The following is a 72,089-nucleotide window of genomic DNA, read 5'->3' as shown; positions in this document are numbered from 1 at the left end:
AGACAAATTTCTTTTGCCATCATTTTCTCAGTGGCTGTTTCTACCATATTGGCAAAAACGATAACTGTGGTTGTGGCTTTCATGGCCACCAAACCGGGATCAAGAATGAGGAAATGGGTGGGGAAAGGTTTGGCCAATACTGTTCTTCTTGGCTGCTCCTTTATCCAAACCAATATTTGTGCTGTATGGCTCAGTACCACTCCTCCATTTCCAGATTTGGACATGGACTCTATAGCTGAAGAAATCATAATGGAGTGCAATGAGGGATCCATAACAATGTTTTATTGTGTTCTAGGATACCTGGGATTTCTTGCCAGTATCAGCTTCACTGTGGCTTTCCTAGCCAGGAAGTTGCCAGACAGTTTCAATGAAGCCAAGTTCATCACTTTCAGCATGTTGGTGTTTTGCAGTGTTTGGTTGTCCTTTGTTCCAGCATACCTGAGCACTAAGGGGAAATACACAGTGGCTGTGGAGATCTTCTCCATCCTGGCCTCTAGTGCTGGATTACTTGGTTGTATCTTTGCCCCCAAATGCTATATAATTATCCTGAGGCCTTCCTTGAACAGCAGAGAACAGCTAATAAAGAGGAATATATAGGAACTGAAGGGTTAGGATAGTTATTCTTGCACTGTTATTCAGTTGTGAACTTTAATCAAAACAAACTCTTAAAACATGTTTTCAGGCTCTTGGATTTTCAAGTCTCCTTTTATTTTCAAACAGTTTTGCACTTTCAATGTAGTTTATGTTGAACACCCAAAATATATTACACATGTATTACACATATATAATTAGACTTTGTATCTCTTAAGATGGACAGGTTTCAATGCTCTGTTCAGATATGTACATCACAGAATGTTTTGTGAAACAAGCCATTGTATTCTTTGGTCAATAACTGAATGGGCAGCAAAAACAATGGTGTCTCATTCATCTCATGTTGCATACAAGAAACAAGAGACCCTGATTACAGGTTTCACTTGTTTTTTTATAGATTCACATATATATCTTAATGTCCCAGCTATGTAAAGATTACAGCCTAATTAAGAAACCTCCATCAGACACTTTTCAAAGGCTTTCTATTATACAAATCTGTTTGTGCTTAGCCCTCCCCAGTTCATTGTGTTCTCTTCAACTTTTGACACCCTGGCTCACCCACAATTTTGTGTGAAGCTTGTGGTGGACAGAGTTTCCTAGTGTCAATAACAGATTAAAATTAAAACATAAAAAATAGGAGTTCTGTTTTTTTGTTTTTTTCCTAAAAGATATTCTAAAAACAATTAAAAACGTCTTTTTAAAAATTAAATACTCTGATAGGTATTCCATAGAGAAGCAGATCTTTCACCTACCCACTGCCTGGAATATTTTTCAACTTGTTGACACATTCTAATGCCAAGAAGAGAATGTTTTCTGTTGAATTCCCTTCCTGCTATTAAATCAATATGACAAAATGTCAAAGTCATGCTAAGCCTGTTTTGATAACTAAAGACAAGTTGTTCGGAACTAACCATGAGAAAGAGATCATATGGAGGCTCCAGTATGAAAATGGAAAATAATTTATTAACAAGTTGATTTAGAGTAAATCATGGCATTAATTGGAACATATGATTTCTTGGTAAACCATGCTGAGAGGCAGCAAACATGTTTTTTCAGGGGGGTTTTCTGATGCAAGTAAAATCTTCCAGAATGTAATACGCTTGGAAGATGGCTCTGAACACTTCAATTATCACAAATTACCACATGTCACCATCCATCTTGCCAAACCCCATGTGAACTGTAGAGTTCACAAACAGAATTAATAGCATAGTCTGAAATCTATTATAAAATAGCTCTGTGCCATTTAGTAATGGGATGTTGGATGGACTGAAGCATTCAGTCAGGTATGTGGCAATTCCCATTGCAAAAGCATTTGGAGCCATGGATGTAAGCAAGTTGTAACAAGGCTGATGGTAGATAATAAATGGAACTGGGCATTGTCCAAGATGTTGGAGGAATTCCTTCTCCTGCTTCTTATTTTGTGGCTGCAACTTCCTCAAAGTGAATGTGAGACACCCACTGTTATGTGTACCTTGACAGATCCCTTCCAGCTCCCATACCAGTATAATCAGACAGGAGACATCACCATTGGAGCGATTGCTACTCAATATGTCTGCATGTTTGATGAAATTTCATTCAGCGAACACCCAGCAACAAAGTTTTTGGATGGACTTATGTAAGGTATACCCCTTACCCCAGCTCTACTGTGACAGCCCAGCTTAGAATTGCCTTATGTAGGTGATACAAGCACTGCAATGACCCAAAGCAGGCTGTACAAGCATTTAGTCTTATTAGCAAGCTTTTAAAATCTACGTGGTTTTTGTTCTACATGTTGGCTACAACCCTCATGTTGTCAGACATAATTCCTCAATCCTATTTTATTTTTTATTTCATAAAATTTATATACAGCTTGATTGTGAAAAGAAAGAAACTCAGTTTACAATAACTGTTTCATGAAAAAGAGCGATAAAATATCTGTAAAACAGTTATAAATAAATATTTAAAACCATAAACCAGTATTAAACTAAAAAAAGATTCAAACACACACCAGCATTTTATTTATATGGGTAGGTTTGTCTTAACAAAAGATTTTTTTACAAGGTACCAAAAAAAGTCTAGTGAAGGAACCTGCCTGATATCAATAGATGTCCTTATAATTTTCATTCTTATTTCTACCTCACTTCTTAGTTTCAACAAGAGGTAAAGTCCTATTGATCCCTGTCTTCTAAAAATACAAACAATTCTGGTATATTATATGCATATACACTCCAGAGTTCCTGAAATAACCAGCACCTAATCAGGTATATACAAAATTTGCAGAGTTGCATAAAATATATATGTATTGATTATAAATATGCCACAGAAACAGAAATGTCTCAAAGAATTCCTCCTTCCATACAGAGCTTCTCGGGGGGTGCCAAGATTGACAGAGGGTCCTTTGGGTAGTTCCTCTGCACAGAGAAGGGTGGCAGCCCAAGAGTGGGCACTCTCTGTATCATCTCCTAAATTGTGGAATTCTTTACCCATTGGCACCCATCCTGTACCTTTATTATACAGCATTTAGTGAATGCTGAAGATCCACCCCTTTACCCATTCTGGGACCTTTGACTGAAGAAAAGGCAAATCTTGCTGCTAGTAATGATATGAACATTTTAAACATGTTCATGAATTCCCAAACTGGAAACTTTGTGCCATAGGAGCCAACTCCTAGGCATTTAGGCCCCCTTTGCTCTCCCTAATAAAATATTTTAGGGAGCCAGTCCCCCCACAAAGTTATGGGCATTGCCATTCATATAGTTTGTGTGTGTGTGTGTGTGTGTGTGTGTGTGTGTGTGTGTGTGTGATGTGATCAGTTATGCAGGGCAGGGCTTACCCGGGCCCCTCAATTTTCTATTCAAGTTGGTACTCCTGCTTTGTGCTAGTCTATGAATTCATTAACGAGTTTTTTTTTTCTTGTTCTCTACAAATTAGAAAAGGTATGCAGTTCAAACCTAATCACATCTGCAGTCATGATGATGTCTCCAGTTGTGTCCTATCAAAAGTAATTATCAAATAGATGGTTAGGATAGGACTCAATATCTGTCTCACACTTAGCACTAATCTTCATTTAGGGCAATAACAAAAAGCTACCAGCATGTTCTGTCCTTGGTGTTTGCAGTGAAGGAGATGAATAAGAATCCCAATATCTTACCAAATACAAGTCTTGGCTTCCACATTTATGAGAGTTATTTCAATGCAAGGATGACTCATCAAAACACCTTGAAACTTCTTTCCAGCCAGAAAGCAATTGTTCCAAACTTCAAATGTGATAAGCAACAGAAGTTGATATCTGTTATTGGGGGACTTGACTCTGAAATCTCCCTTCACATGGCTACTCTATTAGGCATCTACAAGATTCCACAGGTAGTATAAGCCATTACAAGAGAAAATAACAGTTACAACTGCTTTTCCTTCCAGAAAATCCAGAAAATTTAGAAAAAGTCCCCTGTCTCCAATTTCTCACCATTTTGTGCTTGTGAAACAGAGTTCAACAACACATCTAAAACTGGAAACAACCTGCATATTAATATTTGGATAGTGAAAAAGAGAGACTTTTAAAAAATATATAGAACATGGTGGGTTGAGGAACCTTGGTTTTGGCAACTTCTTTGCTTACTGCACCAGTGGGCAATGTTTAGCCTTTCTAAGGTTTCTGGAATACAACACTTATCAGCTCCAGGCAGCAAGCCCTGTGTTCAAAAATGGCAAGATTTGTAGCCCAGCAACATTAGAAGAGCCAGAGTTTCTCTACCAGTGTTCCATTGCCTAAAGAACATTTTAATCATAGGCAACAGGTGAATGTCCAGTGGGAGAGAACTCCAGAAGGCAGCCTACAACCAAAATGACCCATTACTAACCACCACCTTATGGCTAGTGGGGGCACCAGCAGAAGGACCTCTGAGGAAAATTGTGAGCATAGACAGGTTAATGGGGTGAAAGGTGTTGTCTCAAATAGCCATATTCCAAGCTGTGCCTGCCTTCAAAGGATGAGCACTAGCACATTGAATTATACTTTGAAAAGGTGAATAAGAAACAATTTGGATTTTTTGTGAAGCAGGTTGGATGTGTTCTAGATACACGGTCTACATTGTTTTGTTTTTAATCTGCAGTAACTTCAGTTTTTAGGAAGTCTTCAACAGAAACCTCACTATAATTATATTGCTACCTAAGTGGTATGGCTACTTCTTCTGCCACAAAGTTAACAATGGGAGAAGTGCTGCTTAATTCTAAAGCCATGGCATAGCTGAACATGAAATTCAGCACAGAAAAAAGATGGAAAGGACTACAAATTTCACCCTCACAAACAAAACAGGACTAGAGTTCAAGAGTTTTTTGACATTAACCACAAAATCAGCAGAATTCATCTATATTCCAAGCTGAAAAAGCAGTTCACCGGCAATAAAATTGTGTGTGAAGGAAAGAAGACAATATTATGGGAAGTGCTTTCCCCTAAGAATAAGCTATTTTTCAGTTAAGCAAATAATATATTCACATTATTTTAATGATGATATTATCTTATCAATATATTAAATATTAGAATTAGTGATTTTCTGATTATTATTCCCCTTAGATTGCCTACTGTGCATTTGCTCCAGTGATGCATGTTAGAAATCAACTCCCTTCACTGTACAGGGCAGTTCCCAGTGAACAATATCAGTATGAAGGGATTGTCCAGCTTCTTTTGTATTTTCAATGGACATGGATTGGAATCATTGCAAAGGATGATGATAATGGAGACAAGTTTATGCTGACCTTGATCCCAATGCTTTTGCAATGTGGAATATGCATTGCCCTCAGTGAAAAGACACCAGCCATATCTCATGCTATAGATAAACTGAGTTCATTTAAATCTATTTTGCACAAGGCCAGCTATCTATCCAACTCCAAAGTCAATGTTTTGGTGGTAAATGCAGACTATGCCACCATTACATGTATGACTTGGACAATATTCTTCTTTGCAATGGTGAAAGGCATTGAAGAGACATCTATAGGAAAAGTCTGGATCATGACAGCTCAGTGGGATTTTTCTTCAGAAACATTGCACAGGACATCTAATATCCAAGTCTTTGATGGGGCCTTGTCTTTTGTCATGCACTCAAAAGAAGTAGTGGGCTTCAGAAAATTCCTGCAGTTCTTACATCCTAAGTCACCCAAAGGGGATGGTTTTCTTATAATTTTCTGGCAACAGGCATTTAACTGCTTTTTCTCTGATTCAAATCAGATCAGCAAATGCAGTGACAAATGCAATAATAATCATTGCACTGGTGAAGAGAAGCTGGAGAGCCTCCCTGGGACTCTTTTTGAAATGAGTTTTACTGGGCAAAGCTATAGCATTTACAATGCAGTCCATGCCATAGCACACACTTTACATAGGATGTACTCATCCAGGCTAAAACACAGAGCAATGCCAGACAGAAGTTGGTTGGATCATCTGAATGTGCAACCTTGGAAGGTAATTTTTCACATAAATCGTGGCTTACAATGTGCAGCAGAGCAGAGGGAGGAGGAAAGAGCTATGCAAATATTAGTCACTAATGGACTGACTTTTATTGGCAATGGTTTGCACACTTTGGCTTGGCATTGGCAAGTATCCAAGCATCCAAAAACCTGATTGGTGACCACCTTTCAGCCAGTATGCTGTGGAGGTTCATGGGGGTAGAAGGAACCTCAGGCTTATATGAAGCATGAATCAATCACAAAGGGATTTGAAGTGTCCTGACCGATTCACATAATATCCTATATATACATTACATTTCCATACCTGAACACAACACATCCCTTTTCTGAAGCATATAGTTTTAGAATGAAAGACTGGGGGGGAGAGGGGTTGCACTTTCATCATTTTGTAAAATCAGACTTGAACCTTATAAAATCTCATTTTGTCTCTGTTCACTCTAGCTTCATCATTTCCTAAGGAGAATTTCATTTAACAATACCGTTGGTGATACAGTGTATTTTAATGAGAATGGTGAATTAACGGCTGGATTTGATATAATAAACTGGGTTACTTTCCCAAATCAATCTTTCTTAAAAGTAAATGTGGGAAGAATAAATCCACATTCTGTGCTGGATCAAGTGTTCACAATTAATAAGGAGGCCATCACATGGCACATGGCATTTAATCAGGTGGGTTCAAAACAGAGAAAACCAGGAGAAAGTACCCAGTATTTATCGGGATTTATATGGAACAAACAACAAGAAGAAGAAAATACTGAGATATATAAATGGATAATGTAATCTGGTTCTCACAGTGACTAGTCAGATGGAACCTGTAAGCACAATCTGAGCAAAAGAGCACTACCACCACCAGCTGCCCCGGCTTCCAGAAACTGGAATTCAAAAGCATTTTTGGCTTGGATAGTGGCGGCAGAGCATATCTGCCACAGCACAGCCACTGATAGTCCTATCCTCTATTAATTTGTCCAATCCATTTTTAAAGCCAACCAAGTTGGTTCTGAAAAAGAACTTAATTCATGCACTGCATAAAGAACTTTTTTCCATCTTGAGTCTTCCAACATTCAGCTTCATTGAATGTCCATGACTTCTAGGGTTATGGGGGGGGGGGAGGCACATTTCTCTATCCACTTTCTCCATGTCATGCATAAATTTATAGATTTCAATTATTTCACCTATTACTCACTTTTTCTATAAACTAAAAAGTTCAAAATGCTGCAACCTTTCTTCATAGGGAAGTAACTCTATTCCCTTGATCATTTACCTGTCCTTTTCCAACTCTACAATTTCATTTTTGAGGTGAGACAAGAACTGTGCATAGTATTCCAAATGTGATCACTGTAGATTTGCATAATTTGTTGTTGTTTAGTCACTCAGTCGTGTCCGACTCTTCGTGACCCCATGGACCAGAGCACGCCAGGCACTCCTGTCTTCCACTGCCTCCCGCAGTTTTGTCAGACTCATGTTTGTAGCTTCGAGAACACTGTCCAGCTATCTCATCCTCTGTCGTCCCCTTCTCCTTGTGCCCTCCATCTTTCCCAACATCAGGGTCTTTTCCAGGGAGTCTTCTCTTCTCATGAGGTGGCCAAAGTATTGGAGCCTCAGCTTCACGATCTGTCCTTCCAGTGAGCACTCAGGGCTGATTTCCTTTAGAATGGATACGTTTGATCTTCTTGCAGTCCATTGGACTCTCAAGAGTCTCCTCCAGCACCATAATTCAAAAGCATCAATTCTTCGGCGATCAGCCTTCTTTATGGTCCAGCTCTCACTTCCATACATCACTACTGGGAAAACCATGGCTTCAACTATACAGACCTTTGTTGGTAAGGTGATGTCTCTGCTTTTTAAGATGCTGTCTAGGTTTGCCATTGCCTTTCTCCCAAGGAGCAGGCGTCTTTTAATTTCGTGACTGCTGTCACCATCTGCAGTAATCATGGAGTCCAAGAAAGTAAAATCTCTCACTGCCTCCATTTCTTCCCCTTCTATTTGCCAGGAGGTGATGGGCCCAGTGGCCATGAGCTTCATTTTTTTTGATGTTGAGCTTCAGACCATATTTTGTGCTCTCCTCTTTCACCCTCATTAAAAGGTTCTTTAATTCCTCCTCACTTTCTGCCATCAAGGTTGTGTCATCTGCAAATCTGAGGTTGTTGATATTTCTTCCGGCAATCTTAATTCTGGTTTGGGATTCATCCAGCCCAGCCTTTTGCATGATGAATTCTGTATATAAGTTAAATAAGCAGGGAGACAATATACAGCCTTGCCATACACCTTTCCCAATTTTGAACCAATCAGTTGTTCCATATCCAGTTCTAACTGTAGCTTCTTGTCCCACATAGAGATTTCTCAGGAGACAGATGAGGTGGTCAGGCACTCCCATTTCTTTAAGAACTTGCCATAGTTTGCTGTGGTTGACACAGTCAAAGGCTTTTGCATAGTCAATGAAGCAGAAGTAGATGTCTTTCTGGAACTCTCTAGCTTTCTCCATAATCCAGTGCATGCTTGCAATTTGGTCTCTGGTTCCTCTGCCCCTTCAATATCCAGCTTGCACTTCTGGGAGTTCTCGGTCCACCTACTGCTTAAGCCTGCCTTGTAGAATTTTAAGCATAACCTTGCTAGCATGTGAAATGAGTGCAATTGTGTGGTAGTTGGAGCATTCTTTGGCACTGCCCTTCTTTGGGATTGGGATGTAGACTGATCTTCTCCAATCCTCTGGCCACTGCTGAGTTTTCAAAATTTGCTGGCATATTGAGTGTAGCACCTTAACAGCATCATCTTTTAAAATTTTAAATAGTTCAGCTGGAATACCATCACTTCCACTGGCCTTGTTATTTGCAGTGCTTTCTAAGGCCCATTTGACTTCACTTTCCAGGATGTCTGGCTCAAGGTCAGCAACCACACTACCTGGGGTGTACGAGCCATCCATATCTTTCTGGTATAATTCCTCTGTGTATTCTTGCCACCTCTTCTTGATGTCTTCTGCTTCTGTTAGCTCCTTTCCACTTTTGTCTTTTATTATGGTAATCTTTGTACGAAATGTTCCTTTCATATCTCCAATTTTCTTGAACAGATCTCTGGTTTTTCCCATCCTTTCCCCCCCGTCTATTTCTTTGCATTGCTCGTTTAAGAAGGGCTTCTTGTCTCTCCTTGCTATTTTTTGGAAATCTGCATTCAATTTCCTGTATCTTTAACTATCTCCCCCACATTTTGCTTGCCTTCTCTCCCCTGCTATTTGTAAGGCCTCGTTGGACAGCCACTTTGCTTTCTTGTATTTCCTTTTCATTGGGATGGTATTAGTTGCTGCCTCCTGTGTAATGTTACGAGCCTCCATCCATAGTTCCTCAGGCACTCTGTCCACCAAATCTAAATCCTTAAACCTGTTCCTCACTTCCACTGTGTATTCATAAGGGATTTGACTTAGATTGTATCTTACCGGTCCAGTGGTTTTTCCTACTTTCTTCAGTTTAAGCTTGAATTTTGCTATAAGAAGCTGATGATCTGAGCCACAGTCAGCTCCAGGTCTTGTTTTTGCTGACTGTATAGAGCTTCTACATCTTTGGCTGCAGAGAATAATCAGATTTCGATGCTGCCCATTTGGCGATGTCCATGTGTAGAGTCATCTCTTGTGTTGTTGGAAAAGAGTGTTTGTGATGACCAGCTTGTTCTCTTGGCAGAACTCTATTAGCCTTTGCCCTGCTTCGTTTTGAATTCCAAGGCCAAACTTACCAGTTGTTCCTTTTATTTCTTGACTCCCTACTTTAGCATTCCAATCTCCTGTAATCCCCTATAATGAGAAGAGCATTATGTTATAATAACATTATGTTATTGACAGTTTTATTTTCAATTCCTTTTCTAATGATCCCTACAATGGAATGTTTTTTTTTTACAACTGCCACATAGAAAATGGACAGATAAATTAGCATACACACACACACACACACACACACACACACACACACACACAAAATACACACATATACATATTACTACTCTCTCTCTCTCTCTCTCTATATATAGTAGTAGAAAATAAGTACTTATTTTGGTTCATACAATCACCCCAAAATGTAGCTTTGTATGTAGTATGTTTTGTTCATTCAGACCAAGTACTGCTGAGCTTCTGTGTCACTATGCTTATATGGGACCAGCAATGATCAGAAGGTTGTTATACCAAGGCATCCTTTGGAAACCAATCTGTTCTCTATTAAACTTGAACCCTTGCTCATATTTTCCTGAGTAATTTCCACCTGTTTAGAATTTGAAATCTAATCCATTTGATTCTCTTTGCAGTACAGTTCCCTTGTGAATCAACTTTTTAAAGAGCAGCATAGGGTTCAGTATTCTTCATATGAAAGAAGTGTGCATTTCTTTCTTTCTTTCTTTCTTTCTTTCTTTCTTTCTTTCTTTCTTTCTTTCTTTCTTTTTTGATAGGTGCTGCCCCTTGCCAGATGTAATGAAAACTGCCATCGAGGTTACAGCAGAAAAAAGAAAGAAGGGAAACCATTTTGTTGTTTTGATTGTTCTCCTTGTCCAGATGGGAAGATTTCAGACCAGAAGCGTAGGTGGAAAATGTTTAGGATCATGAATGACATGCCACCAATGCTAGCACAATCCTATTAATGCCTATTTGATACATATTTGGTGATTTTGGACCCAGCTGCAGAGAAGGCTGTGCAGGGTGTATGCAATGTAGTACAATCAACAGAGGAAACATGTATTGGGATCCATTTAGGCCACAACTTTATTGATTACAGATGAAAGCAAGTTTGGTGTAGGCATTGGAAGTGTACCTAAAAATCCACCCTGGTTCCTCTGGTTTATAAAAACTGTTGAAGGGCACCGGCTATCACAAAACGTGGGTGCTCAAAAGCTTGCAATGGTTGCCTATACACTACTGGTCAATGTTCAAGATTCTTGTATTAATTTAAAAGACCCTTAACAACTTGGGTCAAAGATACTTCTGGAACTGTTTGATAACTTATATCCCTTCCCAATCACTGAGGTCTTTGGAAGAATAGTCTTCTGGGATCAAAACATGCAAAAGTGACACGGTCTGGAAATACAGATTTGCTCATCTGTAGTCTGAGTGTTTAACAAACTATGCATTTAATTAGTCAATATATTTTTTTAAAATGCTGAAACATCAACATAGGACTGTTGCGGGTGGGGAAATAAGATTGTTTTCAAATCTTGTCTTATAATGACAAATGACAGTTCATTTTTGTACTGAGAATAGCACAGCTTGCCCATCATTAATTACTAAGGGACTAACGACTAACATAGCATTTGTTCTATTTTTCAGATATGGACTATTGTTTCCAATGTCCAGTGGGTCAATTTCCAAATAAAAACAGAGATAAATGTCTCCCTAAGAAACTGAACTTCCTCTCTTTCACAGAACCTTTGGGCATCACTTTATCTTTTTTCAGTTTGTCTTCTTCTCTAGCAACAGCTTTTGTGTTAGGAATTTTCATTAAACATAGCAATACTCCAATCATCAAAGCCAACAATCGGGATCTCACCTTTTGTCAGCTCATTTCTCTATCACTCTGTTTCCTGTGCTCCTTGCTATTCATTGGCCATCCTAACACAGTGACCTGCTATTTAAGACAAACCACTTTTGGTATGATCTTCTCAGTGGCTGTTTCTTGTATTTTGGCAAAAACAATCACAGTGGTTCTGGCTTTCATGGCTACTAGGCCAGGATCCAAGAAGAGGAAATGGTTGGGGAAAGGATTGGGAAATTCTATTATTTTGGGGTGTTTCATTATTCAAGCCTGTATTTGTGCTGTATGGCTCTGTATTGCTCCTCCATTCCCAGATTTTGACATGTACTCTCTGGCTGGAGAAATCATTGTAGAATGTAATGAAGGGTCGCCCATTATGTTTTATTGTGTCCTGGGTTACCTGGGATTCTTGGCTATTGTTAGCTTCACTGTAGCTTTTCTAGCCAGGAAGTTGCCAGATAGTTTCAATGAAGCCAAATTCATTACTTTTAGCATGTTGGTGTTTTGCAGTGTTTGGGTGTCCTTTGTTCCAGCATACCTGAGCACCAAAGGAAAATCCATGGTGGCTGTGGAGATCTTCTCCATATTAGCCTCCAGTGCTGGATTGCTAGGTTGTATCTTTGCCCCTAAATGCTACATAATTATTATAAGACCTGAGCTGAACAGCAAGGACCAACTAATAAAAAGAAATTAGCAACAATCGACCTGTTTCTTTAAGGTCTTGAGAAATTGATGCTGCTCCCTTGAAAGAAAATATTATGAAAATGATTTACGGGTGGTACATGACCCCAGTCAAGCTTGCAAAAATATATCATTTGCCAGACAATAAGTGTTGGAAATGTAAAGAAACTGAAGGAACATTCTTTCAACTTTGGTGGACGTGCCCAAAGGTTAAGGCCTTCTGGGAAATGATCTATAATGAACTTAAAAAGGTATTTAAATATACCTTCCTTAAGAAACCAGAGGCCTTCCTTTTGGGCATTGTCGGCCAAATGGTGCCAAAGAAGGATAGAACTTTCTTTATGTATGCGACAACAGCAGCAAGAATACTCATCGCAAAGTACTGGAAGACACAAGATTTGCCCACTCTGGATGAATGGCAGACGCAACGGATAGACTACATGGAATTGGCAGAAATGACTGGCAGAATCTGAGACTTGGGAGAAGAGACAGTGGAAGAGGACTGGAAGAAATTTAAGGACTATTTGCAAAAGTACTGTAAACTGTATGAATGCTAGAATGATGCAGGATAGAAAGATAACTTGGCATTAGTAACTTAGTGGAAAGAAGTATGAAAATAACTGAATTATAAGAACAAAGATGAAATTTGATCAATATTATGTCAAGCTTAAATATTTAAATATTTGATAACAAGGGGTAAAATTGGAGACATAATATTTGAAAGGTACAAAAACAAGATTTGAGAGAAGGTGAAGCATTGCTGAACATGACTTTGTAAACGGGAACGCAGGAAAGGGAGATGTGAGGGAGTCTGAAAGGAAGGTTATGGAAAACTGGTTTTTGAAATTTAACTATGTTGTATTTCTTTTGTTTTGTGTGTATTTTTTATTTTGGTGATGGTGTTTTATGTGCTTGGTGTTGTATTGTTTAAAACCTTTAATAAATATTTTATAAAAAAAGAGAGAGAAATTGATGCTGCTCATTCCTCTTAATCATGGCAGCAGGGAAAAATCACATTGGAAATAGCTCTTTAGGTATTGTTTGTGATAATGGTTGATTCCCCCCACAAAAAAATTGTGCAATAGTTGTAACTTTGGTGAAATGTCTGTGTGAGTTTGTGTTACTCAGCTATATGTAGTTCAGCCTAGAATAGGCTGTGAGATACTGTACAAAAGTCAAAGGTTTATTACTAAAAGTTAAATTTCATGTAAGGTTCTCCCTGCTGTAATTCTGTACAAGAGCACACGTGCAATTTTGCTATTTTTACAAAAATTAATTTATTTTGCTGTTTCTAAGAAATAAATAGAAAATTAATTTACATATAAAATCATTTGTGAATAGAAGTTATACAAAACCTGTTATGGACCAAATTAACTGGGCTATCTAATGCTCCCTTTATTGTAGCACCCTCTAAATCAGGGGTGGACAACTCCCAAGAGACTGCGATCTACTCGCAGAATTAAAAACTGGTAGTGGTCTACCCCCCTTTTTGGGCTTAGGTCAAAGTTGTTGAGCTTTTTTTTTAGGAAAGAAAGCCCTATTTTTGGAGGGTTAAGGTCAAAGTCGTTGAGCTATTTTAAAGGAGGAGGTTTTTGAGAATTCAAGCCTAAGCTCAATGGAGAAAGGGGAACAGCCACTCAACAACAGATCACTGGAGAAACAAGCTGCCTCACTGAGTAAACTCAGTCTTCCGTTCTGCAGATCGTGCAACAATGGAGGGTGGGGCGAGGGGGCAGGGGCAGATTCTCTTTTACCAACGCTAAGGAAAGGGACCCAGTGATTGACTGCGATCTACCAAAACCTCCTGGGGATCTACCAGTACATCGCGATTGACCTGTTGGACATCCCTGCTCTAAATTGTCATTATATTGCTGCTACGTAATTGGAGTCCTGTGCCCTCCAGGCAGAAAAAAAATTAAAGACATGTTTTCACTGCCATGGGGTCAAACAGTATTCCCACAATGCCACTTTCTAGAGGAAATGATCCTGTAGAAACTCGCTTCTCAGCCCACACACTTAATCTAGTAGGATCCCAAAGTCAACGGCATCAAACGATGTTGAGAAATCCAGGAGAATTACCGAAAAGCAGCCCCTGCTCATTGTTCTGCCAGTAAAGTTTTCTCGGTGCAACCAAGACTCTTTCAATCCCAAACCCAAGCCTGAAGTCAGATTAAAATGGATCAGGATAGTCTATTTCCTCCTGAAGCTGCCCAGCCACCACCTTCATTTGAACCTACCCCTCCCAAATGTGCCTCAGCACCAGTAACCCTTTAGGGGTTAACAGAACCACCCCTTTCCTCTCCAAACAGTGACTGAAAGATGTTCACCAACATCATCTTTCTGTTTCCCTCTTTAATACACACTGTTCCTGCCAGTTGTGACCTACTGATTTAACCACAGATTCATGTAGCTGACCCATGTGGTTCATCTGGTATAGGGGGTAGCTACTCATCCAGCATTGCTTTGCTGAGTGGGCAAAAATAAGAATGTGTGTAGCTGATTTGGGACATAGGGACAAAAGTCTTACTCCTCTCCCCCTTTTGGAGGCAAATAAATAATCCCATGCTGCAGCAACTGGATAGGTGCCAACTGGCCTTGCAACTCCTGTAGGAAGCCGAATACCCAGCCTTTAAAGTCAAGCTGTACCCATTTCCCACTGGCCAGCTTGCATGAGATATGTGCCCTTCACCACTTCTCATTCTGGACATGCAGAAGACCAGCCTTCCAGTCACCCACAATGGGAAAGAACTGCACACTATCACACATTGATTTGAATGAAATATTTCCTGTAACACAGCCTGCTCTCAGCACCATTCCAATATATCAGCTCTGCACATATTTCTGTTATCCCTATACTAATCAAGGTACAATAACTCTTCTGTACAAGGTGCAAGTTGCAGCTTCTGAAAACCAATAAAAACTACATTTATTGATAATATCTCAAACTACTTGAATCTGTAGCCACAATGCAGCAATCATAACGAAACAGAATGTCATGAATGTATCACTAACTTACAGTGAATTCTAGGCATGTTTTGGCCTTCTGCTGCACAGCACAATACCCCAGGGGCATGACAATAAACACTAGAATTATCTTAAAAAATTGCTTGAATTCATTCTTCCATGTAATTTCCCCCATATATATTAAATGCCCTATATTTTTAATATATATGAATAATATATTTAGAATGTGTATTTAAAATATCACTACGATGGATTGTGATCAATCAGACATATACCAGCCTGATAGTGGGCAGTTTTGTTTTATCAAGAGAAGCTAGAGCCACTGAAACTTGCATCCAAGCTGATGGAGGATGATAGATACAGACTGAATATTTTGAGTCAAAGTTTACCCACAGATGGCAATGCTACTTTTTTTGCTTCTGATCTTTCTGTGGATGCTGATGCCTCCAACTGAATGCAAGGCACACAGTCTTATGTGTTCCATGATGGATCTCTTTCACTTCCAATATAAGTATTATCAGGCAGGGGACTTTATCATTGGAGAGATGGCTACTCTGTTTGGCTTTATGTTTGAGGAAATAACCTTCAGTGAACACCCAACAACAAAATTTGTAAATGAAATTACGTAAGGGGATGGTTCTTATTGTTTAAATTTAAAATATGCAATAGATCATGTCACCATAATTAAAAATATTTTGTAGAAAAATATGCACGTTCAGAAAATAGTCTGTGTGACTTGTTTAATAGAAATATAAATGAATATACAATACATAAAACACATACAGTATTGCATAAGCTTACACAGATTGAGAGATGGTAAATTAAAAAGAGAAAACATTAATGGAAACATCTTATTTTAATTGAATTCATGAAAAAAGCATGCACATTGAGGAATATAAAAGATTTTTGTCCTTATGGTAAATTAATATTTTTAAAAATATTAATTGGATTATATGATATAAAAGATGGTTGATCACCACCTGAAAAAACTTTCTAATCTCAATCAACACTCTTCAAAAGAATGTGTCTATTTTATATTTTTATACCCTCCCCCCAATATGCATATGTGTGCACATGTGCATGCTCTCTCTCTCTCTCTCTCTCTCTCTCTCTCTCTCACACACACACACACACACACTGCATTAATGTACACTGCGGCACTCTTTCAAATATGTGCTTCATGTGATGTTGAATATCTGTTTGATTCACAATGTAACTTTTATTTTAGTTTAGCAGTGAAAAACTACCAGCATGTCCTGTCCTTAGTATTTGCAGTGAAGGAGATCAATGAGGATGCAAAAATCATACCAAATGTCAGCCTGGGGTTTCAAATCTATGACAGCTACACAAATGCAAGGATGACTCATCAAAACATCCTGAAACTTCTGTCCACCTCAGAAAGGACTGTCCCCAACTTCAAATGTGACAACAAAAAGAATATGATAGCTGTAATTGGAGGACTAGATTCTGAAGTCTCCCTACATATGGCTATTATCCTGGGTATTTACAAGATTCCACAGGTACAATGTGTGCATGGCTCTTGATTATTGTTTTTAATGGGGTAATATTTTACAAAGGGGTAGCCAATGTGCTGCCTTCCAAATATTGTTGGACTGTTACTTCTATCACCGCTTATCATGGTGGGTATGCCTCAAGGTGGCTGTGGCTGAGGGCACAAGGTTGGCTATTGAAATAACCTTTAAATGTATACGCAAACCTTTATTTTTCTTTGGTCTTCTTTGAAAGAGAGATGTGTAACTGAGAACACATATTTTGAAGATCCCCTGCTTAGGTACAACAAAGCAATGATTCTCATTTATTCCTGTCCAAGAAGTTGGACTACAACTCTCATCATCCCCAGCCAGCATGAGCTATTGCACCTGGCTGGGTGCTTCCTCCAGACCAGCAGTCCTGGAGAGATTGCAGCAATGTCACATTTTACTAACGGTTGGTAATGCTGCTGGGAATTTAAGCCCAATGACATCTAGAGGACACCAGATTGGAGAAGATTACAATATCCTATGAGAAACCAGTGACGTTTTACTGTGTGACATGGTTTCATCTCCCATGATAACCGAGTGTGTCCATCAAATTACTTTACTCGTCATATAGCTGCTGGTGCTGATTCCCATTATTACTAGCAATATAGATATCAAGGAAATGAAATGTTAAGTCACTGAAAGTTGTTATTTCAGATGACACACAGAGAGAAATCTTGTTTGGTTGAATAATAAATTCAGCATTTCTCCCCAAATTAAAGTAATATATATAAATTTATCTCACAACCAGATACCCAAGATAAAACTAAAGAATTAGTTCACAAAATTCAATAATAATAATAATAATAATAATAATAATAATAATAACAGTAACAGCAGCAGAAATAATCTCTCACTATGAAGAGGTAAAAAGTGTCCATAGGTTTCTATATTCCTTTTTATCAGAAGTAAGTTCTGTTTTGCTTAGTGGGATTTAATTCCAGATAAGAGTAACTGCCTAAGAGTTGCAGTTTAACCTTGAAAGATAGCAAAGAGGTTGGCATAAAAGTTTGGAAAGCTTTAGGTTAAGATAATAAACCCAATTCAAAAACATTATTCAATGAAACCTTTCACATTTTTTCCCAAGTAATAACACTAGGATACTTTTAAATCAGGATTTTCTACTTGGCTTTTCCTTATTACACATTTGGAATAAGTAATTGTATTTTAAGAAAAGTTTTATTTTCTAACAAATTTCTTTGCTTAGATTGCCTATTGTGTAATAGCTCCAGTGATTTGCATGAAAACCCAGTTCCCTTCTTTCTATCGAATGGTGCCCAATGAAGAATATCAGTACAAAGGGATTGTCAAGCTGCTCTTGAGTTTCCAATGGACGTGGATTGGGATCATTGTATCAGACGATGATGATGGAGAAAAATTTCTGCAGACCATGATGCCAATGCTCACTCGGCATGGAATCTGTACAGCCCACATAGAAAAGGCAGTAACTATTTCTCAAAATATAGAGGCAATGCAATCACCATATGCCATCCAGTCCAAGGCCACTTCACTAACCAACTCAAAAGTCAAAGTATTTGTTGTAAATGCAGAGCCTCAGACCACTACATGGCTGATGTGGTTCGCATATTTCTATTCAGTACTGGAAGATATAACAGAGGCATCAATAGGCAAAGTATGGATTATGACAGCCCAATGGGATTTCTCATTGGAGTCATTGCAGAGGCACTTTGATATAAGGACATTTGATGGCACATTATCTTTTGCAATTCACACAAATGAAGTGCTGGGATTTAGAGAATTCATTCAAACATTACATCCTAGCACAGCAAAAGGAGATGGGTTCATCAGAATTTTCTGGGAAAGGGCATTCAGCTGCTTATTATCTAAGGAGAACAAGGAAAATACTGATCATTGTACTGGTGGAGAGAAGCTGGAAAACCTCCCTGGGATTTTTTTTGAAATGGACATGACCGCTAAAAGCTACAGCATCTACAATGCAGTCTATGCCATAGCATATGCTATACGTAAGATGTTCTCACTGAGATCCAAACACAGAACAATGGTGGACAAATGTAGAATGAGTCTTCCAAATTGTCAATCCTGGCAGGTAATGTTTCACATGAAGTCATTCTTCTGTCATGGCCAGGCTGATATGTGATGCCCTTTGGTTAACTGAGTATAGTAAGAGAAGGAACTCTTAACAAAATATGCCACATCTCTTTCTTTAAAAACTTGGTTTTTCTCATGTTCTGATGCTTTCTCTTCTTCACTAATTGAGGAGCAGTGAGATAATGTAAATCCATAAATCATATATACGTCCCATACTTTTTCTTTGTATGGTCCAGTTGGAAGTAGACAGTGGATCTGCTTAATTTGTATAATTCCAGTTCCTTTCCACCAATATTCAAAGTCCTTTGTTGATAGACTCATGACTTCAGCTACTTTCCAAACAAATGTCAACCACTGTAGGAGCTATAATTCTATTACAGAATCTACATGACATTACTGTCATCAGAATAAGAGAGTGTATTCACCCCATCCATATATGCTCCAGATTTACCCTTTCTAGGTGAAATGCAATGTTAAAAGAAACACAATTCCCAGCCCAAATTAGCCAATTTTCAACACCTATTTACAGTAGTAAGCCTTTGATTAGAAGCATGTGAAGAACTTGAAAAAAATCAAATATCCTTACAGAAGGATGCAGCTACTCACAAAAACCAAGTACAACAGAGGATCTGCTGCAGGAAGAAACATAACTCTGTGCTTAATTAATGGTAATATCTCTCTCATTTGTGTTTGACTTTTTCAACGTAGCTTCACTCTTTCCTAAGAAAAATCACATTTAACAACAGTGCTGGGGATACCATCACATTTAACGAAAATGGTGAATTAACTGCTGGCTTTGACATTATAAACTGGGTTATTTCCCCAAACCAATCCTTCTTAAAAGTAAAAGTGGGAAGGATGGATCCACAATTGTCACAAGAGCAAGAGTTCATTCTGGATGAAAAGGCCATCAGATGGGACAGCACGTTCAATCAGGTGGGATCTGACTGTTTAGTATAGTACTGTATATATGTATTGTCAGGGACAGGGCAGAGGAGGAATAGTGGAGACCGCCTCCCCAGCCTGAACCTTCCAGAGAAGAAGAAGACAGTTCAGAATTACAACAGGGGTTTGAGGGAGATCACAGCTCAGAGGCAGATGAGGGGGAAAGCTGGGAAATAATGGGAGAGGAGGAGGAAGAAGAAGAGGAGGAGGAAGCACCGGGGGGGCGGCAGCTGACAGACACAGTGTCTATAGAAAGCATTCCAGAATCCCCCCTCTCCCAAAACTCTGTGAGCCTTGAAAGTAGGAGAGCAAAGAGCTCAAAGGCAGAGGGCACTTTTCAGCACCCATGGTGATGACGCATGAGGAAGTAGGAGAGACGGAGGGTGAGGATGGAGACTCACTTGGGACAGCACCATTATTCCAAGAGGCTGCATTCTCAAGCCTCTCTCTGTAAATATTGTATAAAAAGCAGGTGGTAAGGACTTTCCCTTGCCTTATCCGTTCCTAACAATCTGCCGTGGGGGTTGGTTCCTCTGCCACCTGATACGTATAGCAGCACACATATACTCAATTAGCAACACATACATACACATACATTCAATTAGTTCTCATATGCAAAGCTAAAAGGAAATCAATATGAAACACACTCTCTCTCTCTCTCTCTCTCTCTCTCACACACACACACACATATAACACCCACCCACCCACCATATTTTTGCTCATAACTGTACACAGTATTAGTCTGGATTTCAAAAACAAACAATGCATGGGCGTGGCAAACTTAAGAGCATGCTCAGTCTAATTTGACAGTCTAATGTGAACAAACATGATCAGGTGGAAACTGCCGAATTATGCTTGTATTCAATGCTAGCCCTACTTAAAATAGGCCCACTGAAGTTAATGTAGATTGCTAACTTAGGTTCCATAATTTCAATGAGTCTACTTAGAGTCTGACTAGCACTGGATGCAACCCTGTGTTTACAAATTCATTTAAAACAGATCCACCCACCCCCCATTTTTTTATGGATAGGTGCTGCCTCTTGCTGTGTGTAATGACAATTGTCATCCAGGATACAGCAAAAAGAAGAAGGAAGGAAAGCAGTTCTGTTGCTACGATTGTGCCCCATGCCCAGAGGGGAAGATTTCAGACCAGAAGGGTAGGACATAGAATGTGCAGCATTAAGATATAAGCAATTTAAAATACTTTTCATTGGTTTTGGTTTATTATAAACTGAGTTCTCTGAATTAGGTCTGGGATAGTGACAAGCCAGCCAGGATGTATGCCCCTAACATGCTGCAGGCGTATAGCCCTGAATACTTATATTTAATTAATAACAAAACATTATCCTCATTCTGGCAAAGAAAATGTTTATTAAGGTATGACAGAATATGTCCCTAAAATTCCACATGACATAAACATTGCTGATATATACTGGTAAATATACTGGTATAATCTTGATACATACTGGTAAATCATAACACCATCTAACTGCTTTTGGTAACTGATGTAGTTGTTCATAGCCCCCGGTCCTCTTCATGGCCCTGTTTTGTAACTTTTGGCTGAGGCTGATCCATCTTGTACAAATAATGTATGTTTTGCCTTGCCTTGTTATGCCTTGAATATCACTGCAATGTAAAATTCCCTGCTGGAAGGCTGCAGAGGTCAACAAGCTTATCAACCTTCTCTCTGGTATCTAAACAAGGTATCTAGACAAATCCGGTATTTACAGAGATATAGTATCAAATCAGCTCACCATTTCAGAACCCCACTTTCACAGGGTCATCGGTTACCCTGCAAATGTCACTTTTGCACTGGGATGGCAAATATTATCTATTTTATTGGGGCTATCTTTAATGTATGAGGAAACTCCCAGTCCCTGACAATAGGTAAAATTTGTACTCACCCAAAAAATACTGCTGATATTCAGCTTTAATTTTGCCACACACTCTACTCCCTGAACATGTTGAAAAAGTCTAGACCAAATATTACAGCCCAGAATTATTATAAATCCATAGAGAGCAATGCAGGAACATTTTTCCTAACATGAGGCTTGAACCCACAACACTGAGATTAAGTCTCAGGCTCTACCGACTGAGCTATCCCTCCCCCCACTCTCTGGAAAATCAAGGTTTTAAATGCATGGGGAGGCTACACATGTGCCCACTGCAAGGAGTTGCCCTCAACACATGGAGGGTGCTAGGGATATCCACCCTCCACTTCCTCTGCCACAAAAAGTTAATCATTGGCATAAATCATTGGCATAAACCTCTGAACAGAGCTGTGGTTTCAAATTAAAGCAATATATGCACAGAACGCAAAGCATTAGAGACAGATCTATTAAGTTAATTGAACAGAGAGTGCAAATATTTTAAAAAAGAAAAGTTATGACATGCTGCAGGGATAGACACATAAACTTCTTTTTCTTCTTTGTTTCTAGACGTGGATGAGTGTTCAAAATGCCCAGAAGGTCAGTATCCAAACAGGAACAAAGATCAGTGCCTTTCAAAGAAAGTCAACTTCCTCTCATTCACAGAAACTTTGGGGATCCTTTTAACTTTCTTAGCTCTGTCTTTTTCTCTGATAACAGCTTTGGTGTTTGGAGTCTTCGCTAAGCATCAGAACACTCCCATTGTCAAAGCCAACAATCGAAACCTCACCTACTCTCTGCTTATCGCACTATTACTCTGCTTCCTCTGCTCGTTGTTATTCATTGGCCTGCCCCAAACAGTGAACTGCTGTTTAAGACAAACTGCTTTTGGTGTCATCTTCTCTGTAGCTATTTCCTGCATATTGGCAAAAACGATAACTGTGATTCTGGCTTTTGTTGCCACCAAGCCAGGGAGCAGCATGAGAAAATGGGTGGGGAAAGGATTCACAAACACTATCATTCTTGGCTGCTCCTTTATTCAAGCTACTATTTGTGCTGTGTGGCTATGCACTACTCCCCCATTTGCACATTTTGACATGCACTCCCTTACTCAAGAAATTGTAGTGGAATGCAATGAAGGTTCTGTCACTATGTTTTATTCTGTTCTGGGCTACCTGGGATTCTTAGCCATTGTTAGCTTCACTGTGGCTTTTCAGGCCAGGAAGTTGCCAGACAGCTTCAATGAAGCCAAGTTCATCACTTTCAGTATGTTAGTTTTCTGCAGTGTTTGGATGTCTTTTGTTCCTTCCTATTTAAGCACAAAAGGAAAATACATGGTGGCTGTGGAGATCTTCTCCATCTTGTCCTCCAGTGCTGGGTTACTAGGTTGTATCTTTGCTCCCAAATGCTACATAATAATCCTGAGGCCAGAACTGAACAAGAAGGAGCAGATAATAAAGAGATATTAGTAAAATAAAACTAAATCTAAGAGCATGGCATTTTTATTGATGTTTTTGAAATCATATGATCTATTGGTCAGGAGAGTCTTCTTAAGAATGGTAGTACTGTTTAAATGAGAAGCAGTTTTTAAACTAGTCATTTCAGTACTGATAGTTATAATAATTTCCTGTGCACCCATAAATAAAGACTTGTGGGATGTGAACCATGGTAGAAATATCACAGTGGGTGGGATAGCCTTTATATGGCTGGTTCCCACACTTGTCTGATTGGTCAGCAGGCCCCAAGGGATCTTAACCCCACTTCTCTATTTGTATCATTTATAAGGGTGGTGGATTTTGAGGAAGTATAGAGGAGAAAAATTATTTAAAGTCTTCACAAATTTGTTTTGTAGAAAAGACATTTTTTCCTGTTTTAGTCTAATGGCAGCTATAGTTGCCTCTTTTCTTTTATTTCTTAATCTTGTGGCTAAGAACTTAGACCCCATTCCTCAAAATTCATACATTATTTGTTTTAAATACAACTTTATCACTGTCTTCTTTATTTCTGTGGTTTCCAATTATTTCTGCCTTATCTGTGATTAAAATAAAAAAAATCTTGATCCCATAACTCTTTGTATTTGTTCCAGAAGAGGAACTTCCTGCTGCAGTTGTGATTTTTGTGTCCTATGTGATCTTTTAAGTATGATTTTCCCCGTATAGATGCCCCTCTCATCACTGTCTTCAGTGCCCTCATCCCACAATGAGCCATAACTCATTCTTTCCTTAAAAAAACAAAAACAAAAAATGCACTAATGTTTTAGTCAGACTTTCTCTTATTGATTGATTGAGAATAGGGGTGAAATACCATAATGGAGTAGCATGTTCAGCTGGAATGAATTCAAATTTTCTGGATACTGGGACGTGATCTGTTATTTTGATCTCTCCTGTTTGTGTTCTTTTCACTGCATTTAAGAGTGGGGTGGATGTTAATGGGAAATCTACTCTGTATTGTGAGCTGTACACCAGGGACCTATCTACATGAGTGGAGTCTCCTGGACTCACTTTCTGGCAAACATACCTCAGTTCCTACTTTTGTAGCATCCTTATTTGTTTCAGTTGGTCTCTACCATTCTTAAATTATCTTGCATTTCTACATTTCTTTTTCCATGTGGAATTAGCCAGGTCCTTACCTGTTAATTCTTTTATGTTTCAATTAAGATCGCCACCGATTATTACATTATTTGAAGAGGATTTTCAGTTTGGCCAGAGTTTTTTTTTTTTTTTTTGCAGGAAGGGTTATTGGCTACTATTTGGTGAATAAATAGATGTGGTCCATTAATAATACTTTGAACAAAAATATATCTTCCATGTGCATCCCTCAATACTTTTGTTGACTGAAAATTATATATTAACAAAGTCACCCTTCTAACTTTGAGGAACCACTTGCTGTAAACTTTTGGCCAGCCCATGACTGCGTAAACAATGTATTTTTTCCTGCCTGATTCACAAGTTTCTTGAAAACAAAACAAAACAAAATAAATACCTCCCAACTATATGTGGATGCATTTTAAACATTTTATTTGATTTATATACCACCCTTCATCACAAGTTCTTCGGGCAGTTTACATGATACAAACACAAGGTAAAAGCGCAAACTATCAATTACAACTTTGGTAATAACTGCAGTAACTCTGGGGAGAGGGGGGAGAGGGGATGAAATTTGGCTTTTGTTGGTTCCTGCTGCTTCTAAAGACACCAGTCCACTTTCTGAGAGAAGGGGGAAATAATTCACCAGGCCTGGTTCTACAGTGATCTAAAAAAGAAAAATGGACAGAGAAAGAGGGGGGGAGAGAGAGGGAGAGGGAGAGAGAGCTGTCACTTAAATTTTCCATTGACTGCTATACATTGTCCCACTGGTGTCACATTTTTATAACGTGTTTATAACATTATAACTCACCAGTGTAGATTAGTCCAAGGCCTCTCAGTGGCATATCATCAATTCTTAGCTGCTTCTCTGGATTGGTGGAAGCTGGTGAGTCTGAGTCAGAGTTCCTTCTAGAGTGGTTTTTATTATTACATTTTTTTTCTTCATCGCTGAAGTTTTGCTTTAAAACTTTCCTCTTTCTGCTGGCTCATCCTGTTTTCCTTGGCTTTTGTGGATGTTTATAATAAAGAACAACTGTTCACTGCTTGTTCTTTGATGTATTCAGTTTGAAGTGAAGAGCCTTTATCAAACACTGCCATGCCCACACTGCTGTCTTCTCTAGGAATTGGTATTTAAATATTGTGAGAATAACAAATGTCCAACTCACCTAAATTCAAGACAGTGATGTCTACAAACATTTTAGCAGAGAAATAAAATAACACGCACACGCACAAACAAAAAAACAAACAAACAAACAAACACAAGAACACAAATCTTTGCAAGCCTTGCCTTCAAGAGCAGAAGAAGGAAGAAAACAGAAGTCATCAAATGGTTCCAGAAACAATAATGGGATCCTGTGGAACTAGAAGAATCTATATCAGCTAATTTAAAAGGGGTGTGTGTTCTTCATATACAACTGCAAATATCTAAAAACCTGAGAATGGATGTCATGCTAGAAGACTACTCTGCAACTTTGGTCCACTCTAAAGGTTGCATAATGCACCCACACATCAGTGAACATTTCTCTTTATTAGGAGATCTCTTTTGTTCAGTTCTGGCCTCAGCACAATAATGTAGCATTTAGGGAAGAAGATGCAGCCCAGAAGCCCAGCACTGGAGGCTAAGATGGAGAAGATCTCCACAGCTACCATGTATTTTCCTTTGGTGCTCAGATAGGTGGGAAAAAAGGATAACCAAACACTGCAAAACACAAGCATGCTAAAAGTGATTAGCTTGGCTTCATTAAAACTGTCAGGTAATTTTCTAGCCTGGAAAGCTACAGTGAAGCTCACAATAGCCAGGCAGCCCATGTAACCCAGGACACAGTAGAACATAGTCACAGACCCCTCATTACATTCAAGTACAATTTCTTCAGTTACTGAATTCATGTCAATATCTGGAAATGGAGGATTAATTGCCAGCCATACGATACAAATAATTCCTTGAACAAGAGAGCAGAGAAGAACAATGGAGTTGGCCACATTTTTCCCTACCCATTTCCTCATGCTACTTCCTGGCTTGGTGGCCATGAAAGCCAGAACCACCGTAATGGTTTTTGCTAGCACAGAAGAGACAGCCACTGAGAAGACCATGCCAAATGCAACTTGACGGAGGAGACACATCACCTTCACAGGATGGCCAATAAACAGCAAAGCACAAGGGAAGCAGAGCAGGAGGGAGATGAGGAGGGTGTAGGTGAGGTTCCTGTTGTTGGCTTTGACAATAGGAGTGTCTCGGTGCATTATAAAGGCTCCTAGCACTAGAGCAGTGATCAAGGAAAAGAAAAGTGCAAAGATGGCTAAACTCATCCCCAAAGGGTCCTTATAAGACAAGAAGGTTATTAGCTTTGGAATGCAGCGATTCTTTACTTTGTTTGGATAATGATCTTTTTGGCACATTGTGCAAAAATCTGCATCTGGAAAAAAAGATGAAAAACTTTTTTAGAAGTTGCTTTTTGCAGTTGAAGCCATTTGTTCTATTTCTACAAACAATCAGGTTTAGGAATAAATTTCCCCTTCTAAAAATCAAATTATGCTGTTGTCTTCCCTTTAAGAAGACAAAAGGGTCTGTGTGTTGATGCACAACTTTCAAAGTAAGTGAATAATAGAACTAACCTATCACTTGGTATCAATGGTATTCTAAGGCAAGCTTTCCCATGACTACTTACTAATGTTTCTACCAAGTTGAATTTAGCAAGTAACAGAGAAATTTGCACTAGCTTTCAGGATGAGGTATCTCTGCCATGCAACCCAAGGGAAGTAATAGCATCACTGTATTCTACCTTGGTCAGAACATACCTGGAATACTGTGTCCAGTTCTGGGTACCACAATTTAAGAATGATATTGACAAGCTGGAAAGTCTGCAGAGGAGGGCAACTAAGATGACTGAGGGTCTAGAAACCAAGCCTGATGAGGAATGGTTGAGCATCCCCTCAGGAGACTGAGGAAACATATGATAGTTGTCTTCATCTAAAGGGCTGTCACATGGAAGATGGAGCAAGCTTGTTTTCTCCTACTACTGAGGGTAGGACTCAAACCAATGGATTCAAGTTACAAGAAAGGAGATTCCAACTAAATATCAGGAAGACCTTTCTAACAGTAAAAGTTGTTTGACAGTGGAATGGAGTCCCTTGGAGGGTAACAACAACAACAACAACAACAACAACAACAACAACTTATTATACCCCGCCCATCTGGCTGGGTTTCCCCAGCCACTCTAAGCAGCTTCCAACAGAATATTAAAACACAATAGTCTATTAAACATGAAAAGCTTCCCTAAATAGGGCTGCCTTCAAGGAAGTCTCCGTCCTTGGAAGTTTTTAAGCAGCGGTTGGATGGCCATCTGTTATGTATGAGTTAGCTGATATTCCCGCAATGCAGGGAGTTGGACCAGATGACCCTTGAGTTCCCTTCCAACTTTTCAGTTCTATGATTCCACAATTTTGTGATTCAATATGTAGAAGTGCATTTATAGAAATTACTAGAATAACCTTGCCTCCATTCCTTATTCTTTCTTCCTAGATCAAAGAACTACAGTGGTACCTCGGGTTACATACGCTTCATGTTACAGACGCTTTAGGTTACAGACTCCGCTAACCCAGAAATCGTACCTCGGGTTAAGAACTTTGCTTCAGGATGAGAACAGAAATCATGCGGCAGCAACACGGCGGCAGCAGGAGGCCCCATTAGCTAAAGTGGTACCTCAGGTTAAGAACAGTTTCAGGTTAAGAACGGACCTCCAGAACGAATTAAGTTCTTAACCCGAGGTACCACTGTACTTCCCTTTAAGAAAAGCGCCCAGCATTTTGTATTCAATGATAGATGCGTTTCTTTCATTCTTTTGGTCCCTAGGTGAGAAGTGCTCATAACTACTGTTTTGAATTAGTTGATATCAGGATTGTTTCCCAGTAATGACTACTATCACCTACTACAAACCACTTTAACTAACAGGACCTTTGTGCCATACTAATGAAGGTGGATTGCTAGATTACACCAGGTACTGCATATTCTACCTTTCTTATGAGAAATCTTCCCTTTTGGACATGGAATACAATCATAGCAGCAAAATGGCTCCCCCTCCTTTTTCTTCTTTTGGTAACCAGGTTGGCAGTTATCATTACAGAGTGAAAGGGGCATCACCTATTCAGGGAATATGAATAATTAGAATTGAGAATATATATATTTAAAATAGTATGATGACATCACTATGCACAGTATAATCACCAGATTCTGTCATATTAATGCAGGTGCTCATAAGTTGGTGAACTGTCTTGAACTGAGATATTTAATGGCCAGGCTTTGGCTCTGTGCTGCTAGTATTCTCTGCCTTCATTAATCTAGTCAGACTAGATTCCATAAAAAGTTGAAGTAAAGTACGGATGGAGAAAACTGAGAGTAATTTTGTGGTTTTAAACAATGGCAGATGTTTGAGTATATTGAATACAAACACCATTGGACAAGCTATTCTGCCTTTAGTCAGATCACACCTGGATTACTGTGCCAGTTTGGTTGAAGGAGCTGGATATGTTTAGCCTGGCAAATAGGAGACTGAGAGGAGATATGATAGCTATCTTCAAATATATTAAGGGCTATCACGTGGAAGATGGGGCAAGCTTTTTTCCTCCTGCTTTGGAGGGTAGAACTCAAACCAATGGCTTCAAGTTACAAAAAATGAGATTCTGACTTAACATCAGGAATAACTTTTTTTGTCTTTGACTTTTTGAATCTCAAGTTACTGATAAAATATGTGCAATTTTCAAACACAGCATTAATTAAAAACACATATCTGTGATAAATTTCTATATATTAAATAAACTATACAGGAAAATGTTCATATTTTCAGCAGGAAACAGCAGAACAGTGTGCAAGTAAACATTCTTTGGACTATGTAAATCAATATAAACATACTGTGACAAGGACTATAAAAATATTTTATTAAGGAAGCTACAAATGATTGTTTCTCCTCTCCCTCCTTCCTTTTATTTTATGGAAGCTAAAGACTATAGTGATGTCCCACCTGGTTAAAACGTCTAGGCCACACAATGGCGCCTTCATCAATGCTCAAATCTTTGCCAGGAGGAGCCCAAGGATTCATTCTTCCAACTTTCATTCTAACAAATGACTTATTGGGAAAAGTAATCAGATTTGTAATATCAAACCCCATTGTCAATTCTCCATTCTCATTCAAATGCACAGTTTCTCCTGCACTGTTATTAAATGAGATTCTCCTCAGAATAGGATGCAGCTAGGTGGAATGGAAAAATAAATCAGTGTTAGAATTGCATCAATATATGAGAAATTGCCTCTACCCTTGCATCTTACCCCAGTCACTTAGCTCTGTACAGTGATATCTTGGTTTACAACCATAATTCATTCTGGAGGTCTGGTTGTGAATCAAAAAAGGTTGTAACCCAAAGAGCACTTTTGCCAATGGGGTCTCCAAAAAGAAAAGGGGGTTGTAATCCAAAAAAATGGGTTGTAATCCAAGAAAAGGGACACACACTTCAGGGTTTGACGTGGTCGTAATCCAAAACGGTTGTAATCCAAAACGGTTGCAAACCACGGTACCACTGTATATGATGATTTATTAATACTGTCAAGTATAACCTTTGTTAAACCATGCTGTGACTCACACATGCTTTTAAATTTGTGGCTAAAGCCCTCCATAATTCTCTTCCTTTAGAATAGAAACAAGCTCTAATAATGTTATGTTTTTGACATTTGTTGAAGAAGAAAAAATCTCTACTACCATGCCTTTCCAAGATTTCAGACACTCCAAGTGTCCCTATTTTTCAGGGAAAGTCCCAGATTTATAGAAGACATTCCAATTTCTGATTTAATCCTGGAATGTGCTGCTTTTCCTTAACACATCCCCATTTTCACTGGAGGAATATTGGAGGTTATGGTAGGATGTCCCTATTTCATTGGAGAAATGCTGGAGAGTATGGAGTGACACGCAGCATAAATTAATAACACAGATAACACGTATCTGAAGAAGTGTGCATGCACACGAAAGCTCATACCAAGAACTAACTTAGTTGGTCTTTAAGGTGCTACTGGAAGGAATTTTTTATTTTAATAACACAGAGTCTTCTTCAGTAAAAAAATAAAAGCTTTACTGAGTTAAAATAAACTTGTTTGCAAATAACAGCATAATGAACAGAAGATTAAACTAGCTTCAGAGCATACACAGAGTTTGCATTGAGCACAGGCTTCACAGAGCACAGACACACACACTGAGACACTGACAGAGTCTGCCTGCAAGCAGATACAATACTTATACAGAGAATGAGTCATCCTCAAGATGAGTCACAGTGATTCAGTATGCCAAATGATTCTGCAGTGTTTCAGCATTTCACAACATTTCTAGACTCCTTTACTGCTTCCTTTACTGCTTTTGCTCTCAAATACCTTTGTCACATGACATGGAGTTATGCCGCCCCTAAGCCAAGGAGATAAGTAACTATGTAACCTTTAGAAGACATCTGAAGACAACGCTGTGTAGGGAAGTTTTTTAATGTTAAATGTTTTACTATGTTGGAAGCATATTATTATTATTATTATTATTATTATTATTATTATTATTATTATAGACGTCTCTATTTTCATTAGAGAAATGTTGGAGGGTATGAAACTTCTGCACTTTTAAATTATTCATTTTTTAATGTTTTCATACTTTTTTTAAAAAACAACAACAAACAAACCCTGAATTATGTGGGTAAATGATGCTCCAGTCAAAAGAAAAAAATCCATATTTGCTGAGCAAAGGGCTAAGACACATGGAGTTTCCTGTAAATTCCTAGAGGGCATGTTGGGAAGTCATATCCTCTGCTTGCCCAGGCAGGAAGGGTAACAGTAGGAAGATAATCCTTATTAGTTTCACTTGAGGAACAGTATCTTTCTCATCATGCAGCCATAGGGATAGGATGTAGTCATAAGGATAGGATGTAGGATAGGATATGACTTATTTCACTGCTATTTACTTTTTTAATTGAGTCTGCAACGTTATGGAAGTGATCAATATTTTTTTACATTCTTACAATAAGGCTTCTGTGTTGTTATATTATTTATAGTATTAACATCTGAAACGAATCGGGTTAGTGAAGGCTGCATTAAGATCTTGTGCTGTCGTGCTGAAGTCAGTTGAACAGAATGGTTTGAAAACTACTACCTTCCATGGCTGCATGTCTTTATGTTGTAGCTTCCTTCTTTCCACTGTTGCTTTGGATTTGGATGGGTACATGGCATGTACAGAATTTGCCAGAGCCTGTACAGCATTGTAGATACTGTAACTGTGGCCAGTCATGCTCATTTCAAAGAAAGGCCCAGGAAGATTCTGCAGCCTCTCTTCTCCAGTACAAGTGTCCACATCATCTCCATTAAAATGGGAATTTGGAAATGAGCAGTCAAATGCTTGCTCCCAGAATGGTTGGATAAAACCATTTCCCTTCATCAAATGAGGATTTAGCTTTTGAAGAAAATTTTGGAACCCTGGCACCTCATGTGAGTGGGTTGTGAAGGCTAAGGCACCATGGAAGGCTTCTATATCCCAATCCTTGTGCATGGATATGGCTACAAGGTCCATCTGGGCTACCATAATCCACACTTTACCAAATGATTTCCCATACTCAGATTCTCCTTCATGCAGCAGTCCTCTCAATGTTATCATGGTCAAAGCTTCTCCATAGAGAATAATGGTGTTGGCTTTACTTTTCATAACATCTACAAATATTTTCCCCCACTTTCCTTGGAAATTTAAGATGTCACCAAAAAATCCTTTTGAGGGAATTTTCTCAGTGAAGGCAGCACAGATGCTGTTCCGAGAAAGTATTGGTAGTAGGTTGCTCAAAAATAATTCTCCATTTTCCTCATCCATGGTCATTAGACCCACCCAAATCCATTTGAAATGCAGAAGTAGCTGGACAATTCCCTTGTACTGATGGATTTCATTTGGAGCCATTCGATACAAGGACAGTGAATGAGAGTGATCCCTCAGCATGGGGACAAAATCACCATAGGTGAACTAAAATGGGGGGAAATTCAGGAAGTTGTGTTACAAATTTATTTGGAAACCTATAGATGTGTTAGTGCAATTTTATGGATACTGAACATTCTGTTTAAAATTAATATAAGATGTGAGTTGCTTGTGAAAACTTCTCAGAATCTTCATTCAATGCAAAATGCTCTTCTACGCCTTAAGTAGCAGATTTAGAGAGACGTGCAGAATTTAGCAGCCAGGTTGCTCCAAAGAAGCAAGGTGGTTCAAGCACATAACACTAATCATGGCCTGGCTGCCAATTAGTTTCTGGGCCCAATTCAAAGTGCTTGTTTTGACTTATAAAACTTTAAATTGCTCAGGACCACAATACCTCAATACATTCCCTTATGAACCAACCAAACCCTGTGATCATCACCTGAGCCTATTATCTTTGTGCCCCCTCCATGAGAGGTCCAGACGGTGGCAATCTAAGAATGGCCCTTTTCTGCAGTGGCTTTCCCTTTGTGGAATGTTCTTCCCGGGCACTTTCATTACACATATTTAGGGACCAGGTGAAAATATTCCTCTATAACCAGGCATTTGGCTGATTAGACAATATATGGCCTTTTAAATATTTTCATGGAAATAGAGTTATTGGTGCTTTCTTTCTTTTTTTTCTTTTTCTTTTTGCTGGAAACTTCCCTGTGATCTTTGGGTGAAGGGTGTTATAAAAATTAAATATAGTGGTACCTTGGTTTAAGAACAGCTTGGTTTATGAACAACTTGGATTAAGAACGCTGCAAACCCAGAAGTAGGTGTTTTGGTTTGTGAACTTTGCCTTGGAATAAGAACATGTTTTGCTTCCTGTTGAGTGTGTTCCATTTGTAAATTGAGTCCCCCGCTGCTGTGGGAAAGCACACCTTGCTTTAAGAATGGACTTCTGGAATGGATTAAGTTCGTAAACCAAGGTACCACTGTACTGGCTAAGATATCAATGTTTGTGCCACAGTCATTTCAATGGAATATACACCTGCACAAGCAACCATACAACACACTCCAAGAAAAGAAAAGGCAAATAATGCATCACAATTCTGAAAACTCACTGTTCCAAGAGCACATCATACCTGTGGAAACTTGTAGATGTCCAAGATGGCAGCCAAATGGTGGGAGGTTTCAGCGCCTAGTCCTCCTATGACTCCTATTAGGCTGTTCTGGACATCACAGCTATAATTGGGAACAAATTTGTACTGTGTGGAGAAAAGCTCCACTGCTATGTGATAACTCCGCTTCTGACTGAAGTAGCTCTCAGGGATGTGGAATCCCAAGGAAACATTAGGCAAAATCTTGGGATTTTCATTAATTTCATTTACAGCAAACACCAAGGCCAGGACATACTGGTAATTCTTTGTCACAACACTGGAAAAAAGTTAGATGATAGGTCACCAGAAAATTTAACAATAAGTAAAGTTGCTTGGTAGCTGTCCTGCTGAATCAATAACATGTGAGTTACCGTATTTTTTGCTCTATAAGACTCACTTTTTCCCTACTAAAAAGTAAGGGGAAATGTGTGTGCGTCTTATGGAGTGAATGCAGGCTGCACAGCTATCACAGAAGCCAGAACAGCAAGAGGGATTGCTGCTTTCACTGCGCAGCGATCCCTCTTGCTGTTCTGGCTTCTGAGTTTCAGAATTTTTTTTTTCTTGTTTTCTTCCTCCAAAAACTAAGTGCGTCTTGTTGTCTGGTGCATCTTATAGAGTGAAAAATACGGTAGTTGATAGACTACTGAGAGGATTACAAATTTGCAGAACCACACAGAACGGCAATATGTAGAAAGTCATAGTCTGTATATATTATTACATCCTGATCCTAAGGCACTATATTTGGCATTGTGGGATTATAGCACTTCAATTTAAAAGTCATTTTAGAATGGTCAGATTATATGTGAGATTCAATAAATCCTTTGTAGTTTCACAAACCTCTTAAAAATGATTTATATCACCTTTTCAAATACCCTATGAGTATCATCCCCTCCAGTGTCTATTGATAAACATTCACACATGTGCTACCAATTCCTTTAAAGGTGCTGATAGTTTATCCTCAGTTGGCAACCTTTGGCATATAACAGAAAACAAAAGATCCTTACATGGGAATGCTAGTATCAGCAGAAGGAGGGTATTCAGTGAAGGAAAATGAATCCAAAAACAGTAGCATCTGAGAGACAGCCCCACCAATTATGAGGTCACCTGACTTATAATACTTATGCGGAGTATAGATGGGGTCATGGATGACACATCTTGCAGCGTGCTCCTGGAACTCACTGTGAGGTATCTGCAACAGCATTAGAAACATTTCCAGTAACACTGTCCCAATTATAGTCATTCCCCTCTCAGTGGAGATGCCAGATTTTCCACCTTCTGTCATAACAACAGGTATGTATAGTAGTCTGGCTTGAAAAGCAGCAGCCTCTGCTGATGCAATATTTGGAACCTGTATCCTCTATCTACATACATATACCAGAAAACTATGTGGAACTGGAGTATGCTGGAGCCTGGGTCCTTAGCTCCAGTTTTGAACAGCAAGCATGGTTTTTAAAAACATAGCTTGGCCCTTGTTAGTGTTTTGTTATGATTCAGATTCTGGAAACCAGGAGGTGGCTTGGTCAAAGGGAGAAAAATATGGCACATCTCAGAGACCTTAATAACAATCACAATGTATGCAATTGAGAATGGCAAAACCTGTAATTAGCCTCCCCCAAGGATCCAGGTGACATTCTGTTCAACATACTTCCTGGAGAAAGAAAACATGTTGGCCAAAATAACCACAACTTTCCCTGTGTTCCTAAGGGTAGCTGAATTTCTGCTACTTTCTAGAAATGGCTGGGCAAGCAGGTTACACAAAATGTTCAGGAGAGGCTTGCCCCTTATCCTACTGCAATGGTGAGAAACTGAATCTGGCCAGTGGAATGGACCCATACCCATACCCTTGCAGGCCAACTTTGACAGGGGCCACCCATATGTCAATCACCTGACATCATAACAATGCCATGTGGCAATTTCAAAGGATCAGCTGAAAACAGACCTTCACAGGAGCTCAAAAATGGTGCTGACAACCTGCCTTGGATGCTCTAAGAGTTCCCTAACTAATGAATGTTCAGGGAGAGGGGAGTTTTTAAGGTTTTTCTTAGCACAGCTCTACTTCTTTGAGGCAGCAATCTTAACTGCACTTATCTGAGAGCCACTGAATTGAATAAGACGAACTTCTGAATAGACATGGTTTGGGTTTCTCTGTAATTCTTATAAGTGACGGTGCAGAGAAAAGATAGTGCTCCAGTGGCTGCTATTTATTATTTTGACAATTTATATACCACTTAATTACAACTGTCTCTGAGCAGTATATAATAGACTCGGCATAATGTTTCCCTGTTGATCTGGTAGTGATTTGATGTCCATCAGTGCTGCTGCTGGAAATACAGGCAACTCCTCATATGCACATGATTTATTTGTGTTACTGTGCACACTCATGGTGCCGGAAACCTGGAACTGGAACCTAGAAGTGGGGTGCACCCTGGAGAGTCCTCCTGGCTTTCTTGGGTGGTGCTTTGTTGAAGCTGCTCACCTTCCCACCTAACAGCTAATGTGTGGGGTAGTGCATCAGCTGTCACCACTGCTGCCACCACTTCCCCACACATCAGCTGAGCAGCCTCAGCAAAGCCCCACTGCCCCTACATTCTCTTTGGGCTCTGGGAGCCAGAGGTGCAGAGGGGCTTTGTCAGCTGATGCATGGGGAAGTAGTGGTGGCTGATACATTACCTTGCACATCTGCTGTTAGCAAAGGAGGCTGACTAGCCTCTTTGGGCTCTGAGGAAGGTCTCCTCGTGAGCTACTAGGACTCTCCAGGGTGCTCCCCATCTTCGTGCATTTCACTGACGTGTGGTGAGGCCCGGAATGTAACCCATGCATAAATCTTGAATGGGAAAAGTGGGGAGGGGAATAAAGGACATCCTCAATAAAATCTTTGGAATCAAATTAACAAAGTTAATAAATTTTCTGAGTCACACTTTAATTCTGGAGATTTGGATCAGGAGAATCACTTCAGAATGTGGGCCCAATGAATATGGATCCTTAAGAGTCAAGAAAATCGAAAGAGCTGGGCTTTCAATTTCACAAAAGACCCCTTATTTCTTTTTCTTTATTGCATTTATTTTCCACCTTTTTTTCTCCAAGGAGCTCAAGGTGGTGTACATGGTTCTCCCCATTCCTCATTCAATCCCCACAACAACCTTGTGAGGTAGGTTAGGTTGAGAGACAATGCCTGGTTAAGGTCAACCTGTGAGCTTCATGGATGAAGGGGGAGTTAAACCCTGGTATTCCAGGTCAGAGATAGAAACTTTAAGAACAGCACCACACTGCAAAATTCCCATGCAAAATCACAAAAAAGTGTCAATGAAAATATTGATGGGCTGTGACTCGGCAGCATGTGTCAAGGCTAACAGTTACCTAGTGTCCACATGAATCAATGGACATTGGGAAATATTTAACAGAACAAATAAATTGTTTAGCCTTTTCTCATAATTAGCTGAACTCTTTTGTTCTGGCTTGAGGACAATAATGTAGAATTTAGGAAGATGCAACCTAGCAGCCCAGCACTGGAGACCAAAATAGAAAAGATCTCCACAGCCACCATGTATTTTCCATTGGTGCTCAGGTAGGTTGGGACAAAGGATAACCAAACACTGCAAAAGACCAGCATGCTGGTACTAAAAATAGTACATCCGGTATATTAAGAATGACTGCTGGATTTGTGGGAGTTCAGCCCATTCCACTCTCAACTTAGAGAATGTGGCCATGAGATCCAGGTTCATGTTTGTTCAGAAGAATTCAACAGTATGAATCATCATTCTGTTCACAGAATGTGAGAATAGGTGTGATATCAACTGGTTCTTGGCTTTCCACCTTTGGAACTTCCTGGGACTTGCTTATTTCACAGAGAAGTTTTGTGTTAAAGAAATCCAGGTTTTGGGGTCAACAACTGATATCTCTGGGAGAATCATATCACCCCATGACTTTTTCTTACTTGTTTTTAGGGGGGGGGGAGTCAGTGTGACCTAGCCCAGGAATAACTATGGCAGTCCTGCAGTCCTGATGACAGTGTTACAGAAAATGTAAGGAAGGGATGTTTGATTCTTTGTGTGTGTGAAAGATTCATTCATTCCAGAAACAGAGAAGAAGATTCAAGAAGAAGCAGAAAGCTGAGGTTGTTTTGACTATATAAGGACATTGTCCATGGGAACTGTTCTTTGGACATGTGCAGTTTCTACAGGAAAGACTTATAACACCGTTCTGTGTAATTTGTTCTTCTTGTTTGCTAAATACAGTGGAGAGGGAGAGGCTTGGACTGTGGCTGTGGTAAATGTTGTATATATTTGCTACTAATGATGCTATTATAGCCTGTTAAGTAAATTCTACACTAGACTGAATTCTTATGGTGTCCATGAGTGTTTATTGCCTTCTGTGTGTAACTACAATTGTATAGCCTTGTGAGATTGCTAGGTGCTTTGTTCTGTCCTTTCTGGGCTCTTTCGGGGCTGTTTTTGCCATTTAAAAAGTCATTTCTGAGTTCGGCACGATGTGCATGTGTGCAGTCGTGCATCAATTGGATGTTTGTAAATGGGGAGTTGTCTGTACTACAACACCAGAAGGCTGATGGCTTTGAAACAGAATTCACAAGAACCCGTGAAAGCAATGGGTCAGCTATTTCAAGAAAACCACAGCAAGAAAAAAATGACTGCCGTTATGCACCTCTTATATCATACAATGTATTCTACTACCTCCACGTGACCCGGACGTGTCTGCGGACAGCGATGGCTCCCGGCCTCTTAAGTGAGATGAGCGCACAACCCTAGAGTCAGACACGACTGGCCAGTACGGGCAGGGGTACCTTTACCTTTACCGTTTATTCTACTACCTACACTGGCATTGTATAAAAAGATTTGCTTTCTAGTACCATAGCAAGGAATGCATTGGCATCTGGATTTCAAAGAAAATCCACACAACATTTCTCAGGGAGTACTAATCAGGTGTGTCCAGTTTAGAACAAAGACCAAGCAATTACACAATATGTTCATACACAGACATGGAAGACATTTTAAAGAAAGATATGTTTTATTTCCAAAACAGTAATTTCTTCCTTCCTTCCTGCCACATTGCAAATGTGTGCGAATTTCAGATCTTCCTAAATGGCTATAAGGTAATTTGTCTCCATGATTATGGTTGCACTCAAAGCTTAGAAGAGACCATAACCCTAATAAAAGTAGAGGGTTTTTTCTAGCTGTTTCTTTTAATAAGCTTATCTTTTTTGTTCAGGTCTGGTCTCAGTGTAATAATGTAGCATTTGGGGAAAAAGATACAACCCAACAGGCCAACACTGGAGGCTAAGATGGAGAAGATCTCCACAGCTACCATGTATTTCCCCTTCGTGCTTAAGTAGGTTGGAACAAAGGATAACCAAACACTGCAAAACACCAGCAAGCTGAAAGTGATAGACTTCGCTTCATTGAAACTATCGGGTAATTTCCTGGCCTGGAAAGCCACAGTGAAGCTCACAAAAGCCAGGAAGCTCATATAACCCAGGACACAATAAAACATAGTCACAGACCCCTCGTTACATTCCAGTACAATTTCTTCAGTCACTGACTTCATGTCAACATCAGGGAAAGGGGGAGACATAGCCAGCCATACAATACAAATGCCTGCTTGTACAATGGAACAGAAAAGAACAATGGAGTTGGCCACTCTTTTTCCTACCCATCTTCTCATGCTGTTTCCTGGCCTGGTGGCCATGAAAGCCAGAACCACTGTGATGGTTTTTGCTAACACAGAAGACACAGCTGCTGAGAAGACCATGCCAAAGGCCACCTGACGAAGGAGACACATCACCTTCTCAGGTCGACCAATGAACAGAAATGCAGAAAGGAAGCAAAGCATCAGGGAGATAAGGAGAGTGTAGGTGAGGTTCCGGTTGTTGGCTTTGACAATGGGGGTGTTGTGGTGCCTTATAAAGGTTGCGAGCACTAGAGCTGTGATTGTGGAAAATAAAAGCACACAAATGACTAAGCTTATCCCCAAAGGCTCCCCATAAGACAGGAAGGTTACTTCTTTGGGAATGCACTGAGTTTGTTCTTTATCTGAATAATGATCTTCTTGACAGGCAGTACAGGAACCTGCATCTGTGGAAATAAGAATATTTTAAAAGCTGGTTTACATATAGTCATCTGCAACTGCCAATATGTCTTCTACATCTACTACAGACCATATGGTGGTCACATGGAGATAATGGTGTGGGTCTCCCATTAGAAACAAAATACAGCTCTCAGTGTTAATGCCAGTCTCTAAAGGCAAATAGATTGTGGTAACCCATATTTTGGAATCAATGCCACTCCCAGGATGGATTTTATAGGTAGCAGAGTTGGGCATGAAAGGAAGCTGGATACAGAAGCCCACCTACTACAAATCAACCACAGCCACAGATACCTGTCTACAGCTTGTCACACATATAGTGTGCACAAGAAGTGGCATATCTTAGAGGTGGAGTACAACATCCAGTCAATGTCATCTCCAGACATGGCTGTGAATTATTTCTTTTTGAAATGTGTATTTATTTATTTATTAAATTTGTATACTGCCCTTCATCTAAGGACCACAGGAAAGTTCACAACATTAAAATACCGAATGAAAACACATAATAAAGCAAAAAGCAAAACACAAACCAATAACCCCTCACCCAACACATTTAATGTGTTGTGACAATGGACCCCTAATGACAGTTATTGCAAACTACTTTGACAAAGAAGAAATTTGAAGAATTATTATTTTACACTTAACTGGATATTTTGTGTGTGTGTGTGTGTGTGTGTGTGTGTGAGAGAAAGAGAGAGAGAGAGAGAGAGAGAGAGAGAGGGAGGGATACATGCATGTCTGTATAACCATTGCAAAACTCCAGTCACTTATTTGAACTTGGGAATTAGTAACCAGCAAACTCCTGAGTGAACAGGAAGATATTAAGCAACTATACACCACTAGTAGTGCTTGATTACCGATCTGAGGTGAAACCTTCCCCTTTGGACATGGAACACAATCATAGCAACAAAAAGGCATCCCTTCCTTCTTTTTCTTCTGATGACCAGGATGGCATTTATCATTACAGAGCGAAAGGGGCATTACCTGTCAAAGAGATATAAAGCAGTAGTACTTGAAAAATGCATTTTAAGATTAATCCAATGTGCAGTTGCCTGCCAGAGCATGACAAGATTACTGTCATATCAACTGTTCTGAATTCAAAAACATTTTATATTTTCAATCCTCTCATTCCTATTTCCCCTCCAACATGTATTCCATATGGCTCAATTGCCTTGGATATATGTAAATTATCTGCCCTCTGTTTGTTTGTTTGGGTTTTGTCTGTTTTCCTTTTTTATATTAAATTGTAATATTGAGAAGCTTAATAAAAATTATTACAAAAAGTGGTATTGGTTCAGAAGCGGGAGCTGGAGCAAACATATGTCAGTTCAAGTGGTCACTGGGGCACATAATCACCAAACAGCTACAGAAAAAAAATGCACTGGCCTCCACTTAGCTTCAAGGCTAAGTTCAAGGTGCTGGTTTTGGCATATAAAATCCATCCTAAATAGCCTGGGACCATAGCACCTGAAAGATCACTCTCGCTCCGTTAAAAATCAGTGTGTAGAACTGATCTTCTGACAAGATATCTATCAGAATGCACGGTATTGTGTCAAGGTTGTGGCAATGACACTCACCCTTTGGAATGGACTCCCCTTGAATATTAGACAGGTGCCATCTCCATTATCTTTTTTGTGGTTACTGACGATCTACCTATATTGACAAGCATTTTAAGCCTTGAGATCTTTTCCCAGTCTGCATCCAGATTGGAACTGTTTTTTAAAATGTTTTGAATATGTTGCATTGTTTTATCATTTGTTGTTTGGTGCCCTGCCTCCTTTTGGAAGAAGGTCACAATACAAATTTAATTAAACAAACAAACAGACAAATAAAGAAGCGGTAACATCCTACCTGATTAAAGCTTCTGGGCCATGTAATGGCCACTACATCAATACTGAAATCTTTGCCTTCCAGAGCCCAAGGATTCATCCTTCCAACTTTCACTCTAACAAATGAGTTATTTGGGAAGGTAATTACATTTGTAATATCAAACCCCATTGTAAATTCTCCATTCTCATTCAAAACCATTGTTTCTCCAACACCATTCTTCAATGTGATATTCCTCAGAATTGGATGGAGCTAGGAGAAATGACCAAAAAAAGAGAACAATTCCATAATGGCAATTTTAAAAGAGTAGCAAGGCAATGTTTTACTCAGACTGTGGGTGTCAGGAACATCACTTAGGTATAAAAATATATCATGTGTTCATTTTATTCACTGTAGTTCAACAGAGTCTTTCAATGTCTGTTACCTGCCATGCTGGCACATTGTTATGTTCCAGATTCTTTCTGGCTACCAGTACTCTGGATTTGGATCTGGATGAGTACATGGCATGTACAGAATTTGCCAGAGCATAAACAGCACTGTAGATACTGTAGCTATGACCAGTCATGCTCATTTCAAAGAAAGGCCCAGGGAGGCTCTCCAGACTCTCTTCGCCAGTGCAGATTTCTGCATCAACTTCATTAGAATCATAATTTGAAAATGAACAGCCAAATACTTGCTCCCAGAATAGTTGGATGAAACCATCCCCCTTGACTAAATGAGGCCTTAAGTTTCGAAGAAACATTTGGAAACCCGATACCTCCTCTGAGTGAGTTGTGAAGCTTAAGGCACCATGGAAGGCTTCTATACTCCAATCCTTATGAATGGGCACTGCAGCAACATCCAATTGTGATGCCATAATCCACACTTTACCAAATGCTTTCTCATAGTCAGTTTCACCTTCATGCAGCAAACCCCTCAGACTTAACATGGTCCTGGTTTCTCCATAGACAACAATAGCATTTGCATTACTCTCCATAACATTTTGAAATGTTTTGTTCCACCTTTCTTGCAAATGAAACAAGTCATCAAAAAAGAATATTATGGCAATTTTCTCTATGAAGGCAGGGCAGATGTCATTTTTAGAAAGCACTGGTAGGAAGTTCTGCAGAAATAATTCTCCAATTTCATCATCCATGACCATTAGACCGACCCAAGTCCATCTAAAATGCAGGAGTAGCTGGACAATCCCTCTGTACTGATGGATATCATTTGGAACCATTTGGTAAAAAGAAAGAGAATGGATTTGACCCCTCATCATGGGGACAAAATCACCATAGCTGAACTAAAAAGGCAAGCAGACAGACATATCCCTAATTAATGTCCCTAATTATTTTATGGATTTTTGTTTGTTTTATTTTTATTCACAGTGAAGCTTCTAGTGAAATTGAATATGCTCTGCTTCCTGGATAGAGTTGAGGAATAATTTATGCATTCATAAACTTCAGACTTCACTATTGTACAGTACTTAATATGGGCCTACTGCTGAAGACAACTTAGAAGCTTTGAGTAGTGCATAATGCTTCTGTGCTTCTAGTGTATGTGGGGAGATATTAACTGTCAGGAATGAGCCAGCTCCTAGTGAAACTTCACAGCCTGCTTCAGAACAGAGAGAGTTAGATTTGCAGCAGGCTGAACAGCGGCCAGTGCCCAGTGCAACTCCCATGGGCTTTGGAATGCCGGCTACCAACGGAACGACTGAGAGCAGGCTGCAACACAGCCAAAGCTCTCCGGAAGATCAATTAGGCGCAAACAGGGACAGAGAGAGTCTCCCGGAAAAGAAAGAGGTTGGAGATGAGCCAATTTCTCAGAGGAATCAGCGAATGGGAGGGCTGTTGGACAAGAAGCAAAACAAGAGAAGCGAGGTTCGTAGGTTTCTTCTGTCAACATCAGAAGCAGTCTTCAGAAGGGTCATCTTGAGTAATGATGCTGGAGACTTTGTTTGAGGCATCCAAAGTCATCTGTTGATTTTTTGGAATAAATCCTCTTTTTAATTATCTACGCTTACTGTGTTATCAAGCTGGGAACCTGGACTCCTGACATTAGCATATATGTATAATTTGTTCCCAACTGCATTGGCTGCCTGTATGCCTTCAGATTGAATTAACAACCTGGGCTCCATTTATCTCAGAGCTGCCACACCTTGGACCATATTAGCTTCACTTACCATATTGCTGTGGGAATAGAATTATGGGCCTCCACATCAATTTCCGCAAAACTGTATAACCATTTCCTCTTTTAGCAACATAATTCTGCATGTCTTGTGGGCCTTGTACCATGGTGTGAGAGAGTTAAATTGCACATCATCTCCCTAGCTTTAGGACTAGCTAGTAAATTGATTTGAGTTGAATTTGTCTTAATTAGCTCCAATGCTTTCTCCCATTCCAAATATGGATAAAGGGAATAAATGCCCATCATCCTGTGATATAGTCCTTATCCTGCTGAACTGTGCTGACTGTGTGAATATACACTCATATAAAAACCCACACGCCAGGAAGGCAAAGAAAAGAAAATTGTGACATTACTCTGAAACTCCATGGCCACATTTTACCTGTGGTAGCTTGTAGATGTTCAAAATGGAAGCCAAATGGCGGGAGGTTTCAGAACCCAGTCCCCCAATGACTGCTATGAGTTTGTTCTGAAGGTCACACTTATAATTGGGGATGAAGCTATGCTGTGTGGAAAAAAAATCCATTGCAATCTGATAGAATCTCCTTGGATTAAAGTAGCTCTCAGAGATGTGGAATCCCAAGGAGACATTGGGCAAGATGTGGGGCTGTTCATTTATCTCATTTATAGCAAATGCCAAAGCCAGGACATGCTGGTAATTCTTTGTCACGAAACTGCAACAAAAGTTAGAAAATGTTTCACAGGGATATCCAACAAATGATGAAAATCTTTATTAGCTTTCCTGCACCTTCAATATCTTAATCAGTGCATACAACTCTGTAAATCATTACTCTTGCAAGCTTTACTGTTTCTGGTTTGGTTTTTGTGTGTGAATAATATTGTTTTTTTTGTTAATTAACTGATGACTGTTATAAATAACTTCTTTATATTTTATATTAGTTTGTAAGTCACTTAGTGCCTTTCTTTTTTATAAGGTAAAACAAATTATAAAGTTATTAGAAAAAGGAATGAGTGCTGAGAACTGTACAGACTTTCACAATCACACAGACTGCTAAGTGACAAGAGACTGTTGTGAATTGCTGTGAATTCCAACATTCTCTTTAAGAAGTTCCATCACAAACCAAACTGTACAGTCCTCCTTCAAGATACCACTTTGCGATCCTTAATCAAATTCATTTTATTAAGCACTTTAGTGCTTGGTTACTATTCCACTTCAAGAATGAACTTTTTTTAAAAAATACACTGAAGTATTTGAATGTTTCCATATGTCTCTTCATGTTCAGTGGATTTTTTTAACTGCTTGGTGATCACGTTTGATACTTTTATGCCTAGAAATGTGCACTTGGGGAGATGTTTAGTATGATTAATTATTGTTATATGCTTTTAAATACTTCTGTATTTACCAAGTAAGTCACCTTGCAACCTTAGATTATAAAGTGATGCACAATTAACAACAACAAGAACAAGAATAGCTGATAGGAAGGAAGTATGAACTGACAAAATCACCAGAGGTCATGCTGATTATTGAAGACAAGTATGTATTAAGGAAGGGCAGAGAAGGATTATCAGAATTTCATTCTAAAGGGTGTGTATAATGGAAACCTGCCTCCTGAAAGTATGGTACCAAGAAGGGCATCTGGATACAATGCAAAAAGTGGCTTGAAATCTTGAAATATTTATATCCCTTGATTATTAAGTGATACATCAAACTAAAATGGTAAAGGGTTTCACACTGGAGTCTTTCCTTATAAAGCAAATGCACCAGAGATGGAAACTGAACAACAGAAATACAAGCATAAGCCAAGGGCATATTGCTATAGGACACAAGATGATGACACAATAATTTAGGAATATTGAAATCAGAAATGGTGGTCATATTAGAAACAAATGTGTGTTTGGTTTTTTTGGAGAAAGGAAACAGAAAAGTTCAGATAGAAAAGGAAGCCAAAGAGAATTAATAAAGTCATGAAGAAATGTTTGTGTGATGTGCACACTGGGATATACTAGCATTTGATAAAAGAAAGGGATATACTGAGGCCTACTATAGAATAATGATCTTTTGTTTACTCAACTAAGACTGTCTTTGCATACATACCTGGAAATAAGCCTGACTGAATTTAGTGAGATTTACTCCCAAGTAATTATGCATAGGATTAAAGTGAGATATTTAAACAGTTAATAATATATGCAACTGAAACAAAATAGGTTCTTACTAGGGAATTTCAAAGTTAGGAGAAGGATAGTCAGTGAAGGAATATTGATCCAAATATATCATCATCTGAGAAGAAATCCCACCAATCATGAGTTCACCTGTCTTATAATATTTATGATCAGTAGAGATGGGGTCACGGAGGACACATTTAGCAGACTGCTCCTGGAACCCAGTGTGGAGTACCTGCAACAACAAGAGTAGTACTTCAAAGAACACCATCCTAATTACTGTAATTCCTCTCTAGATGTAGATCACAGATTTCCACCTATAGCCATAGCAATAAATTTTATTTTTTTGTTATAGCAACCTGTCTCTGAATACTAATGACCCATGTGTTGCAAGATTTAAAGCTAACCTCCTCCCTTCAAAATGAAGAAACCGTTACATGGAACACTCTCTCCACTTCTCAATGACAAAACATGGAATATATATATATAAAGTTCTTTTGATATGTGATTGTGTGTTGTTATGATGCAGCTTTCTGGAATCCTTACAAGGACTTGGTAAGAAAGCAAATTACACAGCATAATATTCTTGGAACCCACAGGGCCTTGATGAGAAAGTATATAATTGAGTGGTACAAGATCTGTAATTAGTATCCTCCAGAGGAACTTTAATGGCATCAAAACTAAAAGAGTTACTACTGAAAGAAACATGTTGACTGAAGTAGTGAAAATTGTAATGTGTTCCAAGTTTGTTGAAATGACAGTTGAAGAACAACATCCTTGTCATGACACTATGAAGTTATAGAGAAATGGCATGCTTAGAAGGGTACTAGTTAATCTACAACTGGATGCTTCCTTGATCATTCATTTTCTTATCTATCTGTATCTAATGTGACACTGTGCATGAATACACAACCATGTTGTGTGGAAAGGGAAGTATCCAACTTCCGTTTGATGAGATGAGAGTGATCTCTGACCTTGCAGCCACTAGAAATAATGCATCCATGATCACAGGATAGCTGATTGCTCTGATTGTATGGCTCAGTTTTAGTTTAGTTTAGTTTAGACCGGTATGTGTTTTAGTTTAGTTTTAGTTTAGTTTAGTTTAGACCGGTATGTGCCAACGTTCATGATTGTTTGAAGAGTGGTAGGAATTAGCATGCAGTTTGGGGCATGTGGTTCTTACCTGTCCATCCTTGAAGCTTCCAGACTGTGGTAGCGGAAGAGAAGGTCATTTCCTCCTTTGCTGAACATGACAGTCCTGACCCTAATTGCCCATTCCATGCCTACTATTTAAAGCTCAAATACAGACACGTTTAATATTACATGTAATATGTAGAAGGAATGGGTGATCTAGCATGTGCGGGAAAGATCATTCTGAGGATGAGGAATAATTCCAGATTTCAATTTTGAAAGTGTACTAATGTTAAGAGTAAGGAGGAGGGAGACAGCAGCAGAGTCACTGAGAAGACTCAGGGAAAGAGTTTTAAGAAACCACCAAGGGTGTCTAAATGGAAGAGATTTCCTCTTCATTTCCAATAGACAGACACATGGGGGAGAGACTCTAATCTTTGATTCTTAATCTAGAGGGAAATCATGCAATGGAAATTCTGGTTCATAGGGCCAGAGACAAAAGCAGACAGATTAGTCTATGTTTGAGCCATGCCACTCACAAACATCTTCAAAGCAAGGCCCAGTCCATCTTTTTTCCACATTAAACTGCATATTTAAAAATAAATAAAACAAAACTGCATGAATTCTACTACTAAGCTATTTAAAATTTTATAACATGGGCAAACTGCCTTTAAACAAACTTTCTTTTATTTCTTCTTTTTTTAAAAAAAGCAATATGTTATTCAAATAGCTACACATAGCATGGTTGCTGTCATGCTTTGAAACTCACAAATTAAAAAGTGCCCTTCGAAATTCAAAAGTATCCCTAGATGTGATGGGTTCTTTCATTCCAACAAAATTTATTTCCCTTTGATTCCATAAAATGTGATGGTACAACTTGCATTGTCATTATACACAATGATTTGTTTAAAGGCACACTTTGACCAGGTCATAGAATAGTTGCTGTTATGATATAAGATAAAGACTCTGATCATATTTGCACATAAACTGAATAGGTCCAGATTGAGTGTGTTTAAAATGAATATCAAGCAATGATGAATTGTATTCCTAGCCAGAGGGAGAAGGTTTGAAAGAAACAAATGCATTCTTTTCTTTTCTTTTCTTTTCTTTTCTTTTCTTTTCTTTTCTTTTCTTTTCTTTCTCTTCTTGGGATTTTTTATTGTTATATAGCCAGAAAATAAATACAGAATGTAAAACAAACATGCCATGTGATATATCATCCTCAGCCCTTATAATATGTCAGCAGTATAGGTTAATGGATATTGTAATCTTTATATTTCCCCTTACGCTAATGCCATCTAATCAAGACCAGAATATCTGTATTGTACTCTCGTAATAGTCAGTATAATACTCTGGGAACAGAAAAAAGTATAATAGGGCTGGCTTTGGTATCATGACATCCATTTTTCTTAATTCACTGGTGAAACTTGTCAATTAGCCCTGCTTCATCTGTGTATACAATAAAAGGCCACCAAATGGCATAAAAGCAGTTGATTTCATAGACCCTTTCAATGAGTTGTTTTTTCTATTATTGCCAATTTCCATACATTGTGGATCGAGGGCCCCGACCCCGCTAAGTGAAATAAATACACATGGACACGTGGTATAAGGTTAATGGGCAAGAAAAGGCCACAACTTTATTGATTACAGCAGTGAAAAGGTATTGGCTTAGGCATTGGATGACTATAGGTGGTGGGTTTATTCACCAGTAGGTGGAGCCTGTTGATGCTCATCCAACTATAGGCTCACCCCCTGATGTCACCGAGGGTCGTGCCATGGCCTCCCGCCAAGCAGGCATCGGACGGAACACACGACCGCCGGATTCCTTTAACGGAATAACCCACGGTAGATAGCATAGGCGATGGCCACACCTAGCCCTTAACACATCACAACACATGAATCCAATGCCTAACCTACCCACCAATACCACAAAAGTTGTGACGATTGCTACGAGGTAGGCGAAAAAACCAAAAAGCCGAATGCCAAATGGAAAAATTCCTACCAGGCCCCCCAGACAACCGGGGCGACCAACCTAAGGTCCATAGCAAGGCCAAAAACCTAGACTCTGAGCTAAATGGGAGTGGAGGGTGGGTGACTCGCTGCGGGTCGACGAGGACTGAGGGGGAGGAGAAGCCGGCGCTGCAGCATTAAGCTGCTGAACACGCCCCTCGGAGGCACCTGGTTGGCTGCCCCTGGTGGGCGTGGGCGCCGGCCGGCCAGGTAAGGAGGGGCAGGGGCCAAGGCCCCTGCCAGGGCGGAGCCCGGGCTCCCGCCCACAACCACTCCCCTCTTTTGCAGGGAGGAGAGTCTTTACTACACCATAAATCTAAAATTAAGCCAGGCAACTTTCTCTGTGTCTAAGCTATAGATAATAATGCTGCAAATATATATGTCCTTTGTTTTAACATTTGCAATTTGACCTTCAAATAGTGTTATTTTAATGTGCACCTCAAATATTTTTATTGATTCTTGTTGTATTTGTCATTTCTGTATATTCCATTTCTCCAAATAACTGCATTATTTCTAAACAGGAAGCTTCTTCCTCCCTGCCACGTTTCAAAGTGTGTACATATCATTTTTACTAGAAGTCAACAAAGCAACTTTCTGCACACAACAGTAAAGACCAGAAAACAATTAAGAATGAGATATTCTAATTGTTTCTCTTGATAAGATGCTCTCTTTTGTTTAGTTCTGGCCTTATCACAATAATGTAGCATTTGGGGAAGAAGATGAAGCCTACCAACCCAGCAGTGGAGGACAAAATAGGAAAGATCTCCACAGCCACCATGTATTTTCCCTTGGTGCTCAGGTAGGTTGGGATGAAGGATAACCAAACACTACAAAACACCAGCATGCTGAAGGTTAAACTTGGCTTCGTTAAAACTGCCTGGGAACTTCCTGGCCTGAAAAGCCACAGTGAAGCTCAAAAAAGCCAGGAAGCCCATATAACCCAAGACACAATAAAACATAATCACAGACCCCTCATTACATTCAAGTACAATTTCTTCAGCCACTGCTGTCATGTCAACAGCTGTGAAAGGGGGAGAGGTCAATAGCCAGGCAGTACAAATGCCTGCTTGAATAAATGAGCAGGTGAGAACAATGGAGTTGGTCATTCTTTTCCCCATCCATCTTCTCATGCTGCTTCCTGGTTTCATGGCCATGAAAGCCAGAACCACTGTAATGGGTTTTGCTAGCACACAAGACACAGCTACTGAAAATATCATGCCAAATGCAACCTGAAGAGACACATTAGCTTCTTGGGTCGGCCGATGAACAGCAATGCACAAAGGAAACAAAGCAGGAGAGAGCTGAGGAGAACATAGATGAGGTCCCTGTTGTTGGCTTTGACAATGGGAGTGTTGTTTTCCAGGGGCAGGGTCATACCTGAGTCACATGACCCACACAAAATTGCAGCCCTGAAAGACAGACTTTGGGGGGGGGGAGGGCACGATCTCACACAGCATCCCAAAATGTGTTTTTTTGGGTGGCAGCCCCCTTTCACAAAGCCCTTTTTTCCAGGGTAAGATTGCAGTACCCAAAATGGCTGCCATGCTTTCTCACACACAAAAATGGAATGTTCTGGTTTTTCCAGAACTGTTAATGGATATGAAATATATAAAGTTTTACAAGCAGGGTGGTCCCCCCCACCTGTTAATTCACTTGCTTAAAACTTTGAATTCTTACTATGTAAACAAAATATGTTATTTTTGCAAAAATTCAAATGACTTGAGATATTTATTTTTCATCAGCATAAGCAATACTAGAAATTAAGTATTATTCAATGGTTTATGTAAGTAAGCCATGCTTTTGCATAACAAAGACAAGAGCAAACATTCCCAAGAAAAGCTTCCCATACATCCACACCCCAAATACGTATTGCTTCACTTTTTTATTTTGAGTTTTGGGTGGCCTCAATTATCCACTAGGTCATTTAAGAATCCATTAATAATTTAGGTAATACTGATGTTTGGTGGTGACAAACATGTTTTCTTCATCTATGCCATAAATAAATTATAATTTGAACATTCTAATTGCAATGTACATTCTAATGTACAAACAAGATCCCATGTGATTTCTCATGCAGCAAGATCTATTCTCCTGGCTCCATGTCATGACATGAGTATAGTAACCAGCCATTCATATTAGACTGATGTACTCCAGCACACTAAAAAGACAATCCGAAAACAAGGAATACAGTGCATTGAGAAGAAGCTTCCACTGAGATGCTGTTATTAGTCATTTTGCTTCTACTGCCTCATAACGTATGCAAGAGTAGTGCTGCAAAATGCGACATTAATGATCCCATCCCTATTCTTCACAAATATTTTCAACAAGGTGACTTCATTATCGGTGGCATTACTCCTCTAGTCTTCAGACTTGCTGAACCACTAAACTTCATAAAAGATCCTCTTAATTCTTCAGAGGCTGATCTTGTGTAAGTAATGGGCAATAAAGAATCATAGAATCATAGAGTTGTAGAGATGTAAGGGACCCTGGAGGTCGTCTAGTATAACACCCTGTAATGCAGGTGGCTAAACTGGGACAGATGGCCATAAAACCTCCAAGATTTAAGAGTCTACCACCTTCCAAGGGACTCCATTCCACTGTCAAACAGCTCTTATCATCAGAAAGTTATTCCTGATATTTAGTCAATATCTCCTTTCTTGTAACTTGAAGCCATTGGTTAGGCTTCTACACTTGGGGGGGGGGGTTAAATTGCCAGTGCTTTAGTGTGATTTTGCTTTGCATTGTTTTTGTTTGTGTGTTTTGTCTTAATTGGTGGAGTTATTTGTGGAAGCAAGTTTCCCTGATGTAGCACATTTCACAAAGCTTTTCCTACCATTCATTTATAAATTACCAGTAATGCTCTTTAGTTAAAATACTTCAGTTCAACTTACAGTAAAACAACCAAATCTTAAAATGACAGATGGAAAAAACCAACCAAATAACAAAGCAAGCATTTCTTAAGTCTGGGGGGTTGGAAGGTGACCTCTTATGACTTAGTTGCACTCTCTTGGAAGAGGCAGATCTGTAGCTTGGGGGTACTCTTAGTGCCAATGCTGTCACTGGAGACGGGCGAGTTCAGCATCTGTCTATTTCCAGCTCTGCTTGGTTAACCATCTGCATCCCCTTTTTAAAAGAGCTGACTTGCTTGCTGTTGTCCATGCTTAGGTAACTTCCAGACTGGATTATTGCAATGCACTCTATATAGGGTCGTCCTTGAAGATGATTCAGAAACTTAAAATGACCCAAAATTCAGCCACTAGGTTACTAGCTGTGGATCCATTTGGACTGCTTGAAGCCCGTATTTTAAAACAGTAGCATTGGCTGCCGTTTTTTTTTCAAGACCTAATACAAAGTGCTCACATTAGCATTAGCCCTAATTGACTTAGGACCCAAATATCTAAAACAGGATCTGTTTGTCTACAAACTCACTTAGATCAGCAAAGTGGATCCTTTTGGTAATTATATCACCCTTAGATTTTCAGAGTGTGGTCAGCCAGAACAGGTCATTCTTTGTTGCAGCCTCTACATTGTTGATTTCTCTTAACATACAGTTCCACCTGATCCCTTCATTATGCAGTTTTCAGCATATGCAACTCTTAACATTGGCTGTTGACTCTCCCCCTTCCTCTCTCTTCTTTGTCACGCCTACCCATCCCTTCCCACTTCACATTCTTCAGGGATGCCTGCTGTTTTATCTATTATTATTATTATTATTAAAAATAGTACTTTAAGCTTAAAGATTGTGCATCACTTTGATATTTTATATGGATGTATAGAAATATTGTTCTTAATAAAAAAATTAAAATAATATATTTATAATTTTTTGTGACCTACCCTGAAACATTTGGTGAAGAGTGGGTAATAAATTGAAACAACACTTCAAAAGCAAATATAAAATGTTTTTAAACTCCCATCACAGTGCATGGTACACGGCGCAGTGGTGCAGAGGCACTTACTTGAACTTGTGACACATATGTTTACTGGGACAGAGATGGGGGGGGGGGGCAAGGCTGGCATTGTGCAAATACAATGGCAGAAGCACTGGATTGGAACAGTTGGTGTTGTTGCATCATGTCAATCTCATTGTTGCCCCACCACCACCTCGTGGGAAGCAACTCCATTTCCAAGAGGTCAGAGAAACATGTCTGTTCCACTGTGCTATCCACTACCACACAATCATAATCTAAATGCATATTCCAGTTGTATTTTGGAGTGCATGTTGACCTCTGTAATGGATGTTCTTGAGGAAGAAGAACCTATTCATACGGATTTGTTATGTGCAGCATTTCCATCTGATATGGCATGCAATGCTTCTTGCAGGGTGCATGTTAAGAGCTACATGAACATATTAGCCTTGATATTTGCTGTGGGAGAGATCAATCAAAACCACAAGATTTTGCCAAATGTAACCTTGGGCTTTCACCTGCTTGATAACTATGGTCCAAGGTGGACATATCATGCCACAATGGAACTTTTCTCCACACAGAACAGAGCTATTCCCAACTATGAGTATGGCATCCGGAACAACTTGATATCAGTCATTGGGGATCTTTACTCAGAAACTTCCCTTCAGATGGCAAATATTTTGGGTATCTACAAAGTTCCACAGGTAGGGTGTGCAGGTACAGCATCTCTCTCTTAAGAAATCAGTCTCACTGCTTTTGTTGTTCAAGATGGGACACAAGTGTATAAAGAGGGGGGGAAAACAACTTAAGAAAGATAAATAGTTTAAAAATTATTTCACAATTGAAAGTGCAACTTAGTTCTACTAATGTTAATCATTCTTGGTTGCCACCTACACAGATGGTATTATGCCCCCAGGACTTTGCAGCTTCTTTTTTCCTTGGCAAAACATTGTTATTATTGCTGACCGGGGTCAGTTATAGGGAGTATACAACTCACTTATCAGAACAGCTTACACTGGCTACAAGTCTGTTTCCAGGACACAGATTCTCAATTTGGGTGTGCTCCTGGATTCAGCCCTTAACATGTAAGCAGTGGAAGGGAATTTGTACAGTTAAATCTATTGTGTCAGCAGCGCCTGTTCCTTGAGATGTCTGATTTGGTGACAGTGACACACCTTAATTGTATCCCGTCTGTATTATTGTAACATGCCCTATGTGGGTCTCCCTTTGAAAAGTGCTCAGAAACTTCAAATGAGCCAAAGAGCTGCAGTCAGATTGCTGACCAGGGCTGGTTATAGGGAATTTATGACTACTTTGCTACAACAACTGCACTGGCTAGTGGTCTGTTTCTAGGCACAATTCAAAGGGCTTGTTATGATCTATAAAGCTCCACATGGCTTAGGTAAAGGTAAAGGGACCCCTGACCATTAGGTCCAGTCACAGATGACTCTGGGGTTGCGGCGCTCATCTCACTTTATTGGCCGAGGGAGCCAGCGTACAGCTTCCGGGTCATGTGGCCAGCATGACTAAGCTGCTTCTGGCAAACCAGAGCAGTGCACAGAAACACTGTTTACCTTCCCGCCGGAGCGGTACCTATTTATCTACTTGCACTTCATGCTTTCGAACTGCTAGGTTGGCAGGAGCAGGGACCGAGCAACGGGAGCTCAACCCGTCACAGGGATTCAAACGGCTGACCTTCTGATTGGCAAGCCCTAGAGCTCTGTGGTTTAACCTACAGCGCCACCCGCGTCCCCACATGGCTTAGGTCCATGGCCCCACATGGCTATTTGAAAGCCCTTATTCACTCATATGTCTGGGTTTTGAGATCTTCTGGGAAGGCCCTTCTCTTGGTCCTACTACAAGCATTCTTGGTGGGGAGGCGGGAAAGGGCCTTTTTAGTGGTTGCTGTCAGACTCTGGAACTTCCTCCCTGGAGAAAGTAGACTAGTTCCCTCTTTGTTCTCCTTCCTCCAACAGATGAAAACTTTCTTGTTGCAACAGGATTTAGGGAACTTACTTCTTTTCATGAAAGGGCTGGTGCCGTGCTGTTTTTATTGGTATGCTTGAAACAGATTTTATATATGTTAATTCTACTAACATTTAATTGTTTTTAATGATTTTTTTTCTATGTTTTTATCTATTCTTGGGTCCTAGCAGGGGGAAAGGTGAAGTAGTAGTATTAATAATACTAATACTAATAATGATGATGATAATAATGTCAGTATGTATGTGTGTGTGTGTGTGTGTGTGTGCATGTATTCCTGACCCACCCATCCTTTCTATAGTTCACATATGGTTTTGTACCAATGATGAATGATAAAAGCAAAGGCTTTACCTTCTACCAGATGGTTCCAAATGAGAGCTACCAGTATAAGGGAATTATACAACTACTTTTACACTTCAAGTGGATATGGGTTGGGATCCTTGCTAAAGATGATGACAGTGGTGAAAAGTTTGTGCATACCATACTTGCAGAATTTCCCCTGAAAGGAATTTGTGTTGCCTTCCTAGAAAGAATCATGATATTTGTTTTCGATGAATTGGATGAAACAAATAACCAGATACTGGAAATATACTATAATTCCATGAAGAGTAATGCCAATGTAGTGATTGTGTATGATGAAAGTACTTTGTTTTTGAGGGCATTGCTGTATCTACCAGAACTGGGTGTGGTGACTATGAAACCTAAAGGAAAAGTGTGGCTTATGACAGCTCAGATGGAACTCTCAGCAAACCATTATGAAAGGCAATGGGATATACAAACCATCCATGGAGCTCTGTCCTTCACCATTCACTCAAATAAAGTCAGAGGATTTCAACACTTTCTTCAAACCAGAAGCAATTTCTTGACAAAGGAAGATGGTTTCATCAAGGACTTCTGGGAAAAGGCTTTTTGGTGTGAATTTCAAGATCCATTTGTTAGCCAGGAAGGTAAGGATCTCTGTACTGGTGCAGAGAAGCTGGAGAGTCTTCCTGGGACATTTTTTGAAATGAACATGATCGGTCACAGCTACAACATATACAATGCTGTCTATGCTGTGACACATGCTTTACATAATATGCAATTACACCAGGCTCAGCAAGGAGCAATGATGAATGGAAGGAGACTGAATCTTCGGCATCAACAGCCATGGGAGGTAATGGACTAAGAACGTCAAGATGGCAAAATAACAGATCTCTCGATGCAATACCAGATATTTTTTCACCGCTTGACTTAGACCCAAGTCAGATAATCTCCAGCAATCTAATGTGTCATAAAGTTTGATTCATAGCCTCCAAACTTGGTTACTGGACTGAACAATGGTAGTGGAATTGGCTTTACTTTAATGATAGAGCACCTGCATTGTATACAGAAGACCCAATTTACATCCTTAGAATTTCCAATTAAAACTCCTCAACTGAAGACCTAGGAAAGACTTCTGCCTTTGCCCTGTGAGATTTGCTTTGAGGAGGCAGCTAGATTACTGTGGTGGAAAGGACAATGTCAGTATGAAGGCAACTTTATACATTATCTATAAACATCCTCATGTAATTTTGATTTTCTTTCCCATTTAGCTCCACCACTTTCTGAAACATGTCTCATTTAACAACTGTGTGGGTGATGAGGTTGCTTTTAACCAGAAAGGGGAATTGATTGTTGGATTTGATATAATAAACTGGGTCATTTTTCCAAACCAGACATTCCAAAGAGTGAAAATTGGAAGTGTAGATCCCCAGGAAAATGGGTTCACAATTCATGATGATGCCATCACATGGCACAGCAGTTTTAATGAGGTAGGGACTGTTCCATTTTGAGTGCTTTCTCAAGGTATAATGTTACTTAGAGTAAATGTGTGCATATGCATGTAAATATGTATCACATTGGTAAAGAAGTCCTGTAATGCTACTTACCCACATAGGAAACCACCAGCAGTTTATGGAATGTCAGGTGCTCTTCAGAACTTTTGAAAACCATTGTTTTGTGCCCACAACTCATTTATTTAGATAGGCAGATCAGATACAAATATCAAAACCACTGGTAACGTAATTTTCAATTGGTAATATTCTACTTCTTCCCGTTTATGGAACAGACTCTACCTCTTTCTTTGTGTACTGACAGCTGTCACCCTGGTTACAGCAGGAAAAAACAGGATGAGAATGAGTTTTGCTGCTATGATTGTGTTGCATGTCCAGAAGGGAAGATCTCAAACCAATATGGTAAGATATGTAGTGTGCACTGTTACCTTATGATCCTAAGGAACATAAATGATGGTTCCATGTTCACATCATGATGGATGCCAGACCACGCAGGAGTATATGCTGCAAAGGTTTTAATCCAGAAAAAAATTCTAGTTAATCTACAGCTTTCAGAAAATTTTCCTCGGGAGCAGTTCTTTCAACTTGCAATAGTAAATCCAAGAGGGTGGCAGAAAGAATTTGTTTAAATTGTGGCCTGAATCACTAGGCTAGTGTTTCACAGAATCTGTTCTCAAACATTTTCTTTCTCCATAAAAGACATTTGTATATTCTTCCTTATTTTCAGAGAACTTGCAAATCTCTTTAGAAAGTTGGTCATTGCAGGTTTTGAGCGTACCAAAATACTAGAAAGTTGGGATATACATATAAATACTTCTAATACACATATGAGTGAGGCTAATCAAGGTTATTATTATTGTTATTTTTTTTAAAAAAAGAAAGTCCTGGTGCATCATCAGTGGTCCTGGTATGAGCTCTGTAATGAGCACTTCATGTCATATTAATGGGGAAATGCAGGAAGTATAAAATGTTTTAATTAATTGTAGGACTATTTTCCTTTTCAGACAGAGATGACTGTACCAAATGTCAAGTTGACCAATATCCAAACAAGGAAAAGAATTCATGTATTCCTAAGATGGTAACCTATTTGTCCTATGAAGAACCTCTGGGGATTAGTTTAGCTACCTCAGCACTTTTCTTTTCCATGGTCACAGTTCTGGTGCTAGGAACATTTATAAAACACAATGACACTCCCATTGTCAAAGCCAACAACCAGAACCTCACCTACACTCTCCTCATCTCCCTCCTGCTCTGTTTCCTTTGTGCATTGCTATTTATTGGCAAACCTCAGAAAGTGATGTGTCTACTGCGACAAATTAGTTTTGGTATGGTCTTCTCCATAGCCCTGTCTTGTGTGCTGGCCAAAACCATCACTGTGGTCCTGGCTTTCATGGCAAGCAAGCCAGGAAGCAGCATGAGGAAATGGATAGGAAAAAGCCTGTCCAGCTTCATTGTCCTTTTCTGTTCCGTTATCCAAGCAGGCATTTGCATTGTGTGGCTCTTAACCTCTCCTCCATTCCCAGATGCTGATGCACACTCAGTGTCTGAAGAATTTATACTGGGATGTAATGAAGGGTCTGTGACTATGTTTTACTCTGTTCTGGGATATATGGGCCTCCTGGCTATTGTCAGCTTTACGGTGGCTTTCCTTGCCAGGAAATTACCTGATAGCTTTAATGAAGCCAAATTTATCTCTTTCAGCATGCTGGTCTTTTGCAGTGTTTGGTTGTCCTTTGTCCCAACGTATCTGAGCACCAAAGGAAAATACACAGCAGCTGTGGAGATATTCGCCATTTTTGCATCTAGTGCTGGATTACTGGGTTGCATATTTTCCCCTAAATGTTACATCATTATCTTGAAGCCTAAGCTAAACAATAGGGAACAGTTATTAAGGAAAAGATATTGAACAGTATAATGAAGTTTCAAAGGGTGCTTGACAACTGATTCCTCCCCCATCTCTCTTTATCAGAGACTCCCATTTACTTCTGCCTTGGATGTCATCCATGTCCTTTTAGAAAAGTGATCTGGCATTGAGTCACACTTAAAGAAAACTGTCATTGGATACACTTCTCCCTTTCATTTCCACCCCTTTCAGCTTTTGGGGGGGCAGGGGGGCTGTGAGGTATCATTTGGACTCCATTTCAGTAAGCAAAATATTCTGAACCATGTCACATTCTGAAATGTTTTAACCTTGCAATTAAATTCTGTGGGAATCTTAAGTTGATGGCATGGGAGTTTGAACTGGGTCTCTAGCATTAAACAAATTTCCTGTTGCAGTACCAGTGCTCTGGGCTTCCCTCTCACCAGTCAGCCAAAGTTCCTCAAAGGAACAGCATCCTCAGTGCTGCAGTGCTCTCCTTAGTGCTTTCAGCTGACTCTACAAATTGAAGCCAATCAGGTTCCACCCCAAACCTATGGAAAGTTGTCATGTACTGCAAGATTCTTTTTTCCTATGTTGATCACCAGCCTGAGCAATTTGCCTTATTGATAGACTATTTTAATTTCCCCATGCATAACACCTGAGAGACAAGACACCTCTGGATACAAGTTGTTGGGAATAACAAGTGCAGGAGAATGCTTTTGTGCTCAGGTTCTACTTGAGGGTTTCCCACAGCCATCTAGCTGGCCACTTTGAGAATTGGATGCTGGACTAGATGAGCCTTTGGCCTGATCCAGCAAGGCTATTTTAATGTCCCATAGTTACCCTGCACAGCCTTCCCACCCACCCAGTCTCAGTCTTCTAATTGTCCTCAAGCCTTTTTGGTGCCTATGCCTTCTGCTTGTTTGGTTTGCCTTTTTCAGGAAGCGAATTCACATAAGTTCACAACTATACCTCCTTCCAGTCCCTCATATGCTAATTGCTTTACTCGCCTCAGAACTATACTTTGGATCTAAGCCTATCAAAAGTTAAGCCCCAAATAAAACAAAGACCCATGTAGACATTGAGAAAATTCTCAAGAGAGATAAGTACGTATTCCTTAGAGTTTTAACAGCACAGTCTTTCAGGATGAACCAGATTTTTTTTAAGATTTCAAAACCCTATTCTTCCACTTTATATTACTATTGCCCATTGTTTTCTTGTGGATTTTATGTCACAGAGTTACTAAAGATGGGTTTCTTTATTTTGTTCTTTGCCATCTGTTTGGCAACATTGCAAGGACAGTTTCCTTTGGCGTTATTTAAATCAGTTTGATGTCAGATGTCACTGTGTTTCTTGCTGTATTTTCAGTTCCAAATTGTAAATGTAATAGTCTATAAATAAAACACTGTTCATTGGACTATCCCCATAGCATGTGTCTCAAACTATTCAAAGTTTGTGGTGTGGGTTCATGCATCTCTTGTCTCATGGGAGAAGGAGAAAAACAGTGAGAGAAAAGCATAAATAAATTTAGGTCTCAAAAAGGAGGTGCTGTGTCCATTCATTTGTTTTATCCTTCCATTCTTAGGCACCTCTGATCTACCTGAGGGGTGACTAAAGAGCTGGTAGTGAGTTCATTCTCTTTGTTCTGCTCGTCTATACTTGCATCTGGGATATAAAAGTGGCCAGTAAGAAAAGGGCACTGCTTCATCCATCAAAACCAAAACTATGATAGGTTCATTACATGCATTTGGCACATATCTCCATTGCACTAAAATTATAACTCATTTGGGATTATTATTATTATTTTAACTTATTTGGGAAGAGAGGGGTTACCCTTTTAAAAATTGGATAAACCACCATCAATTTTCAACTGAAAGGGATTATGATTGTTGAGTTAATCTCAGTAAATAGATTAACAAGCACAAGGAGTCCACAACTGGAATATATTTTACATAGTTCCGGAGGCAACAAATCAATGATGCTTACTTTTATTGTAAGTAGAGTTGCAAAGGACTGCACTTTAATATGGAGATTTCATGCATGCAGTGTCAAATGGGCATATATCAATAGTTCAGTATTGTGGTTACCATTCCAGTGCATTCACACATTTAAATCAGTAGGGCCAGTAACAATACTCATTCAATAAATAAAACTAGCACATTGTTTACTAGATAAGTACTAATGACGATGATTGCAGCATGTGATGAGAGGAATCTTTATTGCATATATTAATATTGCACAGCACAAAGCAATTGGATGCATAAAAACTGACTCCTCTTGGAATAAAACATCATCCAGACCCATAATTATTGTTCAAAGAATTTGTTCAAAACAGGTACAAAAATATCAATGATGCATCCAGAAAGTTGTATAAAGCATATGCATATTCAAACATAGGTTCTTCTTAAATATATGTCATAATTACTATAAGAGCAAAAATCAAATCTCTTGTCTCTCCCATAGCCTACATTAGCCTGCATCCAGCCTAAGGCTATGTAGCACCTGGAGGGGCATCTTATCACATCCTTCTCTTACTGTGCCTGGAAACAAAAGACCAATAGGCAACTATCTTCAAGATGGTGAATTTGTAGTTGAATATCCTCATGGGATCTAAGGTTAAACACACACATGAGGACTAGTAGAGAACATCAACACTTAATTATCAACTAAGACGCTTAGAAAGCTTCCTTCTAGTTTAGTATGCTCCAATGGAATGTTCTAATGTTAAGCCCTGCACAATATACATACAGGCATTTCTCCATTTCAGTGTGTTATTAAGCAATTATGCTTAACAATCTTTTCACAGGATTTCAGGCACCATCCACATGACACCAGCATTTCCCCCTTCTTTGCAGTGATACCTTCTCCCTCTGGTCCTGACCACAATATTTTTAAGATTGCCTATTATTGTTATGAATAGTCACTTTCTGTTCAATTGTTTGAAGGCAATGAATAATAAAAAGAGCAAACAAACAAACATGTTAAAAATGCATACGTACAAAATCCCCAGCATACATTTAAAACAAAACTTATATCATACAAAATAGATAATCTTGCCACAAACCATTTTTTTCCAGCCAGCAAAGCTAGTTGGGACAAACATACATTTAATTGCTTGCAGAAAATATGGATAGTGTAAGGTTACCAGATTTTTTTCAATGAATCCGAGGACACTTTTCAACTTCAATGGATTTTGTATGGGGACTAATTTGTAAATCCGGGGACTGTCCCCGGGAAATGGGGACGTCTGGTAACCTTAGGATAGTGGGTTCCTGTAACATCTCAACAAGAATGATATGCCCACAGGACAGGGGCAACCATCAGGGGTGTCAACTTAAATAAAATATTCAGGGGTGTGGCAGGTAGCCCCCAGCCCACATAATCAATCAGAAGATGCAGCACACACACATCATTTGAATAGCAATGCCCATCAAAAAAATTATTGTGACCTGAAGGCAACTCAGCTCCTAGAAGTTGGCTCTTATGGCAGCCATACTTAATATGTTGCTCTGAGTTACTGAGGAGCAGGCTTATGAGGTGTTTGGAACTTGCAGGAGATACTTTCCTGACTTCAGACAATTACTGGCTGTATTAAACATAATGCAGCCCAGGGGTTTTTCCAGTTGGAACTGACCGGAACTCAGTTCTGGCACCTCTCAGGTGGGTGCCATTGCATTCATGGGAGACATCCATGGGAGTTCTGGCATGTCTTATTCTAGAAAAATAGCACTGATGCAGCCTTTCAAGTAAGATGCTGAAAACCTACTTTAAAAAACAACAAAAAGAGTTGAGTATATTTTAATAGAAGAGTTGCTGAAAGGATACCAAAAGAAGGAAAGGCAGTTCTCAGTCTGTTAGGCCCAAATTGTTTCTCATGCTGGGAGGATTTTTAAAAGCACATGTTCTCCCCAGGGCATGATTTCACTGCTCGATAAAAGCTAATATCAGAAGACCTAGAGGCTTAACATATCACATTTTCCCTCTGCTCATCAAGTGCTCCTTATTGTTCAGCTCAGGCCTCAACATAATAATGTACCATTTAGGGAAAAATATGCAAACCAGTAACCCAGCACCAGAGGCTATGATAGAAAAGGTTTCCACTGCTACCATGTATTTTCCCTTAGTACTCAGATAGGCTGGAATAAAAGATAACCAAATACAGCAAAAGACCAACATGCTGAAAGTGATGAATTTGGCTTCATTGAAACTGTCTGGCAATTTCCTGGCTTTGAAAGCCACAGTGAAGCTAAGAATGGCCAGGAAACCAATGTAGCCCAGGACACAGTAAAACATGGTAGCTGACCCCTCATTGCATTCCAATATAATTTCATCAGTTATTGAATCCATGTCAGTATCTGGGAATGGAGGAGATACTGCTAGCCAAAGAGTACAAATGCCTATTTGAATAAGGGAACAAAACAGAAGAATGGAGTTGGTGAATTTCTTTCCCATCCACACCCTCATCCTGCTTCCTGGCTTTGTGGCCATGAAAGCAAGAATCACTGTAGTGGTTTTTGCCAACATGCTAGAAACTGCCACAGAGAAGATTATGCCAAAAGCAGTTTGTTGCAAGAGACATTTCACTTTCTCAGGTCGGCCAATGAATAGCAAAGCACAAAGAAAACAGAGCAAGAGGGAGACAAGCTGAGTGTATGTGAGATTTTGGTTATTTGCTTTGACTATAGGAGTGTATTGGTATTTCACAAATGTTCCTAGCACCAATCCTGTGATGATAAAAAAGGAAAGAGTACAAATGGATAAACTTAGCCCCAAAGGTTCTTCATAAGATAAGAATGTTATGACTTTAGGAATGCAAAACTCCTGGTCCTTATTTGGATAATAAACTTCTGGGCATGTAAAACAATGATCCATATCTGAAAAAATAAAAAATAAATGTGGTTTTGATTTCTCAAATGCATTATAATAATACCTTTATTCATTACTGTTGTTGTTGCAGTGGCGTAGCGTGGGTTCTCAGCACCCGGGGCAAGGCAAGTAATTTGCGCCCCCTAACCCGTGGATTTTAGCACTCGAGTCTCTTCCGCGCGCCCCCCCAGATGTTGCGCCAGGTGCGGCAGGCCCCCCCTGCACCCCCCACGCTACGCCACTGCTCCCACCACAAGGCTTCGGAGCAGCCTTCCGAAGGCTTGCGGTGGGGCGGAGAGACCTCCTCCCACCGCCAGGCTTCGGAGCAGCGTTCCAAAGGCTGGCGGTGGGGCGGAGAGCCCTCCTCCTGCCGCCAGGCTTTGGAGCAGCCTTCCGAAGGCTGGCAGTGGGGCGGAGAGACCTCCTCCCGCCGCCAGGCTTCGGAGCAGCCTTCCGAAGCCTGGCGGCGGGAGGAGGTCTCTCTGCCCCACCGCCAGGCTTCGGAGGAGGTCCGAGGACAGTGGGGAAGACGCGCTGCGCTTCCCCGCTGTCCCGGAGATTTCCCTATGGACTTTTGTCTTGCGAAGGGCCGTCCAAACGCGCCCCCCCCAATGTTGCGCCCGGTGCGGCCGGCACCCCTGGCACCCCCCACGCTACGCCACTGTGTTGTTGTTGCTGCTGCTGCTGTTATTTTGTTGACAGTCTAGCAGACTTTTAGTGGCTATAGATTTCTAACTGGTTCCTGTTTACATCCTGCCCACAGGCACACATATTTTCTTAAAATTTCATCTTCCAGAAAATGTTTTCACGGAAACCTAGAAAATTCATGTAAAGCTGAAATACAGAACTTGATTCCTTATATTCTTATCACAAAATGTCATATATCTTACCTGTTTGGTTTGAAACTTTTCCTTTTGGACATGGGATGCAATCATAACAACAAAAGGGCTCCCCTTCCTTTCCCCTCTTATTGTAACCGGGGTGGCAATTTTCATTACACAGAGAAAAGGGCAGTGCCTTTGCATAAATGAAAGAGAAGAATGTATAATACTCAGAAATATGCAGATCACAATTTTCTGACTGGTTGATCCATTGGCTGTTAACACTATGTAATATTGTTTCGTATTACCTTTTAGTCTGCTCCCTCTTCCCTACACCCCAGAATGAAGATGCAATACAAGGGGTATATAGTCATAACTTTCTTTATGCACCATGTTAGGGACCTACTGTTGATACAACTATAAGTTATTTTTCTTTCAGGCTGGCATCCCTCTATTGAGAAGACTACTGAGCTAGACTCATGCTGTTACTTTACTAGGGCAAGAACACTTTGGCTCAAGGATGATAAAGATGATTCATGCAAGAAGCATCCATGTTCTCCACTCTCCATAAGCTGGTCAGTGTTCAGAAGGAAGAAACCTCCAGGTACAAAGAAGATCCCAGCAACCCTAGTCCTACAAGCTGAGTGGCAATGAGAAGTAGGCTGGGTATTACCCTTAATCCAAAAGATGTATGGAAGTGCTCACCAAGGAATGCTGTCCTAAAGTCCCTCCCTGTTCACACTACTTGCTGATTCTGACAGAAGAAAATGCCAAACAAACTAATCAACCACCACACCCAGAATGAGGAGCACACCCAGATGGACCAGTAAGGAGCAGGTGAAAAAGGATGAGCCAAATGTCCAATCATGGATGAATCCAAAAAAAAATCCTACTTTAGAGCTCAGTAAGAACTAACTAATCTTGTACCACGTAGAATGCTGGGGCAGAGGGCAGGGATTGTTCTTCTCACTCTGAATACATTTCTTTGTAGCACTGATTACCATCATCAAAAATGCATTGCTTATGAATAAACCCTGCCTTCTAGTATGAAAGGTACTATTAAGGAAGTGTATGCAGCTACAAGACCACATTCAAACATTTTTTTTTCCTTATCTACTTATACCACTTCATCATTTTCCAGAAGTGTTCTTTCAATGACATTTTCCAAGTGACAGACTTAAGTGCAATATGACAGGACCACTTTAGACCCTCTACTTTCTAGAGCAATAAATCAGCAGTATGCCATTTCCAAACAAGGTCAATAATTAAAAGGGGCTCAATAATGCCTAAATGAACTGACTTTGCAGTTCAGTAATATGAATCTGACTTTGCTCAGTGATCAGACTGATGATGTGGTGAACCAATTTCTGAACTGTACCACTTCAGACTGTAGATGGTGGCCAGATCACACTTATTCCTGAAATTTAGTTTTCAACATGCAGTGATTTAATTTGTTCTCAAAGTCAAGACTTCAGTCATGTGAGGTTCCACCTGCAATCTGAAGTAGAATAGTCCAGTCCATACACATACTTTACTACCTCATAAACAATTTCTGAGACCTTGGCCTCACCATTTATTTAGAATTTGAAGACTTCCATAAATGCTTGCATTCAGATCCTACCTGATTAAATTTGCTGTGCCACATGATAGCATCATCATTAATGGTAAATACTTGGTGTTCAGGAGCCAGAGGATCCATTTTTCCAACTTTCAGTCGAATGAAGGATTGGTTTGGGAAAGTGACCCAGTTTATAATATCGAATGCAGCTATTAGTTCCCCATTATGGTCAAAGGAAACTTTGTCCCCAGAGCTGTTGTTAAATGAAATACGTCTCAGAAGATGATGGAGCTAAATTGAAAATAACACAGAAGTACTCAGTGAAAAGTATGGAAACAATTGATACTGCTAAGCAAATAGAGACCTAGTGAGTGACCACTGGGAGTCTAGTATACAAATAATTTATCAGTGTGATGGGTTTGTTATTTTTTAAAAGAAATGAAGAATCACTTGTGAGATTACAAAATATGTAAATAAGATATGTCAGAACCTTTTTGACCTGCAAACATATGCACATCAGGGTTATTTCACAATCCTTATGCATGTTTACAATTAGTTTACAGCAGCTGTGAAAAAGGCAAAATGTTAGGAATCATTAGGAAATAGATTGATTAAAAAGTGTCGTTACACAAATCAATGGTGTAACCACAGTTGGAATAATCTGTAGAGTTTTAGTTGCTTGTAAAGAGTAAAGAGTTCAGAAATTGGAAACAAAATCAATGGTCTGGAGTAACTCCCCTGAAGAATACATTTTTGGTGAGAATTGGACAGATGGAGGAGGGGGGAGGTCGGTGTGGAGTATTGCTGCAGCCAAATAGATATTATGCATAGTCTGCTGAGGGCTTTACCTGCCATGACTGCTTATTCTGAAGGTTAACATCATTTCCATGCACCATTGCTTTAAACTTGGATGTGGATGATTGCAGAGTATGCAAGGCATGAGCTGAAGCATAAACTCCATTGTAAATGCTATAGCTGTGGCCAGTCATGCTCCTTTCAAAAAAAGCCCCTGGAAGTCTCTCTAGCTTCTCTTCCCCGGTACAAATATTCTCATCCTCTTTGTCTGCAAGTGAATTTGACCATGCACAGTTGAAAGATTGCTTCCAGAATTCTCTTATAAAGCCATCACCTTTTATCTTTGTAGGGTTTACGCTCTGAAGAAATTTGGAGAATCCTGACACTTCACTGGAGTGAATAGTGAAGGACAGTGAACCATGGATGGCTTGAATATCCCAGTTCCTTTGATATGAAAATGATCCCAAGTCCATTTGGGCTGTCATAATCCAGACAACACCTTTTGATATATTTTCCGTGTATTTAAATTTTGGTAAAGACAGCCACCATCTTATTGCTGTTGTGGACTGCGTTTCTCCAAAGAAAACAAATGCATTAGCCTTGCTTTCCATAATCATTTGATATATTTTCAACCCCTGCTTCAACATGTCCAGCATACTATCAATGAAAGATATTTTTATTTGCTTTTCTACAAAAGCAAAACAAATGCCATTCTGGGAAAACATTGGAAGCACAGCCTGAACAATTCGTTCTCCATTTTCATCATCTAAAACAAGGACCCCAATCCATGTCCAGTTGAAATGCAGCAGCAACTTGATAATCCCCATGTACTGATGAGATTCATTTGGGACCATTTTATAAAAGGGAAATGCTTCACTTTCATCATTCATTGTTGGGGCACAGCCATAGATGAGCTAAAGGGAAGTGTGGAACAAGAGGAAGAAGAAGAAGAAGAAGAAGAAGAAGAAGAAGAAGAAGAAGAAGAAGAAGAAGAAGAAGAAGAAGAAGGTGATGATAATATTGCTCAATAGTCATCCTTGTTCCCAAATATCAACAATTAAATATTGGTCATGAATGAGAAATTAAGGAAAAGGAAATAGACCTTTTCCTCCTCCCTTGTTTTGAAAATGGTATAAATACAAAGGCAATGATTATATTGGTGCAGGAGATCACACTAATCTAAAAGGGTACTCCCCTTCTCTTTAATATGGCACCATTATAACATTTTTTGTGAATAAACCATACAAATATTGTTTGATTTATTTATTAAATATATATACTACCCTACATCCAAATATCACAGGGCAACTTACAACACGTAAATCTGATTTTCAAACAGTAGCTAAATTCTGCCACTCAGTTTTCACAGCTATAAAACTTAGCTTGGAAGACTATAGACATTTTAGGCTGCAATCTTTCACCCAGTTTCTTGGTAGTAAGTCCCTTTGAACTCAGTGGGACTTCTTTCCATCTGATGTGGCTAAACTGTGGTCTTACATATGTTGTTAGAATACCACTTCTGTCATCCCTGACCATTGGCCATTCTGGCTGCAGATGATGAAAGATGGTCCAACAACATCTAGATTACTTCTAATGTTCCCAATCACATTGCTAATGACTTGTTAAATTTCTACATACTACTCACCACACTGCCTACCTGTGGGATTTTGTAGATGCTTAACAGGGTTGCCAAGTTTATGGAAGTTTGAGAGTCCAGTCCCCCAATAACTGCTATCAGATTGCTCTTAGTATTACACATGAAGTTGGGTCTAAACCTTTCTTGTGCATAGATGAGATTCATGGTGGCATGAAAGGTCCATCTTGCATTGAAATAGCTGTCATATATGTGAAAACCCAATGTGGTATTGGGCAATATATGTGGGTTTTCATTTATCTCCTTTACCGCAAATGCCAAGGCCAGGAGGTGCTGGTAGTTTTTAGTCAGTAAGCTACAAAGAGAGTGACATACTGCATCAGAGGAATATTCTGACGTTAATACAATAATCATTACTGTCTTGTTTTCTCCTCAGAACAGAGAACCTTCAGAATCTTACATCACCTCAAATTGCTAAACATATTGTGCATGGGTGTGGAAATGCTGAGTCTGATACAGAAAGTGTATCAATGGCACTAAGATTAAGGTGATGTAAGAAAGTGACTCAGTGTGTCACAAAAGGAGAGAGAGAGGCTGAGGGGCACAGCACTGGGAAAGCAGTAAGACCCAATGCAACTGGCCATCCCCTGCTCCTTCATGTTCAGTAAAAGAACATCATTACTGGGCTTGGTGGTATTCAGGGTGAGGAATGGCAAGTTTATTTCCATCCCATAACTATGCAATATCCAGTTCCAGTATGAAGGCACAGGAGGCCACCACCTTGTTAAAGCTAAGCAGGTCTGGGTCTGATCAGTGCCTAGATGGAAGACCATTTAGGAACCATGATGTTGCTTTTGATTCTATAACGGAAGGAAGGCAGGAAATAAATTTAAGGAGAGGGGGAGAGAGGGGGGAGAGAGAGAGAGTGCATGGGACTATCTGAATAAATTAATATTGCTTGTTTGGGAATTGAAGCATAAAAATGACTCCTTACGCAGGCTCCTCAACCACTGACTGGTGTGGGTGGTTTGTGAAGGCTATTGTGTCTGAAGTGATGAAAACCAGAGAAGTGAGACCACCAATGAGGATGTCACCTGGCTGACAATACTTGTGGATAATAGCATAGGGGTCACTGTTGACGCATTTAAAAACATCAAAATGGCACATTGTGTGAGGCAACAGCAAGAGCAGCAGTGTCAAGATCGCCAACAGCCTCATCCAGAATACGATTTTCCCCTTTACACACAGTTGTCCTAGTTTCTCAACTGTCATGATTACAAAGGAGGTGATTTGATGCCTGAACTGGAAAATGTGAATCAGCACAAACCTGTCTATCCATCATTCCTAGTCTTGAATTTGATGTGGTTTATGCATCCTTTACAATATTGGCTAACAGTTTTGCTCAGAGCCAGTGAAATTCCATAGAGACTTTTTGAATAAAGATAATTGTTCATCAAACTTCCTTGGATAATTATATCCATGGTTGTGCATTCTGCTTCAAACTGGTGAAGAAAACATGTTTGTCACAGCTCAGCAAAAGTATGATTTTCTCATTCAGGGACCAGAACTAAGCACATGGCTGTGGGCCTCAAAAGAATGTTAAAACAATGGTGGCCAATTTCCAGATGTTGCTGAGCTACAACTCCCATCACCAGCAGGGAGACCAATGAGCCAATACACTTCACCCAATGCTGGCCAGTGTGAGGATGTGGTCCCCAATCCATGTTGGGGGCAACTCCCCAACACCAGGTCAACTACCAGATTCCTATCAGGTAGAAGGTGGGCTGCCTGATGCGGGATATATGCCTAATCCACATGATGTAAGCGTGCCTTTAGTCAAAAGTGGAGCTAGCTGTTCTGGCACCCAGAGAAATGTACATGCTGTGCCCTGGGGGCAGGGCTCACCCCTCCCATGGAAGATACCCAGGGCGGACAGCACCTACCACACCCCCTTCCTCCACCAGTGCCTTCAGTTGCCCAACCCCCACTTTCTTGGGAACATTGCTCAGAAAGTTTCTTCAGGAGGGTCAAACCTTCACTTCGTTTGAGGCAGAAGGCACCATTACTTCCCACAAGAAAATATTAGCCACTGTCAGAATGCACCCCATCAGGGCCTCATGACTTGACTGCACAAGCACAAATGGGAAAGTTTGAAGGGCCATGTAGTCAGCCAAATCCATGCAGTTTTCCTGCCCAGGCTGTAGCAACTCAAACAGATCCAGATGAAACTAAGATATTACCAAGGTTTGATTCAACTGCAGTATCAAGTTCAGAGAAAACATGAACAATTTTGCTATCAAAGTGGTTAGCAAATTTGTCACACATTCCTCTATCTGGGCAGGACATAAGAAGCCCATTTGCCACTCAGAACAGATCTTCTGGACATAATGGTGGCACAAAAGTAAACTCTCTTCACAGCCATCACTGCTATTAGGTGCTGTTATGTCCCTCAAGCTGTGTTTTGTCATGTTTGCTTTGGGGTTTGTGTCACCTGCACTCTGATGTCTAGTTCACTCCATAGACCCAAGGTCCTTGGGAAACAGTGGACCATTCAAAGCTCCATCATTTTGGAGAGGGGCTCAGAAGAGTTCATCCCACTGTCCCATAACAAATACAGGACAGCAGTGGGAGCACCAGCCATGAGAACTAGAAATTTGCCAAGTGAAGTCTAGAATCCTTCTGATTCCAAAAGTCTTCTGGGGCAGACTACCTTAATGGTACCCTAGCCCCTACAAGAAGAAGCAATCACAGTCAGTCCAAATATCACTAGGGAGTAATCTTTCCATAACAATGGGGAGACAGTCAAGCATACACACCCAATAACTAGATCACTCCTAATCTGCCCTATAACAAAACAACAACACAAAGCAAAACAAAAGCAGGTAAATTATATTGGGGAGACACTGACCTGTTTTCACTCCTTGTTAGCTTTACCAACCCTGCTTGTCATCTTATTGGGTCAAAACTGTGGAACGGTGGAGTGAGTGAGTGGAAACAGCTATTCCTGATTGCCAGCCAGCTAGTCAGCAAACTACAAAGCCAGCCATGCTGATTGGACAGAGTCTCAGGATTGAGATGCGGGTGCCCACTTTCAAATTTTGTTTTGGTTAATGCAGAGCCTCTTATGTGGGTTGAAATACTCAAGGACACTCCTTAGTGAGAGGAAGTAGTAGTATGGAGAGGTGTATGGGATTATATTGTGCAGATTAATAATCCATTTAATTAATTTATTTTTAATCAAAAACTACCTCATCTTTCTTTTTTAATGAGTTGCAGTGATCCAACATGGTTGGACATTCTAGGGGGGCGGGCGGAATAATTTCTCTCCTTCTATCAACCTTATATCTTTATGGCTGAATTTGTATATGGCATGCAAAGAATGTGCTACTGCATAGACTGCATTGCAGACATTGTAGCTGCATCCAGTCATGCTCATTTCAAACACATTTCTGGGAAGACTCTCCAGGTTCTCTTCCCCATTGAAAGTTTTCAAACAGCAGTACAAACAGCAACATTCTCACTATTTTTTATTGTGTCCTGTGTTACATGGGATTACTAGTCATTGTAAGTTTCATTGTGGCCTTCCTAGCTAGGAAGTTGTCAGACAGTTTCAACGAAGCAAAATTCATTACATTCAGCATGTTGGTCTTCTGTAGTGTATGGTTGTCTTTTATTCCCTCTTACCTGAGCACCAAGGGAAAGCTCATGGTGGCTGTAGAAATTTTCTCCAGCTTGGCTTCTAGTTTTGGCTTCTTACATTGTATTTTTGCCTCTAAATGTTACGTTATTATCCTGAGGCCATCCTTGAACATCAGGGAGCACCTAATAAGAAGGGATATATAGGAACTGAAATATCTGAATATTGTAAAAAAAGTCTGTGTCCTTTGGAGAATTGGGGCATGGCAGATAATGTTGTAGCTTTAAGAAATATGGTTTATTCACCTATTTGACCTTTAGTCTGCATGGAGTCCAGATCTTACAGCAAGGTCATTTCAAGAGGGGCTTGTACCCCACAGCAGTGCAGCCCTGGAGCCCAAGGCATCTGTCCCAGCCAGCTCTGCGACCAGCTTCTCGCAAAGATGGATCCCAGTCCTTCTTCCTCCTTATTCCTTCCAGCAACCCCTGCTCAAAACCTCTATGTTCCTGTCACCTTTTAGTCCTGTCTTTTTATTGTATAGCTGTGTTTTTAGTTTTTTGAGTTGTTCTTCATAGTTTTCAATGTAAGTCACTTTGGGTCACACTGTGGCCACACT

This window comes from Podarcis liolepis (genome assembly GCF_965112155.1).
Source record: "Podarcis liolepis genome assembly, chromosome: 13".
NCBI lineage: Eukaryota > Metazoa > Chordata > Lepidosauria > Squamata > Lacertidae > Podarcis > Podarcis liolepis.
This window is presented reverse-complemented; position numbering follows the sequence as displayed.